At 39.8% G+C, this 72,089-nt stretch overlaps 2 protein-coding genes and 2 long non-coding RNA genes across 7 annotated transcripts; 2 read left to right on the top strand and 2 right to left on the bottom strand.

Moving 5' to 3' along the window:
• Nucleotides 1–23,872: 23,872 nt before the first annotated feature.
• Nucleotides 23,873–24,348, bottom strand: LOC138884097 (uncharacterized). Of its 2 annotated transcripts, none has more exons than XR_011404200.1 (2): nucleotides 24,199–24,348; nucleotides 23,873–24,111 (listed from the first exon to the last, which is right to left on the bottom strand). It is a non-coding gene; the product is annotated as an uncharacterized lncRNA (long non-coding RNA). The 2 variants fall into 2 exon arrangements; XR_011404201.1 differs by having other exon boundaries at nucleotides 23,873–24,094.
• Nucleotides 24,349–29,147: 4,799 nt separating this feature from the next.
• Nucleotides 29,148–32,211, top strand: LOC104247661 (uncharacterized). Of its 3 annotated transcripts, none has more exons than XR_011404361.1 (3): nucleotides 29,148–29,222; nucleotides 29,391–29,784; nucleotides 31,926–32,211. It is a non-coding gene; the product is annotated as an uncharacterized lncRNA (long non-coding RNA). The 3 variants fall into 3 exon arrangements; XR_011404362.1 differs by lacking the exon at nucleotides 29,148–29,222 and adding an exon at nucleotides 29,285–29,299; XR_011404360.1 differs by lacking the exon at nucleotides 29,148–29,222 and having other exon boundaries at nucleotides 29,306–29,784.
• Nucleotides 32,212–35,780: 3,569 nt separating this feature from the next.
• Nucleotides 35,781–37,304, top strand: LOC138883138 (uncharacterized). Its single transcript, XM_070163799.1, has 4 exons — nucleotides 35,781–35,793; nucleotides 35,876–35,927; nucleotides 36,540–36,708; nucleotides 36,780–37,304. The coding sequence occupies exons 1-4, from the start codon at nucleotides 35,781–35,783 to the stop codon at nucleotides 37,302–37,304; spliced, it is 759 nt and encodes a 252-aa protein (XP_070019900.1).
• A 6,718-nt stretch (nucleotides 37,305–44,022) lies between these two features.
• LOC104247662 (uncharacterized) lies at nucleotides 44,023–44,250 on the bottom strand. Its single transcript, XM_009803732.2, has one exon. It carries the CDS (start codon nucleotides 44,230–44,232, stop codon nucleotides 44,023–44,025), a length of 210 nt encoding a protein of 69 aa, XP_009802034.1. The 5' UTR covers nucleotides 44,233–44,250.
• Between the last annotated feature and the right edge of the window lie 27,839 nt (nucleotides 44,251–72,089).

Raw genomic sequence — 72,089 nt, 5'->3', positions numbered from 1 at the left:
GGTTACTTGACTAACACTTCTTCCTTTATATAGCCATTGAGGAGGGCACTCTTGACATCCATCTAATGGAGAGTGAATTCCATGTAAGCAGCAAAGGCTATAAGGAGTCTAATTGCTCCCAATCTTGCAACTAGAGCAAAAGTCTCATCATAGTCTATCCCCTCCTCTTAACTATACTTGAACCAACAATCTTGCCTTGTTCCTTCTTTATCCGGTTTGTTTCTGAAGAGCTATTTAGTGTCGATCATTATTCTGTCCTTGGGTCTTGGTACCAGATGCCAAACTTGACTTTTCTCAGATTGGTTAAGTTCATCTTGAATTGAATTCACCTTATTTGGATCCTGCAAAGCCTCAGAAACATTATTAGGTTCAATAAGAGACAAGAAAGCATCAAAAGCACATAGATTCTTTAAAGAAGATCTTGTTTTGATTCCAGAGGTTGGATCAATGATTATATTTCCAATGGGATGAGAACTTTGATACTTGTAAGGTTTCACAACCACCTAGTTTTCTCTAGATGTTCCTTCATTATTTTGTTCCCTAGGAATAGGTTCCCTCGAGGTTTGAGGGTTAGTTCCCCTCTGGTCAGTTCCCATGTCAGGTTGCCATAGGTGGAAGGACCTGGTCATCACATGTTCCTTCTTCTAGAGTAGCTTCAGGCCGGACTGTGATTTCAGCATTTGAATTTCTTATCAGCCCGATATTTTCATCATCTTGTTCATGACTCTAAAAAATAATGTTAGTTTCATAAAAAACATGTATACTTTCTTCTACACGTATAGTTCTTTTGTTATATATCTTGTATGCTTTACTATGTGAAGAATACTCCCTCATCACTTCTGGAATAAACTTTCCTAGGGAATCTTTTTCATTATTGTGCACAAAGCACTTGCATCTAAATGCCTTAACATGGGATATATTTGTATTTCTCCCTTTATGTAACTCATAGGGAGTTTTCTCAATAAGTGGTCTAGTCATGCACCTATTTATCATGTAGCATGCAATGTTCACAGCTTTTGCCCAGAAGCTATGAGGCAATTTACTAGCAAGTAACATAGTTCTAGCCATTTTCTCCAAAGTCCTATTCTTTCTTTCAACTACTCCATTTTGTTGTGGAGTTCTAGGTGCATAAAAATTATGATCTATGACATGATCATCACAAAATTCAGAAAATTTAGTATTCTCAAACTCAGTACCATGATCAGACATAATTGATGCAGCTTGATTACCTAGTTGTTTTTGAGTTTTTCTAACAAATGAAGTGAACATGTAAAATGCTTCATCTTTAGATGTTAAAAATAGTATCCAAGTAAATCTAGAGTAATCATCAAGAAGCACCATAACATACCTCTTACCACCTATGCTCATTGTCCTCATTGGTCCCATAGATCCATATAGACCAGTTTAGTACTTACTATTTTCTTGCTTTTGAAAGAGGATCTTACTAGCTTCACCCTTGCACAAGCCTCACAAACTTTATCTTCCTTGAACTTAATGTTAGCAACCCTATCACCAAGTCCTTGGAGACTAGTTTGTTGAGTTGACTTAGACAAGCATGACCAAGTCTTTTATGCCAAAGAAGGGGATCACTGTCCATGACTCTCAAGTAAGTGAGTTCATTACCTGAGAGTGTAGACAGATCCACCACATATATGTTGTTCATTCTTTTTCCTTGCAAAACTATGTTGCCAGTGGTAAGATTAAATACAAACCATTTTGTAGAGTTGAAAGCTACCATATTTCCTCTATCACACAGTTGTGATGTACTTATCAAACTATATTTTAGTCCATCTATCAGGTAGACATTCTAAATTGAGTGAGAATCAAATTTGCCTACCTTCCCAACTCCAATGATGTCACATTTCTTTCCATTTCCAAAGGAAACATTACCTCTTTTAAAGGCCGCAAGTGAAAGGAACTGGTTCTTGTTCCATATCATGTTCTTTGAGTAACACTATCCATGTAGTATATTTGGGTGCTTTCCTTCAGTTGGATCTCCAAAAGGAAATTAGGGGTTAGTCTTAGAAGCCCAAACTACTTTGGGTCCCTTTCTATAGACGAAAGGATAAATCATATTCTTCTTTGCCCAACTTGGCAGCCTATTTTTTCCTAGAATAATTTTATTTGTTCCTTAGACTTGCCTTTTCTTTTGCAACACATTCATTCTTATAGTGTCCAGTGTTACCACAGTGAGTGGAAATCGTATTCTCGGGGAGTGTGAGGTACTTGCTTTTGGGATTCCATTTAGGTGCTGAGTTCCCAAATCCAAGTCCCCTTCTGTTTCTACTATGGTGTTCTTGTAGCCATGAAAGTGCATCAGCGGACCTATTCCATTTGCATGTTATATCCAGCTCATGCTTAACCTTAGTTAAGTTTTCTTTCAAAGCTCTTACCTATTCATCACGTTTATATAACTCATATTTTTCCTTTCCTAAGTCTTCTTGTAGTGTGAGTTGTATGACACTAGATATTTTTTTATATGTTCCTAACTTCAGTTTTAGATTTTTAGATCTAAGTTCTAAGACAGTTGTATCAAGTGCATGAACCTCGTTCTTTAAAATAATATTTTTATTTTCAGTTTCACAAGCCCTAAGTTCCAGGTTTTTGCACTTTGCTTTCAAAATAACACACTCTTTTGATAGTTGTTCCTTTTCAGTATTAACATCTTCAGACTCATCAATTAACTCCAGCAGTAATTCAAATAATCTTTCTTTAGACAAAAAATTGATCTTATCTTTTAATTGAAGGACACTTATCTCAGGTTCTTCATCAGATTCACCAATATTCATTAGATCTCGTTCATCATCATCATCATCAGAACCCTCATCTGAGCGATATTCCCAAACAATGACCATTGCTTTGGTTGATCTATTGTTGTTGCTTTTCTTGGGATGAACATGTTCCTTTTTCCCATTGCTTTGTTCAGCTCTATTTTTCCATTCAATCTCTCACAAAAGGACAGTTCTTGATCATGTGATCATGCTTTCTGCATTTATAGCACCCATCATTTACCTGCTTCTCTGGAGCTTTGGTCTTGCTCCAGCTTCCACTTCTTGAAGAACATTTTCCTCTCCTTAGGTACTTCTTAAAGTCTTTGGTGATCATTGTTATTTTATCATATTCTAAATTAGAACCTTCAGTGATTCTGAGTACCAGAATCCTTTCTTTCTTAGGTACAACCATCTTCATGATTTGCCTCCTAAGTTCATAAGCTTTGAGATTTCCAATCAACTCATCCAAAGGAAGTGTAGCAATATTCTTTGACTCTAGAATGGCAGTGATCTTGCTTTCCCATGTGACTGGTAACCCTAGTTAGGATATTCTCAACCCTTTCTTCTTCAGAGATATTCCTTCTAAGATACTTTAATTCATTTGTGAAGGTAACGAACCTTGTGTACATCTCCTGAATGGCTTCTCCATCCCTCATGGTAAAGTTTTTATATTGTGAAAACAACAAGGTTCCTCTTGATCTTTTCACCTGAGTTGTTCCTTTATGGGTCACTTTTAGTGTGTCCTATATTTGCTCGGAAGTAGAGCAGCCTTGGATTCTGCAGTGCTCATCAAGACCAAGTCCACAGACAAGCCATTTCTTGGCTCTAACATTTTTCTCCCACTTCTTTCAATCCTCAGTAGTGCAGTCAACTCTTGTCTTTGGAACATCCTCACCTTCAACATTCTTCTTCTGTGTTGACAGTGGACCATCAGTGATTATATTTCATAGCTCATAATCTTTTGCCTGCAAGTGATCTCTCATTCTTGTTTTCCACCATGAGCAATTTTGGACATTGAAGAGTGGTGTCCTAGTAGTGGATTGCCCATTCCAGTTTTCAGGTGGTGCACCCATCCTGATATTTTTCTAAGGTATTAGACTCTTCAAGGATAACCCGCTATGATATTAATTGATGTTTTATACTTCAATAGAATACAAGAGGGGGTGATTTATGTGGTATCTAATTTTCGCGTGTACTGGATAATAGAAGGACATGATTCTTCTATGCATTCCTTAAACTACAGCTACAGAATGAGTAATGCAGAACGTAATGAACACAAGTAACTTTACGTGAAAAACACCCGGCTCAAAAGGTGAAAAACTACGACCTACTTTCCTGTAGGATTTTCCCAAACACTTCTCTACAACTCTGAGCCAAACAATAATATTTAGGCAAAATGCCTTAATACCCCACTAAACTTATCGCTAATCTTTAGTTTCCTCCTCAAACTATCTCGGGTTTGAATTACCCCCTACACTAAGATAAGTGAATTTAAAAACCCCTGTCTCATACACCTAGTTAAGTGTATGCACGCACGATACATTTGAAAAATATTTTTAATTTGTACTCCATGTAGGCCAAATAAAATGATATTAAATTTTTATACTAATAACTAAAGAAAAAAGGGAAGAAAAATAAAAAAAAGGTATTAGAAGTAAAATATTTTGCCTTTCATTTTTCTCTAAACCCTTCTCTCTCTGTCAAAAAATTTCTCAAATGTCTCTCCCAATGTCATTTCAATTTACATTGAAATTTTTGATATCTAAATATCTAATAATCAATTTTTGGTGAGTTGTTGAACCTATGTTGTTGATTTTGTGGTTTAATCTATGTCTGTTTTTTTCAATAGAGTAGAATAAGATTTCAATTGTGGTGTATTTCTGATCGTTTGTGGTTTCTTCTCCAGTCGTCAAGCTTTTTCAATGGTTTTCTCCAACTATTTCAATCAAAATTTCAAGCTTTACTTTTCGATTAGGGTTTTGTGATATATAACAGAGATGAATATATTTGCTTTCTATCTTCTATTTTGTTGAGTTAAGGCTTTCAAAATTGAATTTTTTATGTGTAAAATTAACGATTTTGTGCATGCATGGAGTGTAGGGTTTTCTGTAATAAATTACAACATTTAGGAGTTTCTTATTTTTATATTTTGGGGTTGTCTGCACGTACGTTTAGAGAGGCTTGACTAAGTATGCTGTAAAGAAAAGGGTTCAACTAGAAAAATATAAGAATAAGCCACGTAGAGTTAGGGTGAAGTGCAAATATAGTTATCCTTGGATGATATATGCTAGTAAGGAGGGTAGGAGTTCAAATTTCACAGCCAAGACATATAATCCTAGACATAAATGTCATAAGACCAACATCAACTTTCTTTCCAATTCTAAATATCTAGCTAATCATTATACGGAGAGAATTATTTCACAACCTACCATTAAAGGGAGGAAAATACAACATCTTGTCAGGGAAGACTTTGATGTGTATGTAGGTAATGCTATTTGTTTAAAGACAAGAAAATTTATTTTGAAAGAAGTCCTGGGAGATCATATTGCTATGTTTGGTAGACTTTTTGACTATAGAGATGTACTTCTACAAACAAATTCTCGTAGCACATGTGTAATTAAGGTAGCTGATTTAGAAGATGGTAGAAAGAGTTTATAAGCTTCTATATATGCTCTGCTGCTATGAAAAGGGGATTCATGGAGGGTTGCAGAAAGTGTATAGGACTGGATGATTGTTTTTTGAAGGAGATATACAAAAGACAATTATTAGTTGCAGTTGCTAAAGATGGAAACAACCATATGTTTCCCATAGCATGGGCCATTGTTGGGACTCAAAAAAAGGAAACATGAACATGATTTATGAGCATATTGCAAGAGGACTTCTAGCTTGGAGATGGAAATGAGGTCATTATAATCCGTGACATGCAAAATGTATGATACCATACTGTTATTTATTGCTTTTTACTATTTCTATTGTATTTATTATTTCTTTTTATTTTTCAGGGTTTGGTTAGTGCTGCTAAAGAAGTATTTCTAGCTTGTGAGTAGAATGTGCAAGACATATTCTGGCAAACTGGTCAAAAAATAGAGGGGAATTAAGAGAAGGAAGAAGTTTTGGAGTTGTGCTAGAGCAACATTTGAGGCCAAATTGAAAAAAGGCTAGATGAATTAAATACATTGGGTCACAATATTGTTGAAGATCTTATTTCATACTGTAAGCAAGTGATTTTTGACCCTCCCCGGGAATTTTTACATTCTTAAGCTTAAATATCTAATTTAGGACTAGTATAGCCATTTTAACTATTTTACTTTATTTTCGTTGCAAAAAGAAAATTTTAAAAATATATATATAAATTTTAGTTTAATGTATCTCTCATAAACTTGAAAAATACAAAAATTGCACTTTATTTTTGTACTTTATATAATTTCGAAAATTATAAAAAAATAAAATAAAATATAGTTCTATTAAGGTTTTATAGTCATTATAATTTTGAAAAATACAAAAAATATTACTTCATATTTTTGTCTTTATTAAAGAACGAAAATTACAAAAAATATATATAGTTTTATTAATATTCTATAGTCATTTTAACTTTGAAAAATACAAAAAAACATTACTTCATATTTTATCTTAATATTTAAAAAACGAAAATTACAAAAATAGTTTTATTAATATTTTGTAGCTATTTTAAATCTTGAAAAAATATTTAAAAAATATATAGTTTTGGTTGAATACTAGTCTTATTTTTGGTAGTTATTTTGCTTACACAGGACTAGTTAAGCAACGTTTTCCTATTTCTCAGGTCCGGGCAAAAGAATAATATTCGGGTTCAAACTACCCGGTTTTAGGCCTAATTTCGGACCTAACCCATAATAAACCGTGTCCAGGACACGTGGGGAACCCCACCACGCGTGGGGGACATATGCCTTGAACCCCACCACGCGTGGGCTCATTTTTCTGGGCAAACCCATGCTAAATACACGGATGAAACATTTGGAAAGAGGACTTTTGAATTTTGGGTGCAGACTACTGTTCACTCATCTTCTTCCTAAAAAAGGAGAACAACTAAAAACCCTAACGATGGAGACCCCCCCCCCCCAACGCCTAAACCCAGCTCCCTCCCGTTCGTCACTGCCCTTCGACACCGTCCAAACACCACCCCGGCTCCTCCCAACTCCGTTCGTTACTGCCCAAATAGCCCGTCGCACCCCCGTCGCCAAGCAGTCCACCTGACCAAAACCAACGAAAACCCCCACTGTCGACAACCACCCAACCTGCTGCCTCAAGACCACCGGCGAACCACCAGCTTCCCTTCTTCCTGACGAGAACCCTACCCCATAAAACCACCTGCGTCCACGCCCCAGCAACACCCAAACACTGTTTCGTCGAAACCCCCACGACCCCTCCGGTAAACTAACCAAACGACACCATAACCACCAGCTGACCCCAGCCCGTCACAACCAACTCCCACCTCCATCACCACCTGCTGAACCAAGCAGCCTCACGACCATTTTTCTCCTTCGCCGTAGCCAAGAACCAGTCCGCCATTTTCAGTCCGACGAGCAACTATTGCTGCATGCCAAGCAGTCGTAGCTGCGTTTCCGAGCAGCTGTGGGTTGCTGCGATCTTGCTTGGCCGAGTTTTCTGTTTTCCGTCGAGGTCGACTTCGGTTCGTCGAGGTCCGGTACGTCGAGGTGCTGTCCGAGGTTCCGTCGTTGTTCTTCGTTCAGAGAGGTCCGGCTTGAGTTCCATCGGAATCGTGTTTGTCGTTCTGAGTTTGTCGAGGTGCAAAGGTCAGTAAACCTCGATGTATTAGATAAATAAACTTTACGTTGAATGTTTGAGATGCAATATAAAAATTGGTATGGAAATTTTCTGCCTATGTTTCATTGTCTGCATTTTGGTTCATTTTCATGTTATGTTATTCTTGTTTATTTGATGTCATTTGATTAAGTTGGACTAGTCGTTCTATGACACAAGTTTGACGTTAATCTGTTTCGTCCTTTCCTTTGGTTAGGTCATTCGGAAAAAATAGTATTAGTGCATGCTGTTACTACTCCCGAAACACTCATTCACTAAACTCCTTTTATTAAACTTCTAACAAGTCATGGGATTTTAGTTGTAAAGAGGCCGTAAGTTTTAGTATTGTTAAAGACGTAAAAATGGCATCCTTTTAAAAATATAAAAAAAATAATAATAATAAAGAATAAAATGAGACGAGCCTCGCCGAATAAAAGGGACAAATTGCGGGGCCCTCACAAAATATATGTATTAAATACTTAGATTCCGGGATGGGCCGTTTAACAAATTTCACGGCCCTCCCCAAAATAATAATGCGTTGGTTGCTTTAGGCGCGTCTTAATAATGTATCTCCCTAAACTCGGGTGCACATTTATGTGACCCAAATCCAAATCTCAACGAAATCGAAATATGTCTCTAATCACGGGTGCATTGATTGTGACGTGGTTTGAGATGCATTTCCATGACGTTGCAAATTCCTTTAAATAAATAGAATGAGACGAGCCTCGACAAACAAAAATACAAATTGCGGGGCCCTCAATAATTAGTCATAATAAATACTTAGAATTTGGGATGGACCGTTTAGTGAATTTCACTGTCTTCCCTAAAGATAATAACGCGTTAGCCTCTTTAGACGCGATTTAATTAAATTACTTTCTTAAACTCGGGTGTGCATTTCATGCGACCCAAATCCAAATCCTAAAACATCAAATAAAATATGTTTCGGATTGTGGGTGCATTTCATGTGACACAGTCCAAAGATATGTTTTAAGCGATGTTCACATTCCTAAAAGTAAATGATAAAAGCGGTTAAAAGTTAAATTTTGCACATAAGTTCACACTTGTATAAAATCAGATAATCAAGCCGAATATAACAGTTGAGCGACCGTGCTAGAACCACGGAACTCGGGAATGCCTAACACCTTCTCCCGGGTTAACAGAATTCCTTATCCGGATTTCTGGTACGCAGACTGTAATATGGAGTCATTCTTTTCCTCGATTCGGGATTAAAATTGGTGACTTGGGACACCCTAAATCTCCCAAGTGGCGACTCTGAAATAAATAAACAAATCCCGTTTCGATTGTCCTTTAATTGGAAAAAACTCCCTTGTACCCTCTCGGGTGCTCTGGCGACTCTGCTGGGGATTAGACCCAGAACCACTGGTTCAGGGTTAAGAATTCGAGCTTAGATAAATTGTTATATTTGGCTTTATCTGATTTTTACATGTTTTGAGCCTAATGCGCTAAATGCTGCTTTTATCGATTTGATATTACTTGAACTGTACATATAAATTGTGCTGAAACCTTTCTCTCCTTACCTCCGGGGAGAAGCTCGCTGGACGAGACTCCCTATTCTGTTAGTGTCAATACCTGAAATAAGAAAGAGGTCGGACAAGTTACAAAGCCGGACGATCTCGCGGGTCCCCGGTACGTAGCCCCCTCCTCGGCTCGAGTTGTCCGCTCGGGTACACAGTCTAGAACGTATACCCAGGTTATAAACCCAGTATGACAAAACCGCTGCTGGAAATTAAACCCAGAACCACTGGTTCAGGGCTCAAGGATTCAAGCTTAGAATAATTGTTATATTTGGCTTTATTATCCGATATATATTGCATGTTTTGACATAACATACTAAATGTTGTCTTTTACCGCTTTGATATTATCTGAATTGTATATAAACTGTGTCGAAACCCTTCTCTTCTTACCTCCGGGGATGTGCTTACTGGTTGAGACTCCCTATTCTGTTAGTGTCATACCCTAAATAAAAGAGGCTCGGAAAGTTTCTAAGTCGGCTGGCCTTTTGGTTCCCGGAAAGGAGCTCCTTCCTCAGCTCGAGTTGTCCGCTCGGGTACACTGTCTAGAACACCGACCCAGGTTTTTGAACCTAGTATAACAAAGCCACATGCCGGATCCCTAGTAGGAACGTTTATTTGCATCATGTGCATTTGACTTAGGGGACTCAACATAGGGGTTGGGTCCGTCTAGGACAAGCAACCTGAAAATAATAGACAATCTTTCGGCATCCTATGTGCTACATGTTGTATTTAGTCAAGGGCGTATGGGTCATTTGGTCATTTCCAGCATGATGTTATTTTAATCAAAGCATGGGGAACATTTGTGGAATCCAAGAAGTCTTGGAATTCCCATATGTCCCCCACGCTTCATATGTTGGGAAAAGCGCATGGGGAGCATTTGCGGAATCCAAGAAGTCTTGGAAATCATTATGTCTCCCATGCCACATTTTTGAAAGAAATAATAAATATAAAAAATAAAAATACAAATAAAAACAAAGCATGAAAATTCAAAAAGATTTTGTATGTTGTCATCATTTTCCACATATAAGAAAATCGTGAAAAAAGGAGAAAATAACAGCATAGAAGTCCGAGTAGAGTCGAAACTCTGCCGAAATTTTAAAAATGAAAAATGTCTTGTTAGTTTGTTATATTAAAAGCAAAGGAAAAATAAAAAAAATCATCATTGTTCTGTCTGGTTTTTTCAAAATATTAAAGAAAATAGTTTGTTTTGCCATTAAATGAAAATGAAAAAGAGTCTGGTTTTTTTTTTAAAAAAAATATTTTATTTTATTTTACTTTGTTTTTCTATGAAAATGCCAGAAATAAAAATAAAAAGAGTCCGGCGTTGAATGTGATTTTATTATTTGTTCCAAAAATAAGTATATATATAATCCAAAAAAAAATTCAAAAGAAAGTTCAAAATTCAAAAAGATAAAATAGATAAATAAAAAATCCGAAAATATTTTGATTCTTCTTTAGAAAATTCAAAATTAAAAAAAAAACATTTTAGAAGCATTTCTTATATTAAAGGTAAAATTCCGAAAATATTTTCTTCTTTTCTTTAGAATAAAAAAAAACGAAAATTCAAAAAAATATTAGTCTTTCTTTTAAAAAGAAAATCAATCAAACAATAATATTTCCTCGCTTCTTTTAAAGTAGTTCTTTTAAACGAAAATTCAAAAAAAAAGTTAGTTCATCTGCTTATTATTATTTGCCTACTTATTCTTATTTGCCCGAACTACGCGGGTTTGATTCTCACCGGATGTGAGATACGTAGGCAACCCTCATCGGGTCCAACCCCACCGTTTTGCTAAAAAGCCAAAAAAAACAAATAATAATAATAATAACAAAAAATACATGTCAAGATTTTTTTTCATAAATAAGTCGGGTGATGTCCAACTTCCCCTTTTACAAAAAAAATAGCAAAAATATATATGTCAAATTTCATAAAGAAGTTGGGTGACGCTGTTTTATCAAGACATAGCCGAATGTTCCCGAAAGGGACGCCGGAAGGCTGACTTTGCATAAACAGCCACTTTTGGGTCATTTTTAAGACTTGGTCCAGTTGACCCCCACAGCCTAAAAATCTTCGTCCCCGAGACGTTGAAAGGCCGTGTTTGCAATATTGACTTTTCTAATTTGAAAAACGATAAAAAAGTCATAAATAAGTCAGGTGATGCTGTTTTGTAATAAATAGCCGAATGTTCCCGAAAGGGACGCCGGAAGGCTGACTTTGCATAAATAGCCACCTTCGGGTCTTGTTTAGAATTTTTTGGTCTAACTTGACCCACACAGCCTTATAAATCTTCGTCCCCGAGGCGCTGAAGGGCCGTGTTTACAACGCCAAGTCTTTTACTGTAATTTGGAAAGAAAAAAAATCAAAGAGTCAGCGGTCATGTGAATGCCGTCTTTTGTCATAATAAGCCGAGCCAGCTTCGGCCGCGTCTTAAACCGTTCTTGCCGAAATAGCCTTAGAGTATCTTTCAGTTGTCGAAAGGTTATTTTCGTAAAAGAATGGACAAGTTTGTAAAGCGTCATAAAATAATCCTCCTCGGCCTCAAAATTCATGTGAGAGTTGGAAAGGAGCCACATTTGCAAAAAATAACCATTTGGTTGCATTTGTCGAACAGAGAAAGGGAGCTGGAATTTTGTTTTTGAGTCTACCAATCTTTTGATTAGAACATGCGGGTTGTTTGATTTTCAAGTTTGCGGGTCATCTTTAAATCCTTGAAACCCAGTTTGTTTCAATATGAAAATTGGAAAAAATGTTCATTATTGTTTATTTTTATTGGTCCGAACTACGCAAGGTCTGATTCATGCGGGGACGTGATACGTAGGCAATCTCCATAAGATTCGACCACCACTAAAATGAAAAAAAAGAAAATAAAAAAAAGAAAATAAAATAAATATATAATGATAAATAAATAAAAGAGAGTGTGGAAGATTTTCAGGGGGCACAATTGCCTAACTGCTTGGGTACATTTTTGATATATGATTGTCTGTCCAATGCCCTAACACTAACGTGATGACTTCCCTTTGATGTGTCCATATATAGAGAGTGGTTGGTTGTGGTAACTCCTCCCTGCAAAGCAAAATCAAAGGACAATGGCTCAGAACCGCAGAACCGAGTGGGTCGGTACTGATGACCGACAACAATTGGTCGAACGGAACAACGGGTTGGTAGAAGAAGTGAAAATGCTGAGACAGCATGTGGCAGACATGTATCAGGCATGGATAACAGGAAAAGCACCACCCCCTCCACCGCCAAGTCTCTTGAACTCGGTCAATTCCCAAGCACCCAACACCATAATGGAAGATCCCCCATACTCTCCATCCCAACCCACTTATGGCAGCCTTCCCAGCTACCCGAGTAGCTCCATCACTCCTCAATGCTTCTCCGCTCCCCAACACCACTTCTTTCCCCGCCATACTTCACTTTCCAGGCACCCGGCTCCACAAAATGCCTACCCACCTACACAAGCCTACCAAAAGCCACCTGGATCAGGTTTCCGGCCCTGTCAACATGCAAGAATGAAGAGGTTGCTGAAACGAGGAAAGGCTCTCACCCCCATCGGGGTATCTTATGCCAGTCTGTTTGAAAGGCTAAGGCATGCTGGTTCGATTGAGCCACTCCCCGCATGTACTATAAATCCGCTTGCAAGGAGCTTTGATCCGGCAGCACGATGCGCCTACCACTCCAATGTCATAGGGCACAACATTGAGAGCTGTCATAGCTGGAGAAGGGAAGTAGAGAAAATGATCCGAGAAGGGCGGGTTGCGATTAATAACAGTGACATGGAGCACTCGAACCTCCTCGAGAATTTGCCGACGGAGGTTGATGAGGTTGAAGCTGGTAATGGTCTCGGCAGTATTGATGCAAAGCTCAGTGGCTAAAATGCCAATTTTGATAAAGTGGGAGGACGTTTTGTTCCTGGGTCAGCAAGAGAGAAGCTTGTGGTGGCTCATTTTGTTGTCATTTCTGTTGTTCGGATTATTAGGGTTATGAGTCGGATGTTGTCTTGTCCAGTTTGTTTTTAGGATTTTGTTCTGGATTGTTTTGTTTGTTTTGTTATTTAAACCATTTCACCGGTAGTCTAATACAAAGTCCGGTCTTTTATTATTTCCAGTCATCTTTTTGTTTAGTCCTTTTACCATTTTTTGTTCGATGCCGATTCTAGGGATATAACATGCGCACCCAGTTTGGGCCTAATCTTAAAAGTTAATCCAAACCCTGGAGAGGTGTTCAGAACAGTTAAAGAAAAATAAGAACGATTGAGATCATACAGAGCTCGAGTCATGTGGAACTGGGGCAAGTTAAACACAAAGAAACACCGTTAAAAGCATGATTCGCCAAATTGGCATGAGGGCCGTTCAAGATAATGAGGGTGAGAGTGTCACCCAACTGTGCTTTTTGAAATGACAAGGAAAAATAAAATGTTTAACATAATTATCAAGTCCAGCACCATCGGAAGAGACTATAAATCTATTGTTTAATTGTGTTGTTTGCACTTGGCATGTTTTTAAAGACTGGAATGACGAAGGCATTTTGTTCTACTACCTAAACACTTTATTCTTCGTTACCCCTTTTGAGCCTTATTTATTTTCTTTCATACCCCTCGTTCGGAATCAGTAGCAACGAAAAAAAAGAGAGAAAGAAAGAAAACAACAAAACGAAAAAAGAGAAAAAAGAGAAAAAGAAAAGAAATGAAAATGATAACAAAGAAAAAAGTCAAATGAAACAGAGGAATTGGGAACTACGTTTGACCTGATTCCTCAAAGAGGATACGTAGGCGCTTCACGGCTCGGTCATAGTTTTGAAAAATGAAAAAAATCAATTAAAATATCCCCAAGCAAGAAACTGGGGCAAAAAGTTGCGTTTGATGTAAATAAATCTAATTCCGAAGGTTGTAATTAATAACCCAAAATTAATGCATTTTTGAGCCTTTTATACCCTTTCTTTCTAGCCCTATCCAAAAACCCACATTACGGTCCAAAGAAAGACCTTCTGATCAGTTCTCAAAAAATGCCAAGTCAGACAAATGAAGAGTCCTACCGGCGAACATAACATTCTGTTCCACAGCAGAAAGGACTCTAATCTCCAACAGAAAGAGTCATACCAGCAACACTCCAAATCCCCAGCTGGAGAGAGATATAAAACGAGAGAGTCTTATTGGTGAAAACCTTCACAGGCACCATAAGGCGATGAAAGCTGAGAGAAGAACCCAAAAATGAGAGAGACTTGATAGTGAAAACCCTTCGGGCACTACAAGTCGAATAAGATTGAGAATCAGAGGGGGAATCGCCAATTGAAGATCTTAAAAGATGATTGACGGCAGAGGATAGGCCACATACGCATGTCATGGCCATTAGAGTCGGTATCTGCGTTTGATAGATTTTTATTTATAGTTTCTTTTGTAAAAGAGTCATTCGTTTCCTTTGTCTTTTATTTTGTTTCTTTTATCTTTCTCCTTTCATAGAAAAATTCCCCAATAGAGTATGTCGGGCCAGAACAAGTATGAAATGACTTCAAATAGGCCATCAGCTTTCCAAAAAGAGATCTGACTAGTACATCCAAGTGGTATAGTCAGCAGGGAACAAACGCGAGGCCAGTGTCAAAAAGATATCCCCAGCAAAAGGGAATTGACAGAAGGATTGACAAGCATCAAGAGGGATACCGTTGCCTTTATCAAAAGTTATAAACCTCAAGGCCAAGGCCCATGAACAAAGCAAGGAAAGTAGTGAGCATGATTTGGCGAAATCCATACTAGACTAAAAGGTCGGGGAAATGCCAGTTTCCGAGCTATGCCACAAAAGAAGAGGGATATCCTCATCAGAAAGGGATTGTACCCAGCAAATAAAATCGTCCCCAACAAGTCGTGGAGCACAGCGCAATGAAGGAGAAAGGGAAAGCAATCCCAATAGGAGTATCACAACCAACCACCATGTTTTAAACTAACAAATTTTGTTTGATTTGAAACAGGTAAAGGAAATGGCATTGATGCAGAAGCGCATGCCACAAGGGATATTATCAAACTGGGGCAGAAAATTTTCCTTCCATTTAGAAAATTTTCTGGAAGTCAGGTACCCTCAGCTGATAACATTTTACCACCCAACAGGTAAGTAAATCAAGGGAGGTAGTCTTTGAAGGAAGAAGCTATGCAAAAACAAAACAAAAAAGGAAAAAAAAAAGAAAAAAAGAATAATAATAAAAAATGGGGAAGGTAGAAAAGGAAAATTCATCCCAATCCCCAGCAAGTATTCGAGGTAAGACATTTTCAAGTCTTAAAGATATTTTGGGTTCATCCGCCCTCGAATAGGATATGTCGGGTTCATCCGCCCTCGAATAGGATATGTTGGGTTCATCCGCCCTCAAATAGGATCTGTTGGGTTCATCCGCCCTCAAATAGGATCTGTCGGGTTCATCCGCCCTCAAATAGGATCTGTTGGGTTCATCCGCCCTCAAATAGGATATGTTGGGTTCATCCGCCCTCAAATAGGATATGTTGGGTTCATCCGCCCTCAAATAGGATATGTCGGGTTCATCCGCCCTCAAATAGGATATGTCGGGTTCATCCGCCCTCAAATAGGATATGTCGGGTTCATCCGCCCTCAAATAGGATCTGTTGGGTTCATCCGCCCTCAAATAGGATATGTTGGGTTCATCCGCCCTCAAATAGGATATGTCGGGTTCATCCGCCCTCAAATAGGATATGTCGGGTTCATCCGCCCTCAAATAGGATATGTCGGGTTCATCCGCCCTCAAATAGGATATGTTGGTTTCAGTCTTTACTTTCAAGTGTTGAAATTGGGAGCCCGCCCAGATAGCAGAGGCATACATTCAGTCTTTTTATTTCAATTGTTGAAGTTGGGAGCCCGCCCAGATAATAGAGGCATACATTTAGTCTTTTATTTCAAGTGTTGAAATTGGGAGCCCGCCCAGATAATAGAGGCATACATTCCGTCTTTTTATTTTAAGTGTTGAAGTTGGGAGCCCGCCCAGATAACAGAGGCATACATTCAGTCTTTTATTTCAAGTGTTGAAATTGGGAGCCCGCCCAGATAACAGAGGAATACATTCCACGTCTTTACCCATAGGAGATGCATTTCCTCCTAAGTTTGTTTTAGTTTCATCCATCGGAGATGCATTTCCTCCTAAGTTTGTTTTAGTTTCACCCATAGGAGATGCATTTCCTCCTAAGTTGGTTTTAGTTTCACCCATAGGAGATGCATTTCCTCCTAAGTTGGTTTTAGTTTCACCCATAGGAGATGCATTCCCTCCTAAGTTTGTTTCAGTTCTACCGATAGGAGACGCACTTCCTAAGTTTAGTTTCACCAGTAGGAGACGCACTTCCTAAGTTTATTGCACCCAATAGGAGACGCACTTCCTAAGCAAGTTTTACCAGTAGGAGACGCACTTCCTAAGAATAGTTCCCCAATAGGAGACGCACTTCCTAAAATTCAGTTTTACCATAGGAGACGCACTTCCTAAGTTCAGTTTTACCAGAGGAGACGCACTTCCTAAGTTCAGTTCTACCAATAGGAGATGCACTTCCTAATATAAGTTTACCAATAGGAGACGCACTTCCTAGATCCAGTTTACCAATAGGAGACGCACTTCCTAGATCCATTGTACCAATAGGAGACGCACTTCCTAGATCCATTGTACCAATAGGAGACGCACTTCCTAAGAAGTTTCACCAATAGGAGACGCACTTCCTAAGAATAGTTGTACCAATAGGAGACGCACTTCCTAAAATTCAGTTTTACCATAGGAGACGCACTTCCTAAGTTTAGTTTATCATAGGAGACGCACTTCCTAAGTTTAGTTTTACCATAGGAGACGCACTTCCTAAGTTCAGTTCTACCGATAGGAGACGAACTTCCTAAAGTTTAGTTTCACCCAGTAGGAGACGCACTTCCTAAGAACAGTTATCCCCAATAGGAGACGAACTTTCTCCTAGGATCAAAATCTTAGTCCGATGAATTTTTCTCCTAAGATAGAGACCTAGTCTGATGAACCTTCTCCTAGGATCAAAATCTTAGTCTGATGAATCTTTCTCCTAAGATACCAAAAAGAAAAGACCTAGTCTGATGAACCTTCTCCTAGGATCAAAATCTTAGTCTGATGAATTTTTCTCCTAAGATAGAGACCTAGTCTGACGAACCTTCTCCTAGGATCAAAATCTTAGTCTGATGAATCTTTCTCCTAAGATAACCAAAAAATGACCTAGTCTGATGAACCTTCTCCTAGGATCAAAACCTTAGTCTGACGAATTTTTCTCCTAAGATAGAGACCTAGTCTGACGAACCTTCTCCTAGGATCAAAATCTTAGTCTGATGAATCTTTCTCCTAAGATAACCAAAAAACAAAAAATGACCTAGTCTGATGAACTTTCTCCTAGGATCAAAGTCTTAGTCCGATGAATTTTTCTCCTAAGATAGAGACCTAGTCTGACGAACCTTCTCCTAGGATCAAAATCTTAGTCTGATGAATCTTTCTCCTAAGATAACCAAAAAACAAAAAATGACCTAGTCTGATGAACTTTCTCCTAGGATCAAAGTCTTTGTCCGATGAATTTTTCTCCTAAGATAGAGACCTAGTCTGATGAACTTTCTCCTAGGATCAAAGTCTTAGTCCGATGAATTTTTCCCCTAAGTTAGAGACCTAGTCTGACGAACCTTTTCCTAGGATCAAAATCTTAGTCTGATGAATCTTTCTCCTAAGATACCAAAAAACAAAAAAAAAAGAAAAAAAAAAGAGAAAAGAAAAACGTTTGAAAAAAAGAGTCATTTTCCTGAACCCAGGCGCCCACCTGTATAACGAGAGGAATACATTTCAGTATTTGCATTCTTAAAACCAGGCGCCCACCTGTATAACGAGAGGAATACATTTCAGTCTTTACTTTCAAGTGTTGAAATTGGGAGCCCGCCCATAATAACAGAGGCATACATTCAGTTTTTACTTTCAAGTATTGAAATTGGGAGCCCGCCCATAATAACAGAGGCATGCATTCAGTTTTTACTTTCAAGTGTTGAAGTTGGGAGCCCGCCCAGATAACAGAGGCATACATTTCAGTCTTTACGTTTCAAGTGTTGAAGTTGGGAGCCCGCCCATAAAACAGAGGAATACATTTCAGTCCTTACATTTCAAGCATTGAAGTTAGGCGCCCACCTGTATAACAAGGGAATACATCCTAATCTAGTGTTTAGTTCACTCTCAGCACTGCATCAGTAGTATCGGTGGGCTACGATTTTGCTAACGACTCACAAACCTCCCCAGTGCAAACTGGGTTAGGAAATTTTGTTTGTTTTGTTTGTTTTGATTGTCAGGGACCCGCCTGTAGAACGAAGTTTGTGGTATGTCAAAGATCGAAGAAGTCAGGAGTCCGCCTGTCAAAGATCAAGCAGTGACCCACTGGAAAGCAGAAGGATTACAACAGAAATCCCCAGCATCCAATCCAAGTTAGAAGCTCGCCTCAAGAACGCGAATCAATAGTCTGGGATGATCAACAGAAACTGGTCAAAAAAAACAAAAAAAAAAGAAAAAAAAAAGAAGAAAGAGAAGAGCCCAAAATACGGAAGTGTAGAACAAATGTGGTCTGCTCAAGAACTAGCACCTACAACTACCAAGTATCAAGGTTCAAATCCAAAGTCTGTATGAAGCACCATTCAAGACTCAAGACCAAGTTTCAGAAGACTTAAGAGATAGGAATCCTTGTAACTAGTAGCTGATAGGCTTAGTTAGTCTTTTTCAGTTTTCATTTTTGTTGTAATGACAGGACCGCGGACCGGAACCTCAACGGAACGGCACCTCGATCGGCTCTTCACCTCGGTACACTTCACTATCTCTCTCATCCCGAACTACACGTGGCCTGATTCCTGTATAACCAAGGATATGTAGGCAGCTCAGATACCAGGGCTCGGTCACATTCCCTCCCTTTCCTTAAGTGTAGGTCCGTCCAAGTAATGGTCGGGTCAAAAACACGTCTAGTCGTTCTTTGTCGGAAAACTCTTCGTGTTTCCAGTCAAAGAGGGGCAGCTGTAAGCACGTGATTTTTGACCCTCCCCGAGAATTTTCACATTTTTAGCATGAATATGTGAAATTGGGTCTAGTATAGCTATTTTAACTATTTTTACTTTATTTCGTTGCAAAAAGAAAATTTCAAAAAATATATATATAAATTTTAGTTTATGTATCTCTCATAAACTTGAAAAATACAAAAATTGCACTTTATTTTTGTACTTTATATAATTTCGAAAATTACAAAAAAATAAAATAAAATATAGTTCTATTAAGGTTTTATAGTCATTATAATTTTGAAAAATACAAAAAATATTACTTCATATTTTTGTCTTTATTAAAGAACGAAAATTACAAAAAATATATATAGTTTTATTAATATTCTATAGTCATTTTAACTTTGAAAAATACAAAAAAACATTACTTCATATTTTATCTTAATATTTAAAAAACGAAAATTACAAAAATAGTTTTATTAATATTTTGTAGCTATTTTAAATCTTGAAAAAATATTTAAAAAATATATAGTTTTGTTTGAATACTAGTCTTATTTTTGGTAGTTATTTTGCTTACATAGGACTAGTTAAGCAACGTTTTCCTATTTCTCGGGTCCGGGCAAAAGAATAATATTCGGGTTCAAACTACCCGGTTTTAGGCCTAATTTCGGACCTAACCCATAATAAACCGTGTCCAGGACACGTGGGGAACCCCACCACGCGTGGGGGACATATGCCTTGAACCCCACCACGCGTGGGCTCATTTTTCTGGGCAAACCCATGCTAAATACACGGATGAAACATTTGGAAAGAGGGCTTTTGAATTTTGGGTGCAGACTACTGTTCACTCATCTTCTTCATAAAAAAGGATAACAACTAAAAACCCTAACGATGGAGACCCCCCCCCCAACGCCTAAACCCAGCTCCCTCCCGTTCGTCACTGCCCTTCGACACCGTCCAAACACCACCCCGGCTCCTCCCAACTCCGTTCGTCACTGCCCAAACAGCCCGTCGCACCCTCGTCGCCAAGCAGTCCACCGGACCAAAACCAACGAAAACCCCCACTGTCGACAACCACCCAACCTGCTGCCTCAAGACCACCGGCGAACCACCAGCTTCCCTTCTTCCTGACGAGAACCCTACCCCATAAAACCACCTGCGTCCACGCCCCAGCAACACCCAAACACTGTTTCGTCGAAACCCCCACGACCCCTCCGGTAAACCAACCAAACGACACCATAACCACCAGCTGACCCCAGCCCGTCACAACCAACTCCCACCTCCATCACCACCTGCTGAACCAAGTAGCCTCACGACCATTTTTCTCCTTCGCCGTAGCCAAGAACCAGTCCGCCATTTTCAGTCCAACGAGCAGCTATTGCTACATGCCAAGCAGTCGTAGCTGCGTTTCCGAGCAGCGGTGGGTTGTTGCGATCTTGCTTGGCCGAGTTTTCTGTTTTCCGTCGAGGTCAACTTCGGTTCGTCGAGGTCCGGTACGTCGAGGTGCTGTCCGAGGTTCTGTCGTTGTTCTTCGTTCAGAGAGGTCCGGCTTGAGTTCCGTCGGAATCGTGTTTGTCGTTCTGAGTTTGTCGAGGTGCAAAGGTCAGTAAACCTCGATGTATTAGATAAATAAACTTTACGTTGAATGTTTGAGATGCAATATAAAAATTGGTATGGAAATTTTCTGCCTATGTTTCATTGTCTACATTTTGGTTCATTTTCATGTTATGTTATTCTTGTTTATTTGATGTCATTTGATTAAGTTGGACTAGTCGTTCTATGACACAAGTTTGACGTTAACCTGTTCGTCCTTTCCTTTGGTTAGGTCATTCGGAAAAAATAGTATTAGTGCATGCTGTTACTACTCCCGAAACACTCATTCACTAAACTCCTTTTATTAAACTTCTAACAAGTCATGGGATTTTAGTTGTAAAGAGGCCGTAAGTTTTAGTATTGTTAAAGACGTAAAAATGGCATCCTTTTAAAAATATAAAATAAAAATAATAATAAAGAATAAAATGAGACGAGCCTCGCCGAATAAAAGGGACAAATTGCGGGGCCCTCACAAAATATATGTATTAAATACTTAGATTCCGGGATGGGCCGTTTAACAAATTTCACGGCCCTCCCCAAAATAATAATGCGTTGGTTGCTTTAGGCGCGTCTTAATAATGTATCTCCCTAAACTCGGGTGCACATTTATGTGACCCAAATCCAAATCTCAACGAAATCGAAATATGTCTCTAATCACGGGTGCATTGATTGTGACGTGGTTTGAGATGCATTTCCATGACGTTGCAAATTCCTTTAAATAAATAGAATGAGACGAGCCTCGACAAATAAAAATACAAATTGCGGGGCCCTCAATAATTAGTCATAATAAATACTTAGAATTTGGGATGGACCGTTTAGTGAATTTCACTGCCTTCCCTAAAGATAATAACGCGTTAGCCTCTTTAGACGCGATTTAATTAAATTAATTTCCTTAAACTCGGGTGCACATTGATGTGACCCAAATCCAAATCTCAACGGAGTCAAAGTGTGTCGACGACCACGGGTACATTGATTGTAACGCGGTTCGAGATACATTTTCACAACGTTGCAATTCTTGATAAAAACAGTAAATGATAAAAGCGGTTAAAAGTTAAATTTTGCACATAAGTTCACACTTGTATAAAATCAGATAATCAAGCCGAATATAACAGTTGAGCGACCGTGCTAGAACCACGGAACTCGGGAATGCCTAACACCTTCTCCCGGGTTAACAGAATTCCTTATCCGGATTTCTGATACGCAGACTGTAATATAGAGTCATTCTTTTCCTCGATTCGAGATTAAAATTGGTGACTTGGGACACCCTAAATCTCCCAAGTGGTGACTCTGAAATAAATAAGCAAATCCCGTTTCGATTGTCCTTTAATTGGAAAAAACTCCCCTGTACCCCCTCGGGTGCGGAAAAAGGAGGTGTGACACATACAACAAAAAAAGATGGTGCAAAGTCTACTTTAAAGAATTATCCAAATATGACAGTATGGACAATAATAATGTCAGAAAGTTTTAATGCGTGGATATTGGGAGCTAGACACAAGACAATTGTGTCAATGCTATAAGAAATTAGAGTCAAAGTCATGATTGGGATAGCTAAGATAAGTGTCTTTGTTGAAACTTGGGTTGATGGTATATCTCCAATGGCACTGAAGAACTTCAACACCAATGCGGAGAAGTCAATTAAGTGTAAGATTCATTTGAATAGAGAACACGACTTTGAAATTATGGAAGGTATAGTTAAGTTTATTGTTCACTTGGAAAGAGGATATTATAATTGCATGTCATCGCAATTGAAAGATATTCCTTGTGCACGTGCCATAACAACAATACAATTTAGGATGATCGATGCATCTGAGTCAATTGCATCATGGTACAGAAAGGAGACATATTTGTGAGCTCATTCCAATTTCATACAACCTGTCCCCAATATGATAATGTGGCCAGCTATATCAAATCCAAAGATTGAGCCACGTATAGTTAAAAAAATGCTCGGTAGGCCAAAGAAGAATAGAAGAAAGGAGGAAGGAAAAATTAAAAGAGCTGAAAAATTGTCAAAAAGAGGAATAGCTATGACTTGCTCGTTTTGCAAGTCCAGTAAACATAATAAAAGAAGTTGTCCTTTAAGTCCTTATGCAACATCAGCCACAAGAAACACAATAGTCACAACAGAGGTAAATTTTATATACCCCGCCTATCTTTAAATTATTTACAGATTTGTATTTCAACTTGTTATATGTCAGTATAATGAAAGAGAAGTGTTATTGACAATTAACAAGAATCTACAAGCAAGGGAGGTGAAGCTAGAGTGAGCAAAAGTAATTACAAGAGTCCAAGAGTTGTGGGGCATAATGTATTTGTATCTAGGACTCGTTATAGTTATGTTAATGTAAGTGATTCCCAGTTTATTATCACATTATTACTTCTATTGCTTTTGGAGTTATATTTAAATTTTTTCTCATAATTTCAACAAGGTTTGCATAGCAGCAGATTAGTTACCACATCTACAGTGATGAATTCCGCAGAAGTTACAGGTGATATTGGGTATAAGCCTAGCAAGCCTTTGAAGTGGAAAGAAAAGCCAGCTATTAGTCAAAGACAACTCCAAATAAAAAGTACTATGCATAGAGTCAAAAAAAAAAAAACCAAAGGCTATTAAGATTCAAATAAGATCTCAAACTGAAAAATCTCCATCCAAAGAAACAACATAGATTTGTTCTCTGATTAAGTTAGCTTTTTTGGTGTATGCTTAGTATGTAATCAGATAATTACAACTTTTTTTGGTGGTATTTTGTGTAGTTGTCTGATTTTTAAGTAAACAACTCTTTTGTGATACTGTCCAGATATTTGTTGCTATCCATTTTTGCTACGCAAACTTGTAATTCCCACTTTTTATGGTGGCAGTGTCGATATTTCAAGTGATAAATTAATGAAAACCAAGGAGTACTGCCAATTTCAATTAACCACATTAGCTTAATTTATCCCTTATTTACTAATACCATGAATTCTAAGCAATCAAAAGAAAAGAACCAATTTCTAATTGTTATTGGAAGAATTTTTGAAGAAAGGTCGACCGAGACAGTCTATGTAACAACCATAAACTAAGGAAAGAAACCATTTGGCCACATAGTAGTGTTGTGATTATCATAAAAATTAGGAATAATTATCTTATATGATATCCTATACTCTAAATATTATAATTCATTCTACTATTTATCAAATACATAGACACCAATTAAAATTAGATTAAATTGGACACCAATCAAAATACAACATCACATTACATACTACACTAATACATAGACTAATCTTTAATGTTCTTCCCCACTTTAGCTCTTGCTCTTGTTTATTTCTCTTCTTCAACAAACCCAAAATTACAACATTAGCTTGTTTTGGATATTCCGGTTCGTACCACTCAAAAAAATTACAAACCTTACGACCTTTAACCTGCACAAAAAGCACAACTATCGAATTTTTTAATGAAAAAACCTAGAACAAACCCAACGTAAATTATAATTAATTTCAACCTTCTAAACATTACTTTATCATACCTTATAGTAGTTTTTACGACCAAAAAAACTTCTTCCCAGATTGTCATTTGACCATGAAATTTTCAAATATGATGGATACACGCATTTACAAAGTAGGTTCATCTTCAATGTTTTGGAGAAAATTAGGGTGAAAATCAAGAATATCATTAAGAACTTTAACAATTAAAGAAGAAAATCTAGAATTATAAAAAAAGGAAAAGAAATAGTTATGCTTCAATGGAGGAACTTATAAAGAGGAAGAAATGAAAGAATAACCACTAGGAATATGAAAAAATAAAAGGAAAATATTGATCAGAGCTTTTTTACTGTTAGAGTTGATTAGGTGGCCATTTTTACCCACCCTCACACGCCAAAGATCATTTGAGATCACTTCTTGTGCCATGTGACAGATGGGGGAGGGGGTTAAATTCACTTATCCTAGTGTAGGGGTTAATTCGAATCCTAGATAGTTTAGGAAGGAAACTAATTATTCGCGATAAGTTTAAGGGGGTGTTAAGGCATTTTGCCTAATATTTACAAATTCTTGCAAACCTAATGATTAACTTTAACCCTTGTAGCAACATGCCACAGGCTGTTGCGACTGCTTCAAGTTAACTTTAACTTGAACAGTACAACTTAAATACCTAGTACAGATGCTTCTCAGAACAAGCTGAGAGGTACAACTCAAAAGCTCCTACTACAATTGAATTAGAATAAAAGACAGACATATGGAACTGGTTCTTCAATCTGGTTCATGCAGCTTCAGGTTTGCACTCTTGAAACTCACAAGAATTGCTCCAAAGTGCCTTACTATTTTGCTTTTAATTCTAGTTAACTTCAGTAAATGTGTGTCACCTATAAAAGAGAACACAATTGATATATATAGAGTTAGTAGGATTAGGATTAACTAGAAACCTGATGTTTTACTCTTCCTTGGTAGAAGAGTTCTATTTAACTTCAACTTCTAACTTTTTTCTTATCTTGGATAGAGTTCTCTTCAAGTAAGGAGTCATGCTCCTAATCAAATATGCAATCTTTTCATTCAGGAATTATTAGAAATAATCACTTATACTTATCTCTTGCACGTGTATACCTTTTACTTGATTCTGACCGTAATCTGTGTAAAGTATCCATGGACCTAGTTCACGCGTGTGTTTCTTTGTCAATCATCACAGGCAAAACTGCTTAAGCCAACAATGACTTCATGCGTCGAAGTCATAGCTTTGCCTAATTAGCTTTTTAGCTTCCAAGTGTGTGATTTCTTCGGTTAATTACTCCACGAAAAACGTACTCCATTCCTATAAGTTAAGACATGCCTAACTAGGCTACTCGCCTACTCCAATATTTGTGGACATGATTCATCTCTCCAAATATGTGTAAATAATACATTAGAGCCACCAAACACTTCATCAAGTTACTTTCACGAACCAATTTAGTACTGTTCCACTTTCTATTCTAAAGAAATTGCCAATTATTTAATATAATCAATTGAACATTTACAAATGTATTAATCCATACAACTCATTGCACTTTAAAATTCTCGCCGGTCACTACATTTAATTTTTTAAGCATTTCCAAATTAAGAACAAAATTTATTTGTGTGTGAACTTTAACTAAGTATCGACGGTCAAACCAACTATACCATCGATACAAAATCACTTTGTCCTCCTTTTATTTATTTATTTATATAAAAATTATCCCTTCATTGTCAGGGAATTTTAATTAGTGGTTCTTCACTCAAAGGTTCAATTTCACTGGTCAGTACAAAGTTGTTTTACCACTAGAAAAGATTTCTCATGTCCTACTCTTTCACTTGATGTAAGGAAAATTTATTACTCCTAACTAGGGTGTACAAAAGAAACCGATAAACCGCACCAACCCGATAATTCGAGTCAAACCGAAAAAAAAATCCGACTATGATTTGGTTTGATATTGGAAAAAAACCCGACCATAATTGGTTTGGTTTGGTTTTAACTAAAGAAAGTCAAACCGAAACCAAACCAACCCGAAATTACATATATAGAAATTTTATATATATTTAATATATAAATATACTTATTGTGATGTAATTTATAAATATTCCTTAAAAGTTTTCATAATTTTATCTTTTAAGATATTATTTCAAGGTTGGACTTAGAACTTTTGAATGTTCCAATAACCTTCACCATGATACGGGCTCCAAGTTCTTATGACAGAGCACAAGGTAAGTTTTATAGCCATTAATATTAGTAAATTAAATAATGCTAACAAAAGCCCAACCAAAATCAAATCAATATTAATGCTAACAAAAGACATTCAATTCAATATTACGAAAGGGAATGTATTGAATATCTATTTTTTATTTTGCAATAATTTAGATAAAAATGCATAACCTATTTTAATTTTTTCTTTAGCGTTTAGTCATGTAAATAATACTCCCTTATTAGTCTACTTATTTTAGCATGACTTAGTACTTTTAGATTATGTTTATTTTTATTATGGCTTTTTAATTAACAATATTTATATTACATAATTTGTTGTTGAATATTTTAGGATAATATCAGGGACACATCTCATATTTTGTATTATTTTCTAGGAAAATACTTTATATAGTTGTATTTTACTAGGATTAAAGAAATATTTTGAGCACAAGTTATATGTTTTGTTCTACAAAGATTTTATCGGAAAAAACCCCGAGAAAATCGAAAAACCCAAAAATTCGAGAAAATCTAAGAAAAACCGAGATTGAAAAACCTGAGTTTTATTGGTTTGATTTGGTCTTTAAATTTAATAACCCGACACATTTGGTTTGGTTTGATAATTATAAAACCCGAACCAACCATACCTATGTACACTCCATGCTCCTAACATTACGGGTCTTCCATTATCCTTTCCAAGATTACCACACCTTTTCCTACTTGCAATAATAACGTCACTTTTTGTCCCACCTATAATTTCGAAAATAGAAGGGGCATTTGGACATAGGAATTGTAAAATTTTTAAAAAAATATTTTTTTTATTTAAAAATAATATTTTAAAATTCGAGTTATGTTTGAATATAAATACAATTTTGAATTGTTTTTGAATTTTTGTGAGTGATATGAGTAAATTTTGAAAAATAACTTTTTGAAGTTTTTCAATTTTCGAAAAATACCAAAATTTTTATGTCCAAATGGGCTAATAGTATCAAAATGAAAAGGGATTTTTTCTTATCTATACCATATATGAAACCTTATTACAAAAAAATGTGCATAATTCCTAAATTACCCGCTCAGTCCACATTATTTCTACAGTTTTTGTACCAATCATTAAAAGCTAATTAATAGCAGTTGTATCTTCCTATTTATGCGAGCTAAATTTTAGGAGAAGAATATTCTGAACAGATTTGGCGTGAATATTCTAAACAGATTTAGAAGAAGAATATTGAAACAGAAAGGAGATTTATGTTCTTCATATGTTCTTCCATATATTTTCCACCATTGATAGCCATTAAAAAGCTTGAAAGCTTTGAATTCAAATTTGGGTTTTCAAAAATCATTATTTGTTTGGATTGGGTGTTGTTGTAAATAATTCGGAATATGTTTAGGAGTTTATATCTCAATTTTGAGGGGTTTTGGTGAAGATTAGACTTGGTTTTGACTGAATTTCAGATTGAAACTCGAAGAAGAAGAAGAAGAAGAAGAAGAAGAAGACATATTTCCAGAAATTGTAGATAAATTGTAGAATTGTAGATAAATTGTAGATAAATTGTAGATTGGGAAGACTAAAACTTCTACAAATCTTCTACAATTATGTCGAAAATGCCAATTATGCTACAATTGAAATGGGAATTGAGATATTAAAATTCAATGTATCCAGTTTGTAGATATCTTGAAGATAAATTGTAGATTATTTGTATTCTGATTGTAGATGCATTGTTTTCTGTTTTCACAAATCCAAAACGACTAAAGCTTCTACAAAATCTTTTGCAAAAAACAGTCTACAATTTATCTACAATTTTTCTACAATTTATCTACAATTCATCTACAATTTCTGAAAATATGTCTTATTCTTCTTCTTCTTCTTCTTCTTCGACTGTGTTAACCAGTAACCTTCAGCAACTGCAAAAAAAAAAAAAAATGGGAATTGGAAAAAATCCCAATTGTTGACTACAATACAATCTATGTTGGAAAAAAATGTTGACTACAAAATTTTCTCTTTATCTACAAAATTTCTACAAATAAACTACAAATCAATTTTTTTCAGGATTGATGAAGAACAAAACAGCAGAAGATGCAGAAGATGGGCCACTGGAGTTGCTCTTTATTCATGGTGACCATACAAGTAAAAATTTTGACTTCTCATGGAACCCATGTGAAGACTGGGTCGTCGCTAGTGTTGCTGAAGACAATATACTACAAATCTGGCAGATGGCGGAAAACATCTACCACGATGAAGATGATATACTCAATGGGTCTCATCTCTGTATTTTTTGAGAAGAAGAAGGAATGGAGAAGAGAAAGAAATGGGAGGGGAAAACGAATATGGTCAGATCTTAGGAATTAAGGGGAGAGAGAAACGTGAGATATATGGATACCTTTAATTAAGGAGTAAAAACTGCCCATTAATTAAACCCTTAATTAAGTATGGTATAAGATTGATAATTTGGTATACGAGTTTGTAATTAAATCAAACCTTAAACATTGAGGGTAATAAGGTTTCATATATAGTATAGATAGGTAAAAATCCCAAATGAAAACATGCACATACACTTTAGAGATTTCTCAAAGAGACTTTTCGTAATCTAAATAGTCATAATTCAAATTCTGATAGGCAGAAAAAGAGATATGGTACATTATTTTCATTTCAAAGCAATAAATGTATAGCACAAACTCGTAATACAATTTTTTTATTTTAACCATAGTTATTCTACTTTAATTTGACGCTTATTCTTCTTTAGTTTTAAATTAATATTAATAATATAAATAAACATTCAAGTGGTTTTTTAATACATAACGTAAGGGTGGGCGGGTATGTGATCAATCATCAGTGATCGGAACAGCACCGCCGCGTCTTTCACTTTTTTGGTCAGACCAAACCCCTCCCATAAAGTTTTGATTGGATATATATCAATTAATATCAGAAATTTTATCCACTTGCCTAGGTTTTTTCATTATCCCCCTTTTTCCCCTTCTAAGATATTTTTATTTTGCTCCTCTTAATCTTCTTCCTTTTTTATTATTTTGCCAAAAAAGAAAAAAGACAGAAACTTTAGCAGCAACATGATGAGAAGGCAACAGGATCAACAATCTAAGCTTCTGTACGATCTTTCCACTATGATTCTTAACATTCTCCGATCTCCAACGACGGTGCCGTTCGAGTTTTCCGACCAGCTTACGGCGCCGGCGAGGCCGCCGATGCAGCAGATTACTCCGGCGGGTTTCGCATCCCTGCTGCTGGGTATTTCTATGGCTTTGATGATCTGTGGATCTGTAACGTTCTTTATTGGGTTTTTCATGTTGCCATGGATTCTTGGGTTGGTGATGGTTTGGTATCTTGCTGGGATTGTTTCTACTTTGTCAATGATTGGACGCGCCATTTTCTGCCCTTTGCCGCCTTCCTCTCAACCGCCAAGAAAAGATGTTCAACGTAAGAATTGTTGAACTCTTTTTCCTTTTATAGTTAATAATGTTTTAAGCATTCTTATGATGTTTGTTTAGCTGTTCAACTTGGAGATCGACTCCCTTAATTCTTGCTCTTATTTCTTTTGTACGTCTCCCGCTTGTTTGATTGTTACGAGCTTCCTTTTGATCTATTTTTAATTTTTCATATCTTCGCTAGATTTCATTGTGGTGTTGTGACTAGTTCTAAAATACCGACTTTAAGTTACGGCTTTGAGTTTGGAATTCTACCGCAACCTATTTGATTTGATTTACTGGATCGTAGAAATTCATTACTAGTATTTATTTTGTGAATTTTAACACATATACCAGATTTGAGCCAAAAGTTACTTGGTTCACATGAACCTGTAACTAAAGCACCTCTAATTTAAGTCAGTAAGTTACATTAAACTATTACAACTGTAGTTGTTTAATGATTTATCAGGTTATTTAGATTATTTTCTAGATATCAGTTCATACAACTTTACACTGTTTAGTTATTTAATTTAGAAGTTTGATGATTATATACTCACTTGCACCAACTAATTGAATCAAATGACAACTATATGACTAATGCAGTAATTATTTCTTGAGTGAATGAAAAGCGGAAGGTGAAGTAACTCATGTGACATGTTTTCTGGTTGCACTAATTTTCGTTTTGTTAAGAACTCATAATTCGTTTTCCCTCATCTGTTCTCTTTGTACTTGACATTTGTGAATATGATTTCATTCTCTCTAAGGTGCCCTACTTTACTGCCTGCTACATATCTTATGCAAATTGGTTTAATATGTCAAAAACCACATTTTAGACATAGGTTCCCTCATCTGCTAATTTGTTTACTTTCCAAAGGTTAAGTAGGGATTGGGATTTCTCAAGATAGTTGCCAATTATTTTCTTTGGCCTTTCCAATATTGTAGAGACTGGTTGGCCTATCTTCTTCTTAGCATATAAGATTACCTGATTTTATGTTTTTTTGGTCAACTTGGCCTCCATGTTTCTTACTCCCTCCGTTTCAATTTAGATGAGTTAGTTTGACTCGGCACGAAGTTTATAAATTTTTTTTTTTTTTTGAAACTTGTGGTCTTAAAAGCTTAAGGGGTAAAAGTTTTGTGGGGTTATGACATTTGTGTGGTTATAAAAGCTTCCTATTAAGGGTAAAATGAGAGTTTAAAGTTGAATATTTCCAATTGTAGAAATGTGTCATTCTTTTTGGAACGGACTAATAAGGAAAGTTTGTCATCTAATTTGAAACAGAGGTAGTAATTATTTCAGTAGCAGAGTGAGTGGAAAGTATGATGCAAATAGTCACAAGAAGATCAACTGACAAGAGTAGGAAGAGTGTTTTTCACTTTGCTATAGTTTGATATATCAGGAAAAACAAATGAATGGTATATTGCTACACCCAAAATGTAACAGAATTTTGCCCTTTGAGAATGAATCATTGTTTATAATGTATTTAAGGTAAATAATAAGTTATTTATCATCATAGAGTTGTAGTTTATTTTGCATCATAGCTTGCTTTGTGAATCCTTAAAGTAGGGGGAGGTTTTACAAACAGTTACTTGGCACCTTTAGTCGCTAATTCTCAGCATGTGCATTCGACCTACATTAAGTTCAATCAGCTTCTGAAATCGTGCAATGATTAGATAGATATTACCAATTATCTATTTGGTTAAGATTTAAAATTTTCTGTTTATGTTTGTGAGGGGACCATTACAACTCATTCTTCGGTGGATTAAGGAAATAGTATGACAGAGAAATTAGCTTTGTTTGCTTCACCAAATTCATTCAATCTAGCTGTATTACGCTGCTCTTTTCCTTTTTCGAAATAGGGTAGAAACTCAGGAGTCGTACTTTCCATTTGTTTTGTTCCCTCGACAAGTAGTCTCAAGAATGATTTATGTGGGAGGTTGAGATACAATGCGGTGGAAGATGTATTGTCCAGTTCTATGTGATATCTCATGTTTCATATCTCTTTCTACTCGTCTATTTATATTCTCTATGCTTCTCCAGAATGATTCATGTGTGATATTGAGATGCTGATGTGGTGCTTATGTATTCTCCAGTTCTATTTGATTTTCCATGTTTCATATTTGTGTTGACTCATTTGTTTATATCCTCTGTTGCAGCTTGTAAAATATTGTGAAGCAATTTAAACGTTTGTATTGGACACAACAAGGGTGAGGAGTATGGTGCAGCTGCCTGCAAATGTTTAAAAAGAGGATGCAATTTAGGTATTTAAAAGTGAAAATATTTTATTAGCTATTTCTTATAGGAAAGATCAAAATGGTTGTGCCACGTTATTATTTTTAAAAATTCTCAGTGCACTATGTTGTGTCTCTTCTGACATTCAAGATGTAGAAACATTTGCTGTGAGATTGCTGGAAATGAAGTACAATCGAAGCTTAATTAGTATTTTAGCTCCTGATATATGATCATGTCATTTGGAAAAATATAAAGGAAAATCTCCCTGTTCAAAAACGAAAAAAGAAGGTTGTTTCTGTTCAATTGTAAGTTGTGAATTTGAGAACTGACAGGCTTCTTTTGCTTTCCTTTTTTTTTTTTTTTTTTTTTTTTTTTGCAAAAGCAATATGTAACTATGGTGTGTGCTCAGGTTGACATTTTCTGAGCAAAGGGATTGTCCAACACTCTTTTCCCTAATGGACAGATTTGGTATCTCTGTCTGACCATCAGATGCATAAACCAAATGTAGGCGCTTATTCATTTGTGTAATGTGATTCTTGCTTTTCTATTATATACCCCTAATCAAATTAAATAGCTACTTAACTTGTTTACCGTGAAAATGGTAATAACAATTAAATTTGATTATGGGACTCTAAAAATACGTGATCTATTTTTATACTAGTTGGTGAGCAGTTGATACTATGTATGTGAGACTTAGACACGGAATATGAGTTAAGGATAAGGCGATAACCAAACCGATAGGTTAACAATCGGGGCCTCGAGCCTGTCGATTCCGAAGCTCCAAGTATGGCTAACAAAGTCATATGGCCAATGATATGATTGGCCGTATGACTAATAGTTTTATAAAATCAACGAATGCTCTTTATGGCCAATGATAAGCAATAAATGATGAACAATAATGAAGATAATAAATGAAAGCAATAATATAAAGAGAATGTGTTAGATAGCAGAGCCAATCTTCTTGTATATTTTGTGTGGAGCAACTAAAGCAACAGAGGTTTACAAAATGACAAGGATCTCCTTTATATAGGAGGGGAATCCTAACATAGTACAAAATACATTAATGACAAAGAAGCGGAGATGGGACAACCAGATGACACCCTGATTCAGGGTTAGGGCAATCTACTAGGCTCTGTCAGCCCTATTCGTGTGCTTTGGGAACTCCCCATTTCTATCATAGCATAGTCAACATTGTCCCTAGGTCGAGTGTCGACGAACCTCGAGAGAGGAAACTCGACTGTAGCCTTGTTGCCTCGAGCCTTCGAGACGATCATCTGAGGTGCCTCGATGACGAGGAATTGGACCCTCCGGTTTCACCGTATACAGATAGTCCCCACGTTTCTTAGAGAGGAGCGATAAGAAACGATTTTGACATCTGACTCTTCAGACTTCCCATGATGACGTCATACCGATGACGCAAACCTCCGTGAAAATCGAAACATCCCGTCGTTTCACTTCTCCAGGATCATTCAAAGCATTACGGGTTCTCATTCTTTAAAGCTATAATGTAGCCGTCGGTTAAGCTCCCAAGGACGCATTAAATGTGCCTGCCGTTACGTCTTTCGAGGGCAATAATGTCGCCATTGGTTACGCTGCCTCCCTTTTTATAAATGGGAGCCTCCTGGGATCAACCTTTCACCCAAGTGTCTTCCCATATCTATCCATCCTTCTCTTTTCACCATCCTTACCCATTGTCGTTCACCATGTTTAAGGCTCATGGCCTCAAGATCATATGGCATCGTTTCTATCAGTCATGCCACGGCATGTCTCCTGGACTTTCTTTTGTCGAGCGAGACTACACTGTTTTGTTGTTGTTGTTGTTATTGTTGTTGTCGTCGTTGGCTCAGGACGACGAAGCAGGGGGCCGATTTCTCCTGACTCAGGGAAATATTTGGACTCTACACCGCTGCTCACGAGGGAGTTCGGACTATACACCGCTGCTCATCTCCCCCGATTACTCGGTGCGGCGCCTCACTCCCTTTTCTTTCCGTGGAGAGAGGAGGTACTATCTACAAACTGTTGCATCCCGCACCGGGGCAACGTCCCAAGAAGTGGCTTTACTATAGTAGCACTAACGAAATCCATACTAGCCAGATTTTTCACCCAGCCACTTCTTTGTTCCTTTTCTGCCTCTTCTGCGTCACTTTGCTCTTCTCCATCGCTTTCCTCTTCTTCATCTTCCCTTTTGAAGATTCCATTCTGGAGGATTGAGATAAGACTCCCGAGGAGATGGTGTTCGAAGATGCTGCTGCCGAGGATGAACCTTTGAGAATAGATTAGGCTCTTGTCTTTTGCTACAGGTGTACTTTTTCTCTTCTTTGTTTCTGTGTAAGGACCCCTTATGGGCTTTTGCAATCATATGTAAGAACCCCTCGTGGGCTTTTGTAATCAAATTTTTATGAATGTGAAGATGTTTCTTCAATTTTGTCTTCGATGTTTGCTATATTTCCTTTTATTTGCGTTTATGGAGACTCTGAATGCATGATTCAATCGGCTGCTGCCAATATCGAGCCCAGGTGTGAGTATTTTTCCTGACCTTTGATTGACTAATACGACCTCTCGTGGAACCCTTCGCCGTTCCTTGGATCGAGCCTGGATTGAACCGATAAACTCGGGTCGTCGAGACCCTTACTTCGAGTTGAATGAAAGTAACGCTTCGAGCTTTGAGACCGTGATTTATCACTTAGGCCCCGCGATAGTCTTTAAGGCGAAATTTGCTCGGAGGTCCGAGGATAGGGACTGCCTTTAAGCTTTCGAGAGCAGTCCCCGAGTGGAGGTTCGTTCAAACTCGGGCCACCTAAAAACTTGCGTCGAACTTAGCGTAGATAGCCTGAAGGCGCTATAGATAGATCCCGGAAGAGGATTTGCCCAAACTCAGACGGTACCCGGGGCCAAGCCCATACGGGTAGTGTTTAAGTGCTTATTTCCTTGGAGCCTAACTTCTTTTTGATGGAGGTCTCCGAGGTCGGGTACCACCTCGAGGCTTGTGATGATGTCATTGGCTTCCTAGAGCCTAACCTTTTTCTAATGGAGGTCCTCGAGGTTGGGTACCACCCCGGGACTTACGATGATGTGGTTTTTTCCATATATAGGGTTGTTTCTGCTTTTCTTGGAGATCCCACCATTCTAAGTAGTTACCCTTCTTTTTTTGCGTTAAGTCTTTCATTATTTCAGTACTAACGTACTCGCACAGATTCCTACTTTAGTTCTCTAATTTTGCCATAGTCATGACTGCTACATCGGGGTCTGTTCGGCAGAGAGGGGAGAGTTCCTCCTTCGGCATTCAGGACCAACGAGAGTTTACCTTGAAGATTACTTCTTTGATAGGAGAAGAGCACCTTGAGTTAGTGAGAAAAGGCTGCGGATGGGGGGAGAAAGTAGTGTTACAGACATTTTCCCCGGATGAGGGCATCACGGATCGTGTCGATGGATTTTTAATGTGTACACATATCCTTTCATACTGGGCCCCCTTGATAGGGTTGTGCTCGACTTCTGTTTAAAGTATGGGTTACCTTGGCACAGATCCACCCGTCATTTTGGCGAACAGTGTTGATAATGAGATTTTTCGCGGAGAAGGCGGGGCTTGAACTTACGCTCTGTCATCTTATTAGGTTGTACTGGCCCTTCCACCATCGAGGTCTGCTAACCTTGCGATGCCTATCGACCACGCCCTTTGCTGTTGATGATGAGGAAGATGGATACCGGGAGTGGATGAGTCGCTTTATCCGAGTGCAGACCGCTGACATTAGCCCCGTGGAGCTTATGCCATTCCCTGGGGAATGGACTATACACGTAAGTGGTGCATTCCGTGCCTTCTCAGTTTTGTCTATGACGAAAATTGGTTTCGTAGCCGGCTTCTTTTCTTTTTCTGCAGCGGTTTCATGGGCGCCGGACGACGTTCCTGATTTACCGGATTGGGTTCAGATGTTGGCGACCCACTCGACCTGTGATGAGCGCAAGTGGCGAGCCTTGTCCCGGGGCAGATGGGAAGCAAAACATCATGGTGCGTGTTGTGCTATTTTTTCCTTTCCCTTCCTTCATTTGGAGAGACATTTTCCCTTTATGCGTATTAATCTTGTTGTTGTAGGCATCGAAGAGCCTTCCGAGGCGAGGTCGCGCTCCTCTGGAGAGGGGGAAGGGTTGCTAGCTTCCCGGCTAAAGAACGACAACAATAAGTGAGAGATGCTTCTTCAGGGCGATGGCGCTCAAAGCAAGGCAAAACGGGATCGGGGCTTCGGAGCGGAAGCATCGTCCGAGCCTGCCACGTTCGTGGTTCCTGGTTTTGGAAAGATGGTTTCCTCGTGGCTGTCGCCTTCTTTTTCCGTTGACAGTACTTCGAGGGATACTAGAAACCCGGGGTCGCATATACCGAGCGACCGTGCCTCGACCGGAGTCGACCCTTTCAGAGCTGAGGGAACTAGGTTGGCATATGTGCGCTCGGCCTTCGAAGAAGCCCAGCGGCCTCACTTCGTGGTGAGTTTCGGCACAGGCCTTTCGAACTTCGCACCTTCCCTTCCTTATTGGGTTTTCTTTTGCAGGCCTTCGACAAGCAAGTCCGGGCTGCTTAGCCGTGGAGCCAGGCTGCGGAAAGCTCTGGATGAGGAGAGATCCCTTAGGCTCCTGTGCGATGAAAAGGAAGTCGAGTTGGTACGCTTGCGGTATGAGGTGAGCCGGAGCTTGAATTATAAGAAGTACTTGAAGGAGCAGGTAATTTTCTGTCCTGAGTGAGCGTGCATTCCGCCTTCTAGCTTCTGAGGCTAACACTTCGTTTATTTCAGTTGCAGAAAAAGATGGAGGCCCTAGAGCGCCTTCGGGATGAAGCTGGCCGAGCCAGGCGTAAGCATGATGAGCTAAAAGCTCGGGTGGAGACTCAAGCTTTAGAGGGGAAGGGTGCTCTGGCTAAAGTTCCTGCTTTTGAGGTTCAACTTCGCTTAGCTCGTGATGACGCTTCGGTTCAAACAGATATGATTACGAAGCTTGAGTCCGAGCTTTCGAAGGTCAGGGCTGAGATCGTTGATGCCCGGGCTGAAGCCGTAATGAGTCGAACTAAGGCTGACCAGGAGATGAAGATCTATTTAAAGGACGCTACCGATGCTCAAGATGAGCTGAGAAGGATCCTCGACCGCGAAGAGAGGATTGAAGAATATGCTCGTTACAAGTCTCGAAGAAAGACCATCGAGGAGATCCGTGCTACGGGTTTCGCCCTCTCGGAAGAGTTGGCGCGAGCGAGGGCGGACGAGCGTGATGCTCGGTTACTTCTGTCCGACGCCGAAGAAAGCGAAGACGAGGCCGGCAGGCCATAGCTCCCAGGAGGCGTAGATTTCTCCATCTGTATATAGCATTTCAAAGCATGTTTGTACATGGAGATTGCGTTTTTCGTATATGTGTATAAAAGAAAACCTTGCGGCTTTATTTCTTCTGTATCTCTTTCTGTCTCGAATATGGCCAGGTGAACTGGTCTTTGAGTTGGTAGGAATCCTTAGATTCGTGATATGGCCCTGGGGCTCATTAGGCTGGCCCGTAGGCTCTTACGCGCTTGGTCGATGAGACCTTTTATGTGGGCTGGTGACAACAGCTCTTACGCCTTGCTCTTAGGCATATTTAGTTAACTATTTTGGGTTCAGTCTACGAATCGGGTTTCAAATCGAGCTCATTCGACCTTCAAGTTTTGTATTTGTGCGGGCTAGCGACAGTGGCTCTTACGCCTTGGGCCAATGTGGCCTTTTATACGGGCTGGCGACAATGGCTCTTACGCTTTGGGTCGAAGTGACCTTTTAGTGTGGGCTGGCGACAATGACTCTTACGCTTTGGGTCGAAGTGACCTTTTAGTGTGGGCTGGCGACAATGGCTCTTACGCCTTGGGTCAAAACGACCTTTTATTGGCTTTATTTTTCCCTCGTTAAGGATTTTTTGAAATAATTTTTGCCTGACTCTTCGATGGTTCGATAAAAACCTCGACTACGAGTCGTTATATGGCGATAATCGAGCACATCGGGAGGTTTGGCTCGGAGGCTGAGTATCTCGAAGCCTGTGATTTGGAGCTAACATGGTCGAAGCTCTGTTGCCTTTGTCGAGGGTAGCCTGTTTAACCGGTTCTTTTCGAAGTAGATTCGAAGTAATTGAAGGCCTGTGATTTTGTATTGACGGTCGGGTGTCCCCGAGTCGCATTAGTTTGGCTGGTACAGCCTTATGACCGTAGTCATTTGTGCTTGGCCGGAGCCATTTTTGATCCCGAGTGAAGTAGTTTAGGCGTCTATATCAAGGGTATGCCTTTTAGGGGTCTTACAAGTTCGATATATAGCCTTAACTTTGAGATCGGGTTTATGCCTTTAGTAAGGTCTTACAGAATTTTCATGCCTTTGAGGTCTTACAGTTTTTAGACACTTGGTACAAGTATGGTTCATGCCTTGCTTGAGGTCTTACAGATACTGCTACTGCCTTATGTAGGTCTTACGAGACCGAGTCTACCCGCTTGGGGTCTTATGGCCTCAGTTTTTTAATGAATGTTGATTGGCGACAGTCCCTGAGTCATCGAGGGTATTATGGCTCGGAAGTCGTTACTTGTAAACTTGATATTGCCTCATTGAGGGCTTATGATTTCGGAGATTCTGCCCTGAGGTCGTGCGATTTTTGAGATTTTGACGCCAGTCCCCGAGTGTTCGGGACACTTTCGGCCTTGGAGATGTTTTGTGATTTCATGTTGCCTCGCTGAGGGCTTATGAGTTTGGAGTCCCGACCCGGAGGTCATTCAGGCGTTGATTTATTGACGCCAGTCCCCGAGTGCTCGGGACGTTTTTGTCAGAGGAGTCATTTTTGCAAAGGTGCCGAGTTTCTTTTGGAGTGTGAGATGCTTTGATAAAAGATATTCTTCGATTACTTGGTACAAGTGTACATGTTTTCGCCGTCGGGGGTTTGGCTATACGGACACGGTTCGTTCGACCGTTTGGCCCGGTACATCGTTTTTCTTATTGGGACCCCATTTGGCATTTCTTGGCTTTTCCGAGTGGACGACCTTCCGGGGGGATGCCCCCAATGTTCGAGGTTGATTGCAAAAGAAGCCTTGAATACTTGTCGAGTCTTCCTTAGGTAGCATGTGGATGTTGCCTCATTAAAAACCTTACCGGTAAAACCCTTTTTGGGATAAAAACTCGGTCGAAGGAAAAGAGTGCAACGGATGCTTTAAAACCTTAAGGTCTCCAGGTTGGGTTAGCGCTTTGACTGCTTCGGTCGGGCGCCTGCATAAGGGTTAGTGTGAAATATAAAATGAAAAGGGAGATGGTTATACCTTTGTGTGGGATGTGCCGGCGATGTTTCGAGGTCCAATATGTCTAAGTCACTTGTGATGAGGACGCGGTACGGTCCTTTGTTTTGTTTAATTGGGCTTAACCGAAGATGTAATTTGATTACCCTTTGGCTCCTTTGCGGGTGGAGGTATTGGTGACGGCGCCACATCGTGCACCATGAACAATTCTCTCGTCGCATGCTGTTCCCCGTAGACGGTTTTAATCCCATCCTTTTTCGGGAATTTCATCATTTGGTGGAGGGTGGATGGTACTGCTCTCATGCAGTGTATCCACAACCGTCCGAACAAGGCATTGTACCTCATATCTCCTTCGATGACATGGAATTTGACGTTTTGGGTTGTGCCGACCACGTTGACTGGGAGGGTGATTTCTTCTTTCGTTGTTTCACTTGCCATGTTGAATCCGTTGAGGACTCGAGTGGCGGGCACGATTTGGTTAAGCAGTCTGAGCTGCTCTATTACCCTCGACCTGATAATGTTGGCCGAGCTACCTAGATCCACGAGTACACGTTTTATTTGAAATGTATTTACGAGGAAAGAGATTACCAATACGTCATTGTGAGGTTGAGACAAGGTCTCAGTGTCCTCTTCGCTGAATGTGAGGGAATCCTCGGGTATGTACCCACGGGTTCGCTTTTCTCTGGTGATGGATATTTTCGTCCTTCTCATCACGGGTTCCTGTGGGGCATCGATGCCTCCCAAGATCATGTGGATGACATGTTGCGGCTCATTCGTTTCGTTCTTCTTGTCCGCCTCTCTTTCCCGGAATTGATTTTTGGCTTGGTCGATGAGGAATTCCTGGAGATGACCTTTGTTAAGTAGCCGGACTACCTCTTCTCGGAGCTGGTGGCAATCCTCGGTCCTGTGGCCGTGCGTGTTGTGGAATTCACACACAAAGTTATGATTCCTTTGTGAAGGATCTGATTGTACAGGCCTACGCCACCTGGCGTCTCTAATTTTACTGATGGAGAACACGATGTCCGATACATCAACATTGAAGTTGTATTCTGATAAGCGAGGTGCCTCCGTTGGCCCTGCGTTTCTATTGAATTCGGCTCTGTTGATGAGTCCCTGAGGATTCTGTCCTCGGTCTATCCTTCGATCGTTGCGAGGTGGGTTGCGCCTCGGGGCGTTCCTTCTATCTTTGATGTACGGCTGATATCTTTCTTTGTTTGGCTTTGGCTCCTTCGCCAGAAGCCTACTTGGCTATACTGAGCCCGAGGGGGCCCCTAGCTGGTCGTCTTCAACCCTGATCTTCGAATGGTATCGGTTATGGACATCCGACCAGGTCGCAGCGGGATACTCGACCAAATTCTATTTCAACTGCTTTGAAGTCACCGAGCTTCGTTCATTCAGACCTTGAGTGAAGGCCTGCACTGCCTAGTTGTCGGAGACTGGTGGTAGTTCAATTCGTTCCATTTGAAAGCGAGATACAAATTCTCGCAGCATCTCGTTCTCCCTTGCTTAATTTTGAAGACGTCGGATTTCCTCGTGGCCACCTTGATGGCTCCAGCATGTGCCCTTATAAAGGAATCCGGCAACATGGAAAATGAGTCTACAGAATTTGAGGCCAGGTTGTGATACCACATCATTGCCCCTTTAGAAAGTGTTTCCCCGAATTTCTTCCGCAGTACGGACTCGATCTCGTTGTCCCTTAGGTCATTGCCCTTTACCGCACAAGTGTAGGCGGTGGCATACTCGTTGGGATATGAGGTTCCGTTGTATTTCGGAAGGTCTGGCATTCTGAACTTATTTGGGATGGGTTTTGGAGCTGCCTCCTCTGGAAATGGCCTTTGTATAAACTTCTTCGAATCTACCCCTTTTAGGATCGGGGGTGCGCCAGGAATTTGGTCGACCCTGGAGTTGTAGGTCTACCTTTTTGTCGTTGGTTTCTATCATTTTCTCGCTCGATTCGATCCTTCTGGTGAGGTCCTCGAGCATTTTTACGATGACGGGATCGGTCATCGACACGTTATTGCTCGATCTCTCCGGTACCTGTTCGGCTGAGGGAGCTGTCCCCGGTGCTACCGTACTAGGAGTTTTCTGGTGACTTTGCAGCTGAGCAATAACCAGCTGTTGTGCCTTCAACATTTCAAAAATAACATAAAGGCTAACCTCTCGTTCTTCCCTAATTGGGGTTTTTTGAGCTTCTTGTTGATCTCCTTGGTGCACACTCCTATTGGTGTGCGAGCTTATATCGACCTGTTGGGCGTCGCGCGAGACTGTGTCCGCCGGAATTGGTCCTGGTGCATTCTCAAGGTTTCGTGGTGGCTCACCAACACCTGGAGCAGCCACACCGTTTTCTTTGTTGTCCTCAAGATTGTTGTTTTCAACTCCATTCACTGAGTTAGACATTTCGACCTGAAATCGAAGATCTTGGACAAGAGAAAGCGTGAAAGATAACTTGCGTTATGTAGTAAAACCAGCAAGAAAATAATCACTATTATTTTTAGCCTTACGGTGGGCGCCAAACTATTTACCGTGAAAATGCTAATAACAATTAAATTTGATTATGGGACTCTAAAAATACGTGATCTATTTTTATACTAGTTGGTAAGTAGTTGATGCTATGTATGTGAGACTTAGAAACGAAATAGGAGTTAAGGATAAGGCGATAACCAAACCGATAGGTTAACAATCGGGGCCTCGAGCTTGTCGATTTGGGGGCCTCGAAGTCGATTCCGGAGCTCGGCTGTGAGCTATCGAAGGTGGTCGAGGTATGACTAACAGTTATAATAAAATCAACGAAGGCTCTTTACGGCCAATGATAAGCAATAAATGATGAACAATAATGAAGATAATAAATGGAAGCAATAATATAAAGAGAATATATTAGAGAGCAGAGCAACTCTTCTTGTATATTTCGTGTGGAGCAACTGAAGCAACATGGGTTTACAAAATGACAAGGATCTCCTTTATATAGGAGGGGAATCCCAACATAGTACAAAATACATTAATGACAAAGAAGCAGAGATGGGACAGCCAAATGACACCCTGATTCAAGGTTAGGGCAGTCTACTAGGCTCTGTCAGCCCTAGTCATGTGCTTTGGTAACTCCCCATTTCTATCACAGCCGTAGTCAACATTGTCCCTAGGTCGAGCGTCGACGAACCTCGAGAGAGGAAACTCGATCGTAGCCTTGTAGCCTCGAGCCTTTGAGATGATCATCTGAGGTTCCTCGATGACGAGGAATTGGACCCTCCGATTTCACCGTATACATAACTATTCATAAAGATCTCCATTAAAAGCTTAGGTATGAATAATCATTCACGTGCATGCATTTGTTTGGCAAAGAATGGATGTTAAATATGGAGGAAACAATCTCCTCCGACAGTTTTTTATTTGAATAGAAAAAAATGATCTTACAAAAATTTCTTGTTTTTTATTTTACCGATTTCTTGTGTTATATTTTATCGATCTCTTGTGAGTTGTTACTTACTATAAAAATAAGGGGATTGACCATGTCTCCTCTTAAGAAGTACCAAAAACCATCCAAACCCGAGTAGGCTAGTTGCTTGGTTTGACTGGAAGATATAACAACGTACCCAGTATAATTCCACAAGTTATCGGCAGCCTATTTGACCTCCGCCATTTAATCTATATTCTATTTTTCTAAAACTTTTAATCGGTACCCAATTTAAGACAGATTCGCCGATGCTGCTGCGCCTGCTGCTTCTTCTTCTGCTTTATCTCCTTGGTCATGTGTTTCTTCTTCTTATTTACACCAGCTTTTGATCCACTCTTTTTTCCCTGATTTATATAAATTATTATGCACTTAGTTTATTCATGTACATTATTAGAGAGCAAAAGATTAGACCCTGACTTGTTTTCGCTCGGAAATCAACCCTCTGTGCAACTCTACTAATGCCACGTTTCTTGATGTATCCACACTAATTCATTACATTGTCAACCAGATCTAATGATTCACAACATGACCATCCCACTTTCTTTACATAATTCAGTAACCCGAAGATTTCACATATTCAATACAACTTTGTTTACTCTACTATCCAACTGAGATGATTCTGCTTTGTTTTTCAACGAAGTACCGGAAGAAGAGTCTCAAGGTGAAGTTTGATGCCAGAGAATGGTTTACTAAGGCCCCAACTTCAGTTAAAAAATGTCTGAAGTTGGCTTTTGCAAGCTGAGCCAAACTTGAGACAAAAATATCCGAAGTTTGATCTAGATTTTTATTATTTTAGTCCCGTATATCTGAAGTATATTTCTAAAATTAATAAATTTATAATTTTTTTTATACAATACGGGTATAACTTCAATAGATATCCCAAAATAAGGTATATATGCACTTATCCCAAGATTTAAGACTGAATTAAGCCCATGCAAAGCGCGTAAGTTGAGCAGTCAACACGCACAAATGCAGCAACCATGAGACAAGCTAAACGAACAATGGATATGTATAATTCCGTTCTTTTTATTTATTTTGAAAAAAATATTCATTACTCATATTAACTTTGATATGGCCACGTCAAAACAAATAAAAGATCAATGTCACAAAAGTAGCAGGTATTATTACTATCAATATTTCTAGAAAAGAAAAAAAATGCCAATGTGATTTATAATTCCCTTACAAGGAGTGCAAATACTACATATATAATCAGTAGAGTTGTATTAAGAGAAAACAACTATGAACTAAAAAAAAAAACACAAGAAAAGCCCAATTAGCAGAAAGGAAGCAACAAATTAAGTGAGAAAACTAATTAGCCAGCGTGGATGTGAACTCCAATAGCAATAAGCAAGACGGTAATGAGTCCAAAATAGAGGATTGTATGAACAAGAATGGAGAGGCCACTTGTGTGCATGTTCCCAAACTCCACAACTCTGTGCCTACCAGGTAACTGAAACAGTAGCCCTGGACTCAACAGCACAAACAGCACTACTGCTATCAACACTGGCCCCCAATCCGACATCTCTCTCTCTCTCTTAATATCCACGTGTAGGCGTGTTGGCCTATATTTTGTTGTATATATAGTTCGAATGCTGAGTAAGCTTTCTTTCAGTTTTAACACAATAAGTATTGGATTGAGAAAGGAATCAAAACACGTGATGGTGTTTAGATTTGTAGAAAGAGATCGAGTTTGATTCGCCAGTTCACACATGCCCCTTCTACTTTAATTCTTCCTTATAATAATTGGTTATGGTATTCATATACTGATCAAATGAAGCATAATCCATATACAATGCAAGATTCATATATAGTTGGTATAGGCAATTTTTTTCCTCCAAATAGCTGGCCCTAATTAATATATCTATGTGGATTCCATTCAATACTTTTGTATAATTATTATGGAATTGTTTACTCAAAGACACCTTATGATGAATGGATTTCCTATTTCTGATATATTTCATCAATTCCTTGTTCATATTTAATGTAGGACATTATTGACATCACTCTCAACTGAGACTTGTATGTTTATTTGCATTGAAACAAAGTTGTTATTGTTGTTGTTATAGTCATATGGTAATGACATTATTTTCGTTATTATCATTAGTATTATTGTTTCGTCTCATTTTATATGTTATAAATTGTCGTATTTCATTTATATGTGCTCTAACTTTTATTGATGTTTCTGTATGGTAAGAAATATGAATGTATTGACAAATTTGAAGGTTGGATGTGGTTCGTCTCGTTAATGCATGCCATCATGTGTTATTTTCAATGTAACACAACGCCTACTCCCACTTCTGTATGGTAAGATAAGAACTATTATAGAGGCTTTAATAATAGATATAGATACATTCGCACAAAGGGAGATTAAGACTTATGATAATATAAAATGTTAATTGGAACAATAATTTAAAGAAGAAATTAAGCTAAAATTTTTTACATTATTATATCGCTCAAATTGATTCTACAGATATTGGAAGTTGATAGTTAATGGGGACGGACAGCCCAACAAGTACGTGGCAGCATCACGTGAAAGGAAATGTCGCTGTTGCCGTTGTTTTTGTGCTATCCCTTTTTGTACGTGCTATCTTGACAGTGACGCCATCAAAATTAAATTGCCTACATTTTACTTGTATTAATATCCTTTGCCTCTTCATCTTCAATAGTTTATGCGAAAGAATAAAAAGGAGGTTGGGCGGTTGCTGTCCGATTCGATTTGCTCGGAATACCAATGGCTTAAAGGAATAATTTTAGGGGCGGAAATGGTTGAAAGTGTTCGAAATGTGAGAAAAGAGAACAGTTGCACGTTTTGCTTAAATTTGAATTGAACGATTTCCTCCGATCCATAATAAGTGACCAATTTGCTTTTTTATTTTGGTCCAAAAATAAGTGTTCATTTGTATAATCAAGAAAAAATTCAATTTATTTTTTCAAAATTGCCCTTGTGTATGCTTGTTTGACCAAAAAGTATTGAGCTTTTTGTTAAACTAAATAAATAAGAAGACTTTAGGCAAATCTTAACCAACGATAATTTACTCTAGATCTAAGATAGAAGATGAGAGTAAGCAAGCATAGCACACATAAGATTTAACTATAACAGTGATTGAATCCCATCATATAAGAAGAGGATGGTAATTTTCATAATATCAAACAACAATTAAGAAGACGTAAATGAGAAGGGTCACCGATCTTTAGCAAAATAGAACCCCATACATTTGATACGATTAGACTAACAATATATATATTGATGATCTGAGCTTCCTTGATTCTTTCTTCTTCGTGGTGGAGAGAGAGATGAAGATTTCTCTTCTTTTCGGGGAACATGTCCGTGTCTTGATTTTCTCCGCCCCCTTTCTTCTTCTTCTCATTTAGTTTATATACTAGGTCTTCTCCCTTATCCAACCGTCATTAACCATAGTACTTAAGTCATTTGACTACATTATAGGCTGGCCCCTTGAAATGTCGTAATATCCACTTCGCCTCTCAGGCGTTCTAAATACATGACCTCGGCCGTGGCCGAGGTGCGTGTCGTTACAGCGTGGTGTGGATACGACACTCCCAAGTAAATTTTTGTCGTCTCTCCCCACGCCATTTTTTGTCTGGTCAGATTTTGACCCACACAATTAGTCCCTCCGCCCGTTGGGGTTGCCTCTTGGCGAGCTCGATGGGCGGACTCTGTTGATTCGAAAATTGGGAGAAATCTGAACGCTTTATGCGAGTGACGAGCACCTCATGGCGAGGTAGTGGCGTGGCATTTCGAGAGTTGCGTCAGACCATCACGTCAGTTCAGAATGTCATTAATACTTCTCATTATTATGGCGCGCGTTTTCTTTGCATTGCATCGTTTCCCATACCCTTTCCATTTTTTTAAATGGCGGCGTTTGGTTTTTCCGCTCAGGGCATTTATATCCCTATAAATAAGGGAAAATCTCTCATTTGATTGTCTCGCTTCTTAATCGCTCAAGAGAGCTTTTTGCAACTCTTCTTCTTCTCATTCAGTTTTTCATATTTCTGCTTCTGTTAGGATTTGGCGACTACTACCTTTTTCCCTTATCATTCTCATTTCTTTTAATCAAAGAAAAGATGGCTAGTGCTTCTTCCAACTCCGATAGAGCTGTTGGTGCTCCGGTGCTGGAAAAGGATGTACCCCTAATCAAAGAGAGAGTGGAGATGGCAGAGGACGAGGGTTTTTCGACGGTACATGAGGTGGTTCCCCGCCCAAGGAAGGCAAGGACTGACTTCAATAGCCCTACTGGCGACGAGCCGGAACCTGTTTTTTCTATGATGGATGCTTCGGCGCTCACGACGTTCAAATCCAAATAGGGGATTCTTGATCACATTGAACTGGTTCCGATGGATCAAGACATAGTACGTATACACCGTCCGGGCTACTGCGCGTTTTATGCGTATCCCTTTGTTATCGGGTACATGCTTCCCCTTTCTTCCTTGGTGGTGAATTTTTGCCGCTTCTATAAGGTGTTTCCGACTCAATTCTCTCCGTACGCATACAAGCTTTTCCTTATGCTCATCAAGTATGCGGAGCTGGCCGACCGAGGGATTTCTCTACAACACATACTTCACCTCTTCGCCCCCCATTTTCTTAGGGGTACGATGATTCACATGTGTCACCTAGGAGCCAAGAGTTTGGTGGTGAAGATGGATGACAAGGCAAATCACCGCTTTTGGGAGAGCTTCTTCTATGTCCGAACAAAGCACATCGTGTCGAACCCGGCGGGGTTTCCTGAGACGTGGAATTTCGCCGATAGGTCTTCCTTTCCTTTTACTTTACGCATTTTTTCTTAAGACGATCGTTGGTTTAATGACCTCGCTGAGGGTTTGTTTATGTTTTTGTAGTCGAGAGAGTACCTCCTCCGCTAGTTGCTGATATTTGCTAGTGGGTGAGCGCGATTCTCCCCCATACGATGGGGATTCGCGAAAAATGGGCACCTTTCCATGAGAAGTTTGGGCGTAAGCCTCTTGTTAGTGAGTCAGCTCGTTGTGGTCTGTTGCTTTATTCTTTGATCCGTAGTTCCTTTTACCTTATCTTTGTTTGATCGAATCTCCTCATTGGCAGGTCAGAGAGGAGTGAGAAGGGTGAGGGCTCCTGCGCTTGCTTTCCGCCAGCCGACTTCCTCTGCCTGGCCCGTTCCAAGGGCAACTGTAGGCGAGAGCACCCAAAGTTTGGTTGTTTGGTAGACCACGTCCGCGTATGGACCTGTTCGTCCGAAGATTGCTCCCCGGTCAGGCACTCCAGTTCTCACAGTCCGTTTAACAGATGAACCTTCTCACAATAGTGGTGAAGAGGCATCGTCAAAGAGGCGGAGGTTGTCAGAGGGGTGTCTTTGGTTGAGATTTCCTCGAGGGGCGACCCTACTTTGGCAGTATCTGAAGCTGGCGGTGACACCAACCTGGGTGCGGAGGCGACACCTATTTTGATCATTGAAGAGACCACCGTGGCAGGAGGAAAAGGTTCGGGGGCTGCCGCGATTGTTCCGAGTGGTCCATCATCTTCTCGGTAGGGCCGCGCCCCTCTTCAGCTAATAAGAGGTTGAAGGGCGTGGTGGTGGATGATTATGAATCGGATTCCGACATCAATCCTGAGGACATGAGGATGTTCGAGGAAGGCTTTACCAGGGTCAATGTGAGGGCGGAAGGTCCTTCTCGTGTGCTCGAGATTCCATCGGATTTTAACCTGTTGAAGGACACAATGGAATTGGTGCCTCAATTTGACCTTCTGTGTTCCGACGCCAAAAGTGAGTCTCTTCGGGAGATCAATGATTCCGCTTTGTCACGTGGTGTGGCCGGGATGGCCTTGAGGGTGAGTTTCCTTTCGCCATTTTCTTTGATTTGTGCTATTTTGCTTTTGCTGATTCCTCCCCTCTTTTTTTTAAGACGTATAGGCTGGAGATCGAGAGTGCTCGTAGGGCTGAGACTAGGGCCGAAGTATTTCTAAAAATGGCCGTGAAGTATCGCCAGTATCGTAACAAGTACCGTGAGATGCACGCGCAGCTTAAGGCGGGCGGTAACACTCAATCCGTTAGGGAGGAGTTGGAGAAAAGGGACCAGGAACTGATGCGGTCTATCCGCAGATGCAGCGAGCTCGAGGAGTTACTCAACGCCAAAGACGAGGAGCTCAAAGTGGGCAAAGGGGTTGCGGCGGAGTGTGAAGAACTTTAGGCAAAGGTGCTATCTTTGTGAGCCAAGCTTGAAAATATCGCCACCAGAGTCGCCGACCTAAGCGTAGAATGGACGGAGAAAGTAGCTGAGCTTGAAAAGAAGGTGGCCGAGTTGGAGAGAGCCGAGGGGGCTCGAGTGTCGGCTTAGGCAAGGGCGGCGCCACTGGAAGACACTATCTATATTCTTAGGTCTGAACGGGAAGCTGAGAGGGCGATTTCCACACTAAGGGAGGCACGACTCGAGAAGCGTATTGGTGAATTTGATCGGGATGCTTTGAGCCTGGGAGATCGAGTTACGACTCTCGAGGCTAAGAAGCTGCAACTGTTGGCTCAGGCCCGCCCTCAAGAATCTTCCCCTGCTACTGTCCCCCACCGCTTGTATGAGCTATAGGTTCATGGAGAGGCCCAACGAGATATATATAAGGGCTTGTAGGAGGCGGAGAGCGTTCCTGAGGCCGCTTTTGAAGATGCTCGGGCGAAGGCACGCGAGGCTCGTAAGGGTTCTGAGATTGAAGATGGGCTTCCTTCTGATGATGACGATGCTGGGGAGAACAGTGGTGGAGATTATGCCGCGTGAATTTTTTTTGCAGCTTTTGTACTTAGTTTTTTTTTGTTATTTTGTTGTTTGTTTTCATCTTTTTCTTGGGGGACCGCTTTTGGCCTTTTGTAAGGCGCACCTATTGCACATGTACATCTTCTGAATAAAATAGTTGCTTTGCCTTTGGTTACATATCTTTTGACTTTCTTTCTTCTTCTTTTTTTGTAAAATAGATCTTCGGATTTCCCCGTGATGAGTCCCTGATTTTTTAACTGGGAATTCAAATGAGGTCGAATTTAGTTTGCTCGATCTGAGCTGGATCGGATCTCATTTTGTGAGTTCGAATGAAGTCACTTTTGATCTGCAAATTCGAGTGAGGTTGACTTTTGATTTGCCAATTTGGGCAAAATTAGTTTTAACTTGTAAATTCGAGTGAGGTCGAAAGCAAACTCGCCGACTTGGGCGAAATCAATTTTGACTTGTATATTTGAGCGAGGTTGAATTCAAACTTGCCAACTTGGGCGAAATCAGTTTTGACTTGTATATTCGAGTGGGGTCGAATTCAGACTTGTTAACTTGGGGGAAGTCAGTTTTGACTTGTATATTCGAGCTAGATCAAATTTAGACTTCCGTTTGGCGATGGACGAGGGCCATAGGGGTGTAAATTCGAGCGAGGTCAAAATAGTAACCCGTTATGAATTCGAGCGAAGAACTTTCCTTTCACTTGGCGATGTCGAGCCATGAGGGTATAAATTCTAGCAAGGTCGAAATTGTGACCCGTGGTGAGTTCGACCGAAGTCAAACTTTCCTTTCACTTGGCGATGGCTGATGGCTATAAGGGTGTAAATTTGAGTGAGGTCAAAATTGTGACCCATTGTGAGTTCAAGCAAAGTAGAACTTTCCTTTAACTTGGCGATGGTCAATGGCCGTGAGGGTGTAAATTCGAGCGAGGTCAAAATGTAACTTGTTGTGAGTTCGAGCGAAGTCAAACTTTTCTTTCACTTGGCGACGGCCGATGGCCGTAAGGGTGTAAATTCGAGCGAGGTCGAAATTGTAACCCGTTGTGAGTTCGAGCGAAGTCGAACTTTCCTTTCACTTGGCGATGTACGGGCTTGGTGGGATGGTGAGATTTGCATGTTGCATTACTTTTATTGGAGAACATTACTTATTACTGCATTGTTTATGTGTGCATCGGGGTGAGTCCCGATTTGTTTAATTTTGCTTTCATTGGAGAGTACTGTGCATCGGGGTGAGTCCTAGTCTATCTAGTCCCTTCTTTGGCGGGATGTGCGATGAATTTTGTTGTTTGTGCTTTTGGACACCCTGGGACTTGATTAATTTCGAACGATGTTCGGGCGTGATTCGTAATATCTAGTTGGTTGAACCAGCATAGGATTTCCATGGCGAGCAGTCGTGCAAGCTTATTTTTTGCTTACATTCTGCCTGTGTTGGAGAGACTGTTCCATGGACTCACCGCCTAGTCCCAGGTCATGGAGATTTTCTTAATAATGCTGGCTTGTTCTGAGCCGTTTGTCCGTTATTTGTAATATAGTACGGTGTGGAGGGTCTTGCTCAATAGTTGCCTACGGGATGTTATGGTGCGGAACGTTGTCCTGATGTGTCCGGTGGCATTTGTTCCTTGTTCACGCACCTGTGAGAATGCTCGTGTTCCTATATCAATCCAAAAAAAGAAAAATGACAAGTTAAGCCCAAACGGAATTGCTTGTTACCTTGACCTGATAAGTTGGCGAAGGGAGAAAGGCGATGTAGGACGACTCGTTTTATCCTGTACTCGAATGGCCGTTTCAGATTCGGTAGCCTCGTGTTTGGCTTCGCCGTTAGTCATGTCTAGGCTTCTTATGGGCTGAACATACTTTTTCGGTTGGGATCTCGAGCTTGGGTCCCAGGCCGATGCTATCCGATATGCACAAAAATAAGGGAAACATAAGTTATACTCTGTACATAAATTACTCACTGTGCATACGGGTACAAAAATAAGGCAAGATAAGCGGGTTTTTTCAAAGAATCACATAGTGGGCTATCATCCTTCTCTAAGAGGTGGAAGTATAGATCGATATATAATGTTAATATATCGAATAAGGTTACGGATGTGCTAAGTATGTAGTGACTGTAATCCCGCCTTGAGTACTCATACGACGTACCAAACCCATCGCTACAGAGACGTGGATTTTGTATAGATATCAAACATAATTTTGATTTCATGCAAAGATCTAACCCTGATTGGTTTGGTTATTTCAAAAACATGTCTACCACTTTTTCAAGTTGGTGTTTATACTGAGATGGTGAGGCTATGACAATCGGAATATGATACTTTGGCTGGCTTTAGATCTAAGGAAACTAAAATTTTGGCTAAGAAATCTCCCCAGACGGCGCCAAATTGTTTGACCAAAAAGTGTTGAGCTTTTTGTTAAACTAAATAAATAAGAAGACTTTAGGCAAATCTTAACCAACGATAATTTACTCTAGATCTAAGATAGAAGATGAGAGTAAGCAAGCATAGCACACATAAGATTTAACTATAATAGTGATTGAATCCCATCATATAAGAAGAGGATGGTAATTTTCATAATATCAAACAACAATTAAGATAACGTAAATGAGAAGGGACACTGATCTTTAGCAAGGTAGAACCCCATACATTTGATATGATTAGACTAACAATATATATTGATGATCTGAGCTTCCTTGCTTCTTCTTCTTAGTGGTGGAGAGAGATCAAGATTTCTCTTCTTTTTCAGGGAACATGTTTGTGTCTGGATTTTCTCCGCCCCCTTTCTTCTTCTTCTCACTTAGTTTATATACTAGGTCTTCTCCCTTATCCAACAGTCATTAACCATAGTACTTAAGTCATTTGACTATATTACGGGTTGACCCCTTGAAATGCCATAATATCCACTTTGCCTCTCAGGCGTTCTAAATATATCACCTCGGCCGTGGCCGAGGTGAGTGTCGTTATAGCCTGGTGTGGATGCGATAGTCCCAAGTAACTTTTCGCCGTCTCTCCCCACGCTGATTTTTGTCTGGTCAGATTTTGACCCATACATATGTATCCCTAAAAGTCTTTTACTACTCATATTAAATTATGCTGCAACAATATTAAGGGTAGTTTAGTCATGCTAACTATTTTTTTCTAGATTTTATTATTTCCTTAATGGGTGTGGCTAAAGCAAATTGGTCACTTATTGTGGACCGAATGGAGTAATATACACTCCCTCTATCATGATACAGGAAAATACAGATCTAAGGTGCTCATAATGAGCAACAATAGTGATTTTAGAAGCTTGCGATAAAAAAACAGAGAGAGGAGAAGAGCTCGAGATAGATGATAATTTTGGAAAAGAAAGCTTCACCTTTTTCATTCATCTGCTAAGTATTTATATAGGGAAAAAGTCCAAATTTATCTTTATACTTTGTAAAAATGTCTAAATTTACCCTCCGTTAGAAGTTTGGTTCAAATATATTGTGAGTAGGTGATTTTTGCCCGACCAAAATATTCCTACAAAATCTCAAAATAGATTTTTGTAGTTAATTTTAATTATTATAGAATTTCTGGGAAATACTTGCTTAATTGTTTGCATTTTTTGTTGCATTTTTGGCATATATTAAAAGCATAAAAAAATACCCGAAAATATATGTTTGAGTCTCATGCATTGCATTCTTAGGTTGATAGTTGCATTTTTAGTTTAATTGCCAATTAATTGCATCAACAAAAAAAATCAAAAATTATATAAATTATTCCATATTATAACTTTAGTTTTATAAATTTGTACACTTCTTGCATTAATTTTAAATCAATTAATTGTTTTAGTATTAGAATTAAATAATTGAGTCAATTTCACATTATTAGATTTTGTTTAGAATTTAATTTAGGTTTATTAGTAATTAGTATTCTTTTTAAATTAAAATTGAGTCAAATAAATAAAGAGGGGAAAATTTGGACTTAGTGCTTGGTTTGGGCCTTTAAATTTGCTGAGCCCAAACCCTTTTTCTCTCCAAAATCCACCCAGCCCAATCCCTACCCAGGCCAGCACCTCCAACAAAAACGGTACCGTTTCGTGTAATTAAATCCCATTCGTTTTTCTGTTGGGATCCAATGTTGGGAACTGAGTGTTGTTTTCCTTATATATATTTGAAGGCCCCCATATCCTAGAGATCCCCCCATTTCCCTCCCCGTCTCTATCCAAAGCTAACCCTAGCCGCCCTAATCTCCTCTCAACTTCAAATGACCTAAACCTTAGCCGTCGCCCGCTGAAAATCGTTTCATGGCGGCGGCCGGTCTCCAAACTCACCTAAATCTTCACCCTACAATCACCCTTCCCCCTCCTTTCCAAATCCATGAACAATTCTCCCTGAATCCCCCTTGAACCCGTCGAATCTCAAATCTGAGAACCACAAAAAAACACAATGTTCTTGCATGTTCCGGTTCTCTGCAATTCTTTATGTTCGTGTAGTTCGAAACTCACCCTAAATGGATTGTTCTTGACAAGAACAATCATTTGGGGTCAATTCCGAGCTATTTCAAAATCCAGCCATAGGTCCTGCCTCAACCCGTCTTTATCTTTTTAGGTATTCACTTGTCCTTCTTTGTCTTGCTTTAATTGTTCTAAAAAAGTTTTAAAAAAGTTGGTTATTTTAATTAAGATTTTATGTTTAGATTACTTTTTCATTTAGGTTCTGTTTTATTCTGTTTAATTCCGTTTAATTTCTTGTTTGTTAGCCAATAAGTTAGCTTATGAGTCAGTAGTATTAATTAGTTCAATCCGAGTTCGTAACTGTTCCAGGTAGATCTTTGTGGTATTTTCCATCATTTCTTCTATTGTTCTTCCCTTTATCTTCTTCACAATTATTTTCCTATTTAGTTTGCATGCTTTAGGATTTTCAGTATTCTATTATTATGTGTTTGTTTGTCTTGCCTATGTTAATATGAATTAGCATGATTATTTCTGAGCTTTGGCAGTCTCTTTGATTTAATTTCGATAACTGTTGGTTTTTGTTGATGTTTGCTATGGTTTGTAAATCATTAGACACTTCTAGGGTTTAATTCAACAAAAGAAAAACTTAAGGGGGGGGGGTGTCATTGGAATGGTGTGTAAATAGAAACTGAGATAGGGGTTCTAGAACATGGGCAACTAGCCCTATTTGGCCAGTACAAAATGCTGAAACCAATTAGAGACAACCAACCGTCCAATTCTGTTAAAAAAATGCTTTGAGGGCTGCTTTCAAAGGGAATAATTTCTGACTTGGAGAGCACATAACAGCTCTTTTAGGGTATTTATAGAACCCTTCTTCATTCATTAGGATAAAGATTCAGACCCTAAAAACACCCAAAAAGTTCAGGTATACTATTCCATCAGTAGCTAATCTATTTTTCTGATTTTCACCAAAGTTAGAACAAGTTCTCTTGGGAATTTCTGATTTTCAAAGGTCTAAACATGGTTTAAGTTTGGAGCTGTGATACTGCTGTATCTCTACTGCTAATTCCATTTTCTGATTTGTTCTCTGTCGATTTCAGCTCACTGCTTTATTTTTGCTCTTTATCACCAGGTATCTCTTGGACTTTGAGTGACCATTGAAGTGTAGGAATGATTTTTTCCTTTGAAATATGTATTTGTAATATGAAGTTAATGTTCAAAATTTTGAATTTCAGTTTTCTTTTACATGTGTTTCTTCTAAGTTATTTAGCTTTCTAGTTTTCTCAGCTTTTATATAAGTGTTTTGGATCTGCTTGATAGTCAATAGGAATTTCGTGTATGAATGTTCGAATTAGTTGGTCTTTTCATGTACTGTTCAGAATTTCAAGATGGTAAACAACTCCAGTAGCTTATTTGGTTGTGTGTTAAAGAATGTTGACTAGTATATCATGCATGTTCGAAAAGGCATTATTTGGTTGTTGAATACATTCAACTTAATTGTTTAGAATTTCAGCATTGTTAGAGTGGTTACATATGTAAGATTAATACGGTTAATGAGTAGTTTAAGGTTTAAGCTTATATGGTTATTACTAATGGCATGCTAACGAATCAAAGCCCATAATATGATTATTCATGCATATTTGATTTCTCATAATTTCATATGGTGTTTTGTCATTTGTGTTTGAAGAGATTGGGTTTTAATTGTGGCCTCAGCATTAAAGGTCTTTCCCGTTAAAACTGCTGGGCCTGAAGTCAGCTCAAAATAAGAAAGCCATGGTCAAAATCGGACCTGGCAAGGTTTTTGAGGTTTTTACTTCTGGGCTCAATTTTGAGCCCAAGCAGCCTCAGCGCTATTATTCCTCTGATCCAACAACCTAATGGGCTTACTGCTGGCCCAAGATTTTTCCCAAAAAAATAATTAGAGTTAACATGTCTACCTAATACCTATCTATAATTAGAAGCTTTATATTGAATTTTGATTTAGTTTAAACCTGAACCTTCGTAGTTTGCTTTAGATACGTTTATAATAAAAATCATAGCTACGGGTACGATTTCCCTGATGTAGTTGTGATATATAATTTCCAAATCCTGGTGTATATTTCATGTGACCCGACTTCAATTTTCAATAATGTCAAATAAAATAAACATGTCATGAACTGCGGGTGCATTTCATGTAGCATGGTTTACGATGTGTTTTCAAAAACGAACAAGTGTATGACAATCATGAATTTTCCTAAAAAACATTAAGAGCGGTTAGAAAGTTAAAAATGTACGTAGGTTTAAAATATGTAATTAATGAGATAATTAGGCCAATATTAGTAGTTGAGCGACCGTGCTAAAACTTCAGAACCCGGGAATGCCTAACACCTTTTCCCGGGTTAACAGAATTTCTTACCCCGATTTCTGTATTCGTAGACCATAAATAAGAGTCAACTTCCTCGATTCGGGATTTTGAGCCGGTGACTTGGGACACCATATATTATCCCAAGTGAAGACTCTGAATTTGAATAAGTAATCCTGTTTTGATTATTGTCACTTTAATTGGAACAACTCCCTTATACCCCTTTTCGGGTAGAAAAAGGAGGTGTGACAGCTCTGGCGATTCTACTGGGAACCGTGTTGATACCCAATTTTTCCCTAAGCATTTTTTTTACACTCAAAATATTTTCAAAATAACATATATGTGCATACATAAGCATGCCCAAGTATTTTGGTATTTTTTCCAAATTTCTAAAGACTTTCAAAACCAATTTATTGTCTATTTTAGCAGTGCAAAATTCAATAATTATTCCCAAAATTATCATTTTGGTGAATAATTTATTTATTTCTCATATTTACACCAAAATATAATTAAGGTGATTTTTGCATACTTTTACAAATCTATTTGATATTTTTAAACTAAATTGCATAAAATTGCAATTATAGCCTATATTACGAGTAATAGCGTTTTGCAAGCATAAAATTATTTATAGTATATTTAGATTAATTTTTATATATTATTAATTAGCTCAGTGCTTTTAGTTTGTTTTAAAAAAATCATTTTACTATTTTTTATAAATAAAAAGGGAAAACTGGCTATTTAACATTTAGCCTCATTTCATTGCAATTATAGCCCATTCAGATTTAAATTTTAGCCCTCAATTTACCCAGCCCTAACCCCAATTGGACCGACCCATATTTTTAACCCGGCCCAACTCCGATTTAATCTGAGCCATTGATCAAATGAGATCAACGACCCAGATTTGCTTGCCTTAATTAAATCCAATTACCCCCCAGACCCTTCATTTCCACGAGATTCTCTATCTCTCTATATTGTCTCTCACTCTCCCTTCTCTCTAGAACCTTCTGGTTCTCTCTTCTTCTTCGATGAATTCACCGCCTCTCCGACCACCTCCAGCCTCACCTCTCTCGACCACTAGCCGCCGTGAAACCTTTTCTTGTTGATTCCCTCTATCTTCGAGACCCTAGAAGCCTCCACCATACAAGATGGTCACCGGAAGCTTTGCCTGGTTTGTCTCCGGCCTTTTCCCGATGGGTTTTGGTCCGATGGTGCTACGAACACCATTATTGACGAGTTTCATAGCCAGGTTTCTTACCTCTCACTGGTTTTACGAAACCCTAATTTCTACCTAGACCTCTTAAATCTCTATCTTTTTAACGATTTTTAACTTACTCTTTTGTGTTTTACACTATTCTACTCGATCTTTACGATTGTTCAAGTTTTAAACGTTTTCGTTCCCTTTTTCAAACTAGGGTTTCTGAACCCCTTTTCGAAATCCCTTTATCTTTCTGATTTTGAGTACTATATGTTTGTGTTTGTATTGTTTGCTGGTTTGTGTGATCTTCTGGGTTGTTCTTCGAGTTCTATGCTTTAATTTTTATTGTTAGGGTTCCAACCTTCTACTGTTTCTGTGGTTTCTTGCTTAGGGTTCTCTGATTTTCATGCCTATTGTGTTTTATAGGTCTAATTGTTCATCGTTTACCAAATATTCTGCTGATTTTGTGCATCTCTTCGAATCCCAGATTGGTATATGTTTTCCTTAGAAGTTTTACACTGATTTTTTGAATCACTTCCTTATTCGTGAAATTCTCTCCTTACTTAGTACTGATTCCCTATGATTTTCAATTTCATCCGTGATTCTCTGAACTAATTTGTATGCACAATATGCTGTCCTTATACTTCCTTACTTGAAATATTCTGTATTCAGTCCTTATCACATGGATCATTCTCTTACTACTCCCATTATGGAAATACCAGTCTTGCAAATAATAATTTCTTTATTTGATACAATTTGTACCCGTTTGAGCTATGACTCCCTAATTGAAGGGAGTCCGAGGCTTTAATTGATTCTAATCGGCATTATTTCCATAACTATGATCAGTCTATACTTGTTAACTTATTTTTCCACTTGTTTTCAAAAACTATAAATAGTCTACCCTCTCTTTGGCATAAGAGGACATTCAGTGTTCTGAACTCTCTCTTACACACATAAGCATACTTACTGTTCTCTCTTGTTTCTCTACACATCCTTTCTCACTTCCCCGATTGACTACTGATTACTTAGTCGGCTGAAAGCCAAGACTGAGTGATTTTGGGATTGCTCTACTTCTCTGCATACTACTGCTCTATATTATCTCATCCTCGACTGGTATGCCCTCTATTTGATTTACAGCTTCCAAAATAATATGTTTACATACTGCACTTTATCTTATTTCTTTCATGCTTCTACTTATGGTTCTGATGTCTTCATTGTAATTAGCATGCTTTTTTTTGCTAATTCATTGATGTGATCATCTTTCCTATAGTTCAACCTGTCTATGTTTCCTTTACTTGTTAATACATTTCTTCCTTACCCCTAACCCCAATACGTTATCAGTCTGTATTAATAACCCTTCCTAGCTATTAAATAATCCTGAATCTCTTTGGGAGGGAGTATGACTGTTGAAGGCTCAAGTGTTTTCTCTGATGTCTATGCTCTTACATGTGAACTACTTGTCCCCACTTCCCTTTTTCCCTATTTGTGTTTACTTCCCTGAACTATATGTGGTATTTTGGCTCTGAGATTGTCAAAATTGTCACATTGTTTTCTTTCAAAACTGGTTCTACATGGATCATTTTTTTAAACTATTTTTCAACTCAATTTCTTTAAAAACTATGTCACGCACTCTCACTAATCCTAGAGTTTAGGTTCTACCCCCTTCGTGTAAGCATTGCCTTGGGTACCCTTGAGTACTCATTGAACTTTGATGCACAAGGCTGGTAATCCCACACTACACTTGTTCAACATTTTGGTAGTGTTTGGGTGCTGGTATTGGCCAAGGATCTCAATGGGCCCTTAGGGAGCTTAGCCGCATCCAAACCATGGCAAAGGTTGTGAAACTCGAAAGAAGTGAGGTTGGAAGGTTGGGCCTGGTTAAAGGCTCCCTATAGAGTAACTTCTTATTTTACTTTACTTATGTGATTCAGCTATCATGGTTTGTAATAACTTGTAAACAACTGATTGGGGCTATAGTGAAGTTGGGTGGGATTACACATGCTTAGTTTAAGTAATGGTAGAAAACATGTCTATAGGGCTTTACTTACCTATTTGTGCAATAGAAACCATGTATAGGACATGCATCTTACATATAGAAATCCTGCTCTAGGCTTTTTACTTTCATATCGTTATTATACTCATTTCGTAATCACGATTAGTAACCAACAAACAACTGTTATTAAAAAAAAATTACTACTGCATTTAGAGATCATGTTTTAAGAGCTTTATGTGCATTAGACATCATGTTGCTTAAGATTTTATTTCATCTGAGTTGCAATTGCTGAACACCTCGCCAGTTGTTTAATTTATGTTTGGGCTAAACTGCGTCTTCTCTTAAAAAATTGGAATTAATATGCACGTTCACCTTTTCAAGTAGGCAATACATACGACGCCTAGGCAAGCTTTAGGCCTAATAAAAATTGATTGATTTTGTTTTTTCAGTTTCAGACTACTCAGCCTCTTTTAACTTTCTGAACTTTTTTTCTCGTTTGCCTTTCTAAAGTTCACTCTTTTTTTGAAAATCTCTCTATCTGGGAACCAGTTTCACATTTATACACTCTCGCTAATTTTCTTAGTCTCGCCCTATTAAGCTTTCGAGCTACTAGGTTATCTTTCTATCCAGGAACATGTTATTTCAAACTGCTGTATTTCAAATCTCTACTTTCTTCAAACGGTGTTTTAACAATTCCCTTACCTTTTGCTTACTCAACCATTGCCCTCTTAGTTGTATTTCTGCAAGTCAAACATTCATCGGGCCATTCAGGTTTTTTTTTGATTAAACCTTCTGCTTTCACTGAAGCTTATCTTTTTCCGGCATTCCTGTTTTTTTAAACTCTTATCTTTAAGACCTTAAATGTGTTTGAGACGTGCTAATTACATGTTTACTTGTGGAGGGATTTGTGAGCCACTTATTCGCCTTTGTATGATTCATTTATGTGTAGTCCTACTTGTTATGTATGTCGCCTAGCATTTTGTCCTTTAAACCTAAGGGATCCATATTAATCACAAACCTAGGACCCCTTTCCCCTTTACTTGTTAATCCTTAAGCTTTCTTTTAAAACTAATTTTCTATACTCTCTACTTCTTCAACTCTTAAACTTGTTTGCAAAACTATGTGAAGCCCTTTGCTTTATTTTTTCTACTTGTCTTCTTAAAGTCACGATTGTAGCATGGCCGGGAACCACACCTATGGATCCTGAGGGGTGCCTAACACCTTCCATTTGGGATAATTTCTAGCCCTTACCCTAATCTCTAGTTTTCCAACTCAAGCTCTTCTAAAAGTGTCCTAATGCACTATAATCATTAGGTGGCGACTCTTCAACTTCTAAACCCAATTCTTGAAAGGGAATAGAGTTGTCCTCCCAATGTCGTATACCCGATTTCTGACCCCACGGTTAGAGAAAAAGGGGGTGTCGACAGCATGGCGACTCTGCTGGGGATCTTCTTTAGGCTTTTACTATTGCATGTTGCTTGTGACTTTACTATATCATTAATTGCTTTATTTACTGTCTTTTATTCTTTCACTATGAAACTGACTTGGCTCTTCATGTCTTTTCTTTCCTTTAGCTGCTTTCCTTTATTTATTGCAATACTGTTGTAATTACTGCAATTAGCGTAATCATTTATCTTATAAACGTGAAAATACATGTCAATTTGTTTCATTCTTGTAAACTGCATCTTCAACATCATATTCCACTCGTACCAAACAAATACCATAGCAACGCTTATAATGAGTGGTTGCGCTCTTCCAATATTATCACCCTTTAAATTCGGCAAAGGCGTATTTGCGGTAAAACCATTCGATCAGCGGTGTAGTAGACGGTTCTGTGCCTTTCCCTCTTGAGTTGTCCGCTCAAGGGTACCTATCTAACACCCCGATAAAAACCTTACTCTGTCTAACTATGCATGCATCATAGTCAAACCTAGCTGAGTCAGTTATGTTGTCCACATAATGACTCATTAACATAGCCTTGTCCAAAGTCCATCGGGTTTCCCTGAAATCCAAACGGACACCTACATGTTTTGTGCATTTATTTGGAGAACTAAATGCTTTTTATGCTAATTATTGGTTTAAATAGTCGAGTCTGGCAGGGTAAAGGTCTTACACTCTGTTTTGCAGAAAATGAGGCACGAAGTCCCCAGATTTGGCATGGTAACCAACATTCATCCAAGGCTGCTAAATTGGTGGGAGGATCTCCACTCCAGTGATCAGACACTCGTTCGAAAATACTTAGGGAATCTACCTTCTCTTCTAGAAATCCATCCTGACAACAAAATCATAGAGGTTGCAACTCTCTTCTGGGATATTGACAGGTCCGTGTTCCGCTTCGGGGACCTTGAAATGACTCCTTTACTCGAATAAATAGGAGGCTTATCTAGTATTCCTTGGGAGACTCCGGATTTGCTTATGCCAGAGAATCGCAAGGGTAGGGGTTTCCTTAAGATGAAGGGACTGAAGAAAAACCCAGACTTGACCTGTTTGAAAGACTCCTACATCCTATTCGACTATCTGTACGAGAGGTACGGCCATAGCAAGTCATACCGCACCTACTCAAATGAATTTGCCCTCACCTCACTGGGGCATATTCACAGAAGGGTCTTCATATTCATGTTTTGTTTCCTGGGGATGATAGTGTTCCCTATGAAGAAGGCTAGGATCCACACCAGATTGGTCATGGTAACCAAGACTCTGATGGAAGGAATTGGCGGACAGCCTTTCAGTATAGTGCCTATGATTGTTGCTGAGATATACCGGGCTATGGACAACTGTCAGCGAAAGGCCAGTCATTTTGAGGGATGCAATTTATTACTTCAGCTCTGGCTCATGGAGCACCTCCAGAAAGGAGAATACCGACAGGAGATCTTACGCAGAGACTGAGATGATCACATTGCCTTCCACCAGCCAAGGCGTATGAATTATATGCCTAATATGTTCGCTCAGCCAAAGGACGCTGGAAGATGGGTGAGCTATTCGAGAATCTAAAAGAAGACCAGGTACAGTGTATGGTCGAATGGTTCCTTACGGAATAATTCATTGTTCGATCCCGAGACGCACCATTTCTCATACTCATTGGTCTAAGAGGAACTTATCCCTACATTCCCCTTCGAGCCATGAGGTAGGCGGGAAGAAAGCAAATCATACCAAGGGTCAACAAAATGAGTCACTTTAGGGCTGATTTCCAGGACGATGATAGCCCTCACAAATGCCAAGCGCAACACATGTGGCATTGCAAGCTCGTTTTTGGGAAAGAATCTATTGAGCCAGACAGGTATCACGTTGGTTGCGTGCCGCACTATTCAGGTTGGTTGGAAGATAATCACAATGGTATGGGTCAGCCCGGGTTCATTCACGGACACAGAATCATCGACGAGAAAGCTGAAGCACGGGTTAAGTACAATCAACTGTGCAAGAGAATTTGAGAGTGTGAAAGTGAGCATCGGGAAATATAAGAAGCCCATCAAATGTTGATCGAAGAATGGAAGGATATGGCTGTCAGCGCCAACAAGCGACTAGGGTATTTGGAGCGGGGTCTAGTGGAGCTAGAAGGAAAGTTCCTTAAGAGGATTGAAGATTGTCGAAACGCTGAAGGGAATGCAGGCGGACATTTGGCCCAAGCTTATCTGCTACTAGGACTGCACGAGCCGGTGAAGCTGTTCGAGGGGGATAAAGATACCGAATCTGGGGAAGGTCCTTCTGGGACCAAGTAGTTAGGAGTCCTTTATTTTGCTTTTAATGATGTAATAAGGCCAATGGCCACTAGTGACATTTTATTTTCTGTTATTTAGCATCGTTTTGGATTCGTCTTATTTTTATCAATAAAATGAGGCATTTAGCATTATAAGTTCTCCAAATTAATTTGTCGCTAGGCCTACCTCGGGCACAACGAGGCACCCAAATTAGGACGCGATTTATATTCTTGCACAATGTGTTTAAATATTGCAACGTTTCTTCTCATAACCCGCACTAACTTGTTACTTTTTTGTTTTTCTTTATTTTTATTCCCCTCCCGAAAGGTTAGTTCGTGCATTCTAGCACCATCATCATACAGTACGAGATCCAAGGGCCTATCCGGAACAAGAACAAAGGTAGAATGGGAGATTCAAGCGCCAGAAAGGAAATTGAAAGAATTGAGATTCCTCAGGGTACCCCGGTTGCTAAGGAAACTGCTGCCCAACTTGAGCAGAAACTGTTGAAGTTCTAAGAAGAACTAGATCAAGTGCGGAACTTGGCAAATTTATCATTCACTCTCACCGCTCCTAATGTCAACTTTCCAAATGCTCCAAAACCCCACACCTCCACAGAACACCCCACAACCACAGATGCAACCCACTCATGCTCAACACTGCAACACATGCCACACTCCACTACTCATTCCTGAACCACTGAACACCACAAACAACCACCCCCACAACACTCCCATCTACGTAGATACCATACCCCACTACACTCAACCAATCTCAAGTGCACCTGAGTCTGATGACAAGGACACTCTTATCAGAAACTTGGCAGCAGAACTCAAGAAGTTGACCAGCCGAGTCCAGGGCATGGAAGGAAACAGAGGCAAAGAGGGGCTGAATTATGAGGACCTCTACATTCAGCCAGATGTTGAACTTCCGGAGGGATACAAACCTCCCAAGTTCGAAATGTTCGATGACATGGGAGATCCCATAGTCCATTGAAGGACATATTGTAATAAGCTAGTCGGAGTCGGAAGGAATGAGAAAATCCGTATGACACTCTTCATGAGAAGCCTGAAGGGGGATGCTTTATCCTGGTACATCAGTCAGGACCCCAAGAAATGGACAAGCTGGGTAGGTATGGCATCAGATTTCATGAATAGGTTCCGATTCAATACAGAGAATGCATCGGATGTATTCTACATCCAGAATCTGAAGAATAAGCCTACCGAGACATTTCGTGAGTATGCTACTCGTTGAAGATCAGAGGCTGCTAAGGTCAGGCCGGCCTTAGAAGAGGAACAAATGAACAGATTCTATGTCCGGGCTTAGGACCCACAATATTATGAGAGGTTGATGCTGATCGAGAGCCAGAAATTCTCCGATATCATCAAGCTGGGAGAAAGAATTGAGTAAGGCATTAAGAATGATATGGTTACTAATCTTGAAGCATTGCAAGCCACCAACAAGGCTTTACAGTCTGGTGGCACGGCCAAGAAGAAGGATGTCAATACCGTGATGGTCGCACAGGGAGCCAAATCACCACTAAAATACCGCACTTACCCGTCACCTCCGACTTACATATCAGCCTATCCCGAATTACCAAGCACCCGCGCCCTCTTACCAAAATCCACCACCCGTTTACCAATCATCTCCACCTCCCGCATATCAACCCACTTCACCCAGATAATCTCAACCTGCACCCGTTTACCAAGTTTATAATGCCCAACCCTCTCACTACCAATCAGCTCCCACTCGCCAAAATTTCCCTAGACCAAGACCAAATTTTAACCGCAGACCTCCTAGACAATATACAACCATCGCTGAGCCAATTGACCAGCTGTATGAGAAACTTAAAGTTGCTGGTTACGTCTCCCCTATCCTTGCCATAACTCCAGAAAATCCTTCCCAGTGGGTCAACCCTAAAAAGACCTATGCGTACCACTCCGGCATGAAAGGTCACACCATTGACGAATGCCGCTCGTTGAAAGACAAGATTCAAACTCTGATAGACAATAAGGTTATCATATCAAAGGAGCCTGCTCCTAATGTCCGCAACAACCCTCTGCCTGATCACAGAGGTAGGGACATTCACATGATCGAGATTGAAGATGACTGGGACCCCAAGGGATCGATAGGACTGATTGCTGAGGATGATGAGCCAAAGAAACCAGCAGTCACACTTAATCCGATTGTTGTGCAGAACCAGCCCTCCAGGGGCAATATAGTAAACATGTCTATACCTCTCGAATTTGAAGCACCTTCTTCTGCGAAGGTGGCCGGGCCAATTGAGGTTGAGTTTGGGGTTCCAAAGGCACCTATACCCTTTGAAGTTGATGTGTTACCACCGAGGGTACCCATTCCTGTAGAAATGTCAGACATAACACCGTTCCACTCAAACGCCATACCATGGGATTACACAGCTGAGGTAAGGAGGAAAGGAAAGACCAAGACAGGAGAAACAATTACTGCGCAGGGTATGACCAGAACAGGCAGGGCTTGCACTCTAGAGCACCTAGATGAGTCCAGTAAGCAAGCCTCGAGATGAACTACTGAAACTGGTCCTGATGATCTTTGGAGGAAAATACAAGCTAAGGAGTATTCGGTCGTTGAGCAGTTGAACAAAATACCAGCACAAATCTCCATCCTAGCTCTTCTACAGAGCTCTGACACACACAAAATGCCTTGATAAAGATATTGAGCGAAGCTTATGTGCCCAACAACATAACTGGGGGCGAAATGGCAAATATGGTAGGACAAATACTGGAAAGCCACAAAATCACCTTCCACGAAGATGAGCTGCCGCCAGAAGAACTGAGTCACAACATGGCCCTACACATCACCGTACAATGCAAGGATTACTTCGTCACTAGAGTCTTGATCGATGGAGGCTCCAGCTTCAATATCTGTCCGTTGATAACTCTCAGAACATTGGGAAAGAGCCTGCATGAGATCAAAGATAGGGCCATCAATGTCAAAGCCTTCGATGGGTCCCAAAGGTCTACTATTGGAGAGATCAGCCTATGCTTGCAAATGGGGCCAACCTAGTTTGACGTTGACTTTCAAGTGATAGATGTCCCAGCATCCTACAATTTGCTGTTGGGACGACTATGGATCCACACCGCTGGAGCTGTGGCATCGACCCTACATCAGGCAGTGAAGTTCGAATGGAATCACCAAGAGGTGATTATTCATGGCGATGGTAGCAACCCTATATATAGTCGCCAGACCATCTCGATGATTGGAGGCAGAAGGAGAATAGGTAGAGAAACATACCACCACATTGAAAGAGTCAACGCTGTAGACAAAGATAAATTGTGGGATAACAAGATTGAAAGTATCCTGAATTGGTGTGGATACGAACCTGGAAAGGGACTCGGCAAAAACCTCCAGGGAATCGCCAAACCCATCAAGCTGAAGAAACATGGCACTACATTTGGTTTGGGGTATGAGTACACTTGGGAGGAGTTCAATCACTGGTCTCCACCATAGCGCGGTCCCTACTACCCACTGGAGCATCCGATACCTCAACTGGAGCAGACTTTCCAGCCGGCAGATACTGTATATGGGTCGGAGGAAGAGAAAACATTCACAGTCGTGAGGAATCTGTTCCTGGAGGATGATGATATGGACTGCTGTGTTATCTTCGAGGAGGAAGGGGAGGAAGGCCCTTCTATACAAGTTGTGAACCAAGGAGAGTGCCTCAGCAATTGGTCAATCAGAACCACCAGGACCTGGAAAGCTTCGGGGTAGCAAGGCTAAACAAAAGCACCATGCATCATATTTTACTTTTTTACTAGCTGATTTTATTTCTGCATTGTCTTTAATTCTGAAAAAAGCTCTGATACTCAAAATAATTGCGAATACAATCGAAGCATTTCAGTTTATTATATATCTCGCTCTTATGACTTTTTCTATCATTCACTTTATTTTACATAACATTACTATTACTTGCCTTGATGATGAACCAACGATTGTGACTTGCAATGAGACAACGCAACAAACGGATACACACTCAGAAGAGGATGATATGCCAGAAGAGGTCATTAGAGGAGTTGAGAATTTTGAAAATAGGCCTAAGTCTAACTTTGATGAAACTGAGGTCGTTAATCTAGGAGATGTAGAGAATGTCAAAGAAACGCGCATCAGTGTTCACCTGTCACCATCAGAAAAGAAAGAGTACATAGAGTTCCTAAAGGAATATGAAGACATATTCGCCTGGTCATATGATGATATGACTGGTCTTAGCACATCCATTGTAGCTCACAAACTGCCAACAGATCCAATATGCCCGCCGGTAAAGCAGAAGCTCAGGAAATTCAAACCCGACATGAGTTTGAAAATCAAAGAAGAGGTTACCAAGCAAGTCAAAGCCAAGGTTCTCAGGGTAGTAGAGTATCCGACATGGTTAGCCAACATCGTGCCAGTACCAAAAAAGGATGGGAAAGTTAGAGTTTGTGTTGACTTCCGGGATCTTAATCGGGCCAGTCCCAAAGACGACTTCCCCTTGCCCAACATACACATTCTTATCGACAACTGCGCCAAGCACGAGTTGCAGTCTTTTGTTTATTATTTCGCTGGGTATCATCAGATATGTATGGATGAGGAAGATGCAGAGAAAACGGCTTTCATCACGCCGTGGGGAATGTACTGTTACAAAATGATGCTATTCGGTTTGAAGAACGCTGGTTCCACCTACATGAGAGCCATGACTACCATCTTTCATAACATGATACACAAGGAGATCGAGGTATATGTGGATGATGTCATCATCAAATCCAAGAAAGCCAGTGATCACATGGAAGATCTAAGAAAGTTCTTCAACAGACTGAGGAGGTACAATCTGAAACTGAATCTCGCCAAGTGTGCATTCGGGGTTCCTGCTGGAAAATTATTGGGCTTCATCGTGAGTCGTCAAGGAATAGAATTGGATCCATCAAAGGTCAAAGCTATCCAAGAATTGCCACCGCCAAAGAACAAGAAGGACATGATGAGTTTCCTGGGGAGACTCAACTATATTAGCCGATTCATAGCTCAGTCCACTGTCATTTGTGAACCTATCTTCAAAATGTTGAAAAAGGATGCTGCTACCAAGTGGACTAACGATTGTCAGAAAGCTTTTGACAGAATTAAGGAATACCTGTCAACACCGCCGGTCTTGGTTCCGCCTGAGCCAGGAAGGCCCCTATTGCTTTACCGTGCGGTATTGATGGAGCATTCGGTTGTGTTCTGGGACAACATGATGAAATGGGGAGAAAGGAGCAAGCCATCTACTATCTCAGTAAGAAGTTCACACTGTACGAGGCCCGGTATTCTCTTGTAGAACGCACTTGTTGTGCTCTGACTTGGGTCGCGCAGAAGTTGAGGCATTACTTCTGTGCTTACACTACTTATCTCATATCCAGAATGGACCCTCTAAAGTATATCTTCTAGAAACCCATGCCCACTGGCAAGCTCGCCAAGTGGAAAATCCTGCTAAGTGAATTCGACATTGTTTACGTGACCCAAAAAATAGTCAAAGGGCAAGCCTTGGCAGACCATCTCACCGAGAATCCCATAGACGGAGAATACGGGCCCTTAAAAACGTATTTTCCCGATGAAGAGGTATCTTTCAGGAGAAGATATTGCAGAATCCTATGATGGTTGGAGGCTGTTTTTCGACGGAGCTGCAAATTTCAAAGGAGTTGGCATAGGAGCAGTCCTAGTATCAGAAACCGGCCAGCACTACCCTGTATCCGCCAAGCTCAGGTTCCCTTGCACCAATAATATGGTTGAATATGAAGCCTGCATCTTGGGGCTCAAAATGGCCATTGACATGAACGTTCAGGAGTTGCTAGTGATCGGGGATTCAGACTTGCTCATATATCAGGTTCGAGGAGAGTGGGCAACCAAGAACTCTAAGATACTTCCCTACTTGCATCATATACAGGAATTGAGGAAAAGGTTCACAAAGACAGAATTTCAGCACATCCCTAGAGTCCAGAACGAGTTTGCTGATGTATTAGCTACTTAATCGTCCATGATCCAGCATCTAGATACAAATTTCATTGATCCCATCCCAGTAAATATTCATGATCAACTAGCTTATTGTGCCCACGTTGAGGAAGAAGCAGATGAAAAACCATGGTTCCACGACATCAAGGAGTACTTGACAACAGGGGAATATCCAGGACTTGCCAACGCTACTCAGAAGCGCACACTTCGTAGGCTATCCAACAACTTCTTTCACAGTGGAGGAATCATGTACAGGAGGACTCCTGATTTGGGTTTATTAAGGTGTGTCGAAGCAAAAGAAGCATCTAGGCTATTGGACGAAGTGCATGCAGGGACCTGCGGGCCGCACATGAATGGTTTTGTCTTAGCGAAAAAGATACTCCGAGCAGGATATTTTTGGATGACTATGGAAACAGACTATATCCAGTATATTCGCAAATGCCATCGCTGTCAGATACATTGCAGATATGATAAAGGCACCTCCAAGCGAGCTTACTGCAACAAGCTCACCGTGGCCATTCGCCGCTTGGGGAATGGTTGTTATCGAACCTATCGAGCCTGCCGCATCAAATGGGCATAGGTTCATCTTAGTGGCAATCGATTATTTTACCAAATGGGTCGAAGCAGCATCATATAAGGCGGTTACTAAGAAGGTTGTGGCGGGTTTCATGCGCGGCCGCATTGTTTGTCGGTTCGGAGTTCCGGAATCAATCATCACCGATAATGGTTCCTATCTCAACAATGACCTGATGAAAGCGTTGTGTGAATTTTCAAGATCAAACACAAGAACTCTACAGCCTACAGGCCTCAGATGAATGGAGCTGTGGAAGCAGCCAATAAGAATATCAAGAAGATACTAAGGAAGATGGTCGAAAGGCACAAACAATGGCATGAGAAGTTATCATTCGCCTTATTGGGATACCTCACTACAGTCCACACATCGACCGAAGCAACTCCCTACATGCTGGTTTATGGTACAGAGGCGGTCATACCCGTCGAGGTAGAAATTCCCTCCTTAAGGATCATACAAGAAGTGTAGTTGGATGATGCAGAATGGGTAAGAGGTATCTACGAGCAGTTAGCCCTTATAGATGGGAAAAGGATGAATGCGGTTTGCCACGATCAGTTGTATCAGAACAGAATGTCCAGAGCCTTCAACAAAAGGGTTAAGCCAAGAAAGTTTACACCGGGGCAGCTAGTGTTGAAGAAAATATTCCCACATTAAGATGAAGCCAAGGGGAAGTTCTCTCCCAATTGGCAGGGTCCGTACATGGTTCATCGGGTTCTGTGGAGGAGCCCTTATTCTTGTAGAGATGGATGGAGAAGTCTAGCTGAAGCTAATCAATTCAGATGCAGTGAAATGATAGTATGTGTAACCGCTTATGATTCCCTTAATGATGTAATTTGAACTACGCCTGACCTGATTCCCGTTTAAGAGGGGGTACGTAGGTAGCCCTATGTGTTCGGTCATAATTTAATAAAAATCCCATTTTTCCCCACTATTGGATCTAGGGCATAATTTTGAGGAGGACCCTCAAAATTTCGAAGTTGATTTTAGTCCATGCATCGCCAGAAGCGCCAACCCAGTGAACTGGGGCAGAATTTTGAGGAGGACCCTCAAAATTCCGGAGTGAAAGAGGTTGCAATGACTTGAACCACGTCGCAGTCATTGGTTCATCTAAAGAAAACTATTTTCGATTATATATTTGCTAAAGCATGCATAACTATTATCCGAATTGCTGTTGTTTAGCGACGCTACCCCAATGACACACAACGCCAAGAGCCCAGGGAAGACGAACTAACCTTTCCCCTCACAGAACTCACGATTTTCTTTGGATGCAGGCACTCGACTTGCAATATCGTCAGGTATATTTATGTACGCATACTTTCCCAAGAATGAAACTTCTCAGAATCATCACTTGCCCGCAATTGCTATCTATACACAATCTCCCCAGCAGTCATATTGTCGTAATCGGCTATCAGCTAAGAGATTTTACTACTAATCATCCTTTTACATTCTTGCACTGCATAAGGCTACCTTTCTGCCTTCCGAGGTTAAGCTCTACCTCCATCTGCATTTCCTGCATTGCATAAGGCTACTTTTCTGCCTTTCGATACTAAGCTCTGTCTCCATCTGCATTTTGCATAAGGCTACCCTTTCTGCCTTTCGAGACCAAGCTCTGTCTCCATCTGCATTTCTCTGCATTGCATAAGGCTACCTTTCTGCCTTCCGAGACTAAGATCTATCTCTATCTACATTTCCTACACTGTATAAGGCTACTTTTCCGCCTTCCGAGGTTAAGCTCTACCTCCATCATCATCTGCATAATGCTACTTTTCTTCCTTTCGAGACTAAGCTCTGTCTCCATCTGCATTTTGCATAAGGCTACCTTTCTGCCTTCCGAGGTTAAGCTCTACCTCCATCTGCATTTCCTGCATTGCACAAGGCTACCTTTCTGCCTTCCGAGACTAAGCTCTGTCTCCATCCTGCATGACTGAAATATCGCCACTTTATTTTCTTGCATCGGCTGAAAGATCTCCACCTTATCTCTCTCGCATAGATGAAATATCGCCACCTTTTACGCCTCGTATCGGCTGAAATATCGCCAAATCCTACATTTCATGGGCTGAAAGATCGCCACCTTCTGCATTTCATGGTCTGAAAGATCGCTAAATTGTCAAAAAGCGTCATTGTTCGGAGGTACCATTTGCATAGCCCGAGAACGCCATGCCATGGCCTGAGGACCCCTATTTTACCTTTTGCATATCATTATTCAAAGGCATCATGGTTCGGAGGCATCATTCTCATAGCCCGAGAACATCATTTCATAGCCTGCGAATCCTTTATTATACGCTTCATGGCCCAGGACGTCATGATCTGAGGACATCATCCTAACCGTCCAAAGACAACATTCATGGTCCGATGGGAACTTGCATCACGTTTAAATTTATGCACAATGTATGTTGGTATTATTCATTTGCACGTACACCGGCTATCAACAGCCGCCTCAGCAAGAGCGATC

Source organism: Nicotiana sylvestris, chromosome 12 (genome assembly GCF_000393655.2).
Source record: "Nicotiana sylvestris chromosome 12, ASM39365v2, whole genome shotgun sequence".
NCBI lineage: Eukaryota > Viridiplantae > Streptophyta > Magnoliopsida > Solanales > Solanaceae > Nicotiana > Nicotiana sylvestris.
The sequence above is the reverse complement of the archived record's forward strand: the minus strand, read 5'-3'. Positions and strand labels throughout refer to the sequence as shown.

What these genes read in the sequence shown, in the direction of transcription:
- LOC104247662 (XM_009803732.2), bottom strand. Translation starts at nt 44,232, where the DNA reads ATGTCGGATTGGGGGCCAGTGTTGATAGCAGTAGTGCTGTTTGTGCTG.
- LOC138883138 (XM_070163799.1), top strand. An exon ending in TTACCGGATTGGGTTCAGAT is followed by an intron (nt 35,928 to 36,539) that starts GTTGGCGACCCA and finishes TTTCTTTTGCAG; the next exon opens with GCCTTCGACAAGCAAGTCCG. An exon ending in AGAAGTACTTGAAGGAGCAG is followed by an intron (nt 36,709 to 36,779) that starts GTAATTTTCTGT and finishes CGTTTATTTCAG; the next exon opens with TTGCAGAAAAAGATGGAGGC.